At 41.1% G+C, this 62,742-nt stretch overlaps 1 protein-coding gene and 1 long non-coding RNA gene across 3 annotated transcripts; one reads left to right on the top strand and one right to left on the bottom strand.

The window, feature by feature from the left end:
* Positions 1-8,728: 8,728 nt before the first annotated feature.
* On the bottom strand, positions 8,729-48,632 carry LOC119909894. 2 transcript variants are annotated; one of them, XR_005445565.1, is made up of 4 exons: positions 47,901-48,632; positions 44,800-44,878; positions 42,917-42,993; positions 8,729-8,897 (listed from the first exon to the last, which is right to left on the bottom strand). It is a non-coding gene; the product is annotated as an uncharacterized LOC119909894 (long non-coding RNA). The 2 variants fall into 2 exon arrangements; XR_005445566.1 differs by lacking the exon at positions 47,901-48,632 and adding an exon at positions 47,659-47,867.
* zfp36l1a (zinc finger protein 36, C3H type-like 1a) lies at positions 36,189-40,611 on the top strand. Its single transcript, XM_038728153.1, has 2 exons — positions 36,189-36,382; positions 37,541-40,611. The coding sequence occupies exons 1-2, from the start codon at positions 36,332-36,334 to the stop codon at positions 38,597-38,599; spliced, it is 1,110 nt and encodes a 369-aa protein (XP_038584081.1). The 5' UTR covers positions 36,189-36,331; the 3' UTR covers positions 38,600-40,611.
* Positions 48,633-62,742: the final 14,110 nt, after the last annotated feature.

Here is a 62,742-nt window from a genome sequence, read left to right as displayed (position 1 = left end):
TTGTGGTATTTAGCAGCAGATGTAGTATTGCTTTCCCAAGTTCTGATATACAGTGAGGAAAATAAGTATTTGAACACCCTGCTATTTTGCAAGTTCTCCCACTTAGAAATCATGGAGGGGTCTGAAATTGTCATCGTAGGTGCATGTCCACTGTGAGAGACATAATCTAAAAAAAAATAAAAATCCAGAAATCACAATGTATGATTTTTTAACTATTTATTTGTATGATACATAAGTATTTGAACACCTGAGAAAATCAATGTTAATATTTAGTACAGTAGCCTTTGTTTTGAGCTCCCTCCAAAGATTCTCTATTGGGTTTAGGTCTGGAGACTGGCTAGGACACGCCAGAACCTTGATATGCTTCTTACAGAGCCACTCCTTGGTTATCCTGGCTGTGTGCATTGTCATGTTGGAAGACCCGGCCTCGACCCATCTTCAATGCTCTAACTGAGGGAAGGAGGTTGTTCCCCAAAATCTCGCAATCCATGGCCCCGGTCATCCTCTCCTTAATACAGTGCAGTCGCCCTGTCCCATGTGCAGAAAAACACCCCCAAAGCATGATGCTACACCCCCATGCTTCACAGTAGGGATGGTGTTCTTGGGATGGTACTCATCATTCTTCTTCCTCCAAACACGGTTAGTGGAATTATGACCAAAAAGTTCTATTTTGGTTTCATCTGACCACATGACTTTCTCCCATGACTCCTCTGGATCATCCAAATGGTCATTGGCAAACTGAATACGGGCCTTGACATGTGCTGGTTTAAGCAGGGGAACCTTCCGTGCCATGCGTGATTTCAAACCATGACGTCTTAGTGTAATACCAACAGTAACCTTGGAAACGGTGGTCCCAGCTCTTTTCAGGTCATTGACCAGCTCCTCCCGTGTAGTTCTGGGCTGATTTCTCACCTTTCTTAGGATCATTGAGACCCCACGAGGTGAGATCTTGCATGGAGCCCCAGTCCGAGGGAGATTGACAGTCATGTTTAGCTTCTTCCATTTTCTAATGATTGCTCCAACAGTGGACCTTTTTTCACCAAGCTGCTTGGCAATTTCCCCGTAGCCCTTTCCAGCCTTGTGGAGGTGTACAATTTTGTCTCTAGTGTCTTTGGACAGCTCTTTGGTCTTGGCCATGTTAGTAGTTGAATTCTTACTGATTGTATGGGGTGGACAGGTGTCTTTATGCAGCTAACGACCTCAAACAGGTGCATCTAATTTAGGATAATAAATGGAGTGGAGGACATTTTGAAGGCAGACTAACAGGTCTTTGAGAGTCAGAATTCTAGCTGATAGACAGGTGTTCAAATACTTATTTGCAGCTGTATCATACAAATAAATAGTTAAAAAATCATACATTGTGATTTCTGGATATATTTTTTTTAGATTATGTCTCTCACAGTGGACATGCACCTACGATGACAATTTCAGACCCCTCCATGATTTCTAAGTGGGAGAACTTGCAAAATAGCAGGGTGTTCAAATACTTATTTTCCTCACTGTATCTATTTCTGAGATATCTGCCTTCACTGCAATACAATGCATTGGATTTCATTTGTTGTGCAACAGCAACATCTCTTGCTAGATCGCCAAACAGCGTCTAAAATCAACTACCGCCACACTTCATCAGAATTGGCGACTCTCAGCAATTGGCTCGGTGTGTGGCGCACTAGCACAGCCTTGCCCCCTACTGGCCAGAGTAAAACACAGTGAAAATATCAAATTACCTTTTTAAATAATAACAAATATGATAAATATGATGTATGGACATATATTTGGTTATCTAGTTCAGTATCTTGATGTGACCGTGTGACTTCACCTCAGCTAAAAGTTTAGCTTGAGGAGCTGCTCAGCATAATTAGACAACATAACACAGAGCAGCAACTAACCCACAACTTGTAAAGATGCTCTGCAGAGAAATTACTGACAGCTTCAGATTCAGAGGACAGACATCTATGACATCTTACATGACATGGACATCTATCTGAAACATGACGCGGCATTAGTAACATGTTGCATTAAACACCAAAGTGGTAATCAGCCCTTATATGTTTTATGCCTGTATGTTTAAGACTTTGCAATCTGATGATGTGTTCCAGCGCACATGGTGGGGAGGATAGAAAGAGTGCAATGAAAATCTCAAGTCCTCTTTAATCATTCTTCACAAAGCAACTCACATTTCGCGTGTACAACCAACACCACCAATGACTTTGAGGAGAGACAGTTCAAAAGTGTGTGCCATTATCCCATATAATTAAATGACAAAATACATTCTTTGTGTAACTGCCTTCCAAAACGACCCACATATTAGCATTTTCTGATCTGATGCCCCTACCAGTAACACAACATTGTTTGTCATTGCCTGCCAAAACTGCTACAACCATCACTTTTGCAGAAATATAACCGTTTTCTAAACTTACACTGCTATGATTAAAGTTTGTAAAGGTGTCAGTGCTTTACTGCCAATAGGACATGCGAAGTAAACTGGCACCTCTCTAAATCTAACATTTAGTGACCCATTCAACCACCCCTACCTCCTTCCTCTGTGGACTTTGAGGCTCGAAAATGATCCATTATTTCCTCCATAATAAGAGCCATAACTCTTAGGGCCGATAGAGGGCTTTGTCCCTTGATCGTAAACATGTGCTGTTTTTGCACATTCGGTGATGACATTTTTCTTAGGAGCACAGTCTCCCCCATTTGTACGATTCATTGTGTTAAGATTACAGGCAAAAAGCAGAAAATCATTTTGAGAGATCAGGGAGGCAGAGTGACGCAGCCAAGAAGCACTTATGACTGCGGGCTTTTAGTCCCAACTTCAAATGTAAATATTCAGAGCAGGTTTAGAGACTTATGCCTTAGGTGTGCACGACATGTTTTACAAACTACAGTTGTCATAGGGAGCATTTCTACAGTAGAGTAGTTTCACTGAAAACTGTTCACAGTCAGGTCTGGGAAGTTTCAATCACCATAAATTCAAGGTCATCAACCTACATTTTATTGGGCAGCTGGCAGAAATTTTAGAGAAAGATTTCTCAAAACATGAGCAAATAAAAGCAAAACTCTCCGCAGTACTATATGCCACTAGAGGTAAGTGACCATTTATTTCGGCAAGCCAACCTTTAACTTTAAAGTACTAACCATATCTCAGATCTCAACTGTACAATTTGCATGCTGTTGTTTTGCACTCCACATGCCTTTTGCACTCCATCCAGTCCTGCACACAATAACCCTCAATGCCAGCGCATCGGTAAATACTCACAGGCTCACTTGCATAAAGAAAATGGCTGAGCATGGAGAAGAAAAGAAAGAATGGAGGAGGGAGCGGATCAAGCGGAGCAAAGAAAAGATTAGGCTCTGGTGAAGTACAACTTTTCCAAAGCTGCCTAGGTTCTTGGCAGAAGGCCAGGGAAGGGAGACAATGCAACGCTGTGCGGATCCAGGAATCTGTAGACGCTCACTGGAGCATTGGGCTATTGGTCGGAGGGTTGGAGGGGGGGGGGGGCAGTGCCCCATCACAGAGGACGTGATGGGGCACTGTGGTGGCTGAAGCCAGTAGGGAGCATGGTTGAATTGGTGCATCAGAATTAGCAGTGCGGTCACAAAGTATAGAAACTATTGACCTGACAGACTCCATCAGGGGATGTGTAGGGCTCTTACTGCCCCCCCCCCAATTGCCAAACTCCCATCCCACAGCCCTTGGAGCAAAGCAAGCCCTCCCATCACTGAGCCTCCATTTCCCTGGCTCAAGTCTCACCCTGGCAGCACCTGCTCTGTGTCAGCGAAGACATGAGGGGACTGAACAATATACCACAAACAATCAAACAGTCAAAGGGCCATCTCAGTACATCCCCCGGGCCTTTTAATAAGAAAGGACAAGAAAAATATAACAACTGATTTTTGTTGTTTTTCCTCCTCTCTTTGTATTCGGTCCCCCAGCCCTCTCTTCACTTCATTACATTTTCATTCATTTCAATCAGTGTTTCATTTCCTTTTTCTCCTCTCGACCCTCTTGGCGGAACGTGGAGGGTCAAGGCTAATACTGGAAGAAAAAATGAAATAGAGAAGAGGAGGAGGAGGAGGAGGAGGAGGAGGAGGAGCAGTAGGGATGGAAGAGACAGAGAGAAGAGCACCCCTCCAAGATCAAAGGCTCGGCCCTATTGTGAGGATTGTACAATGGAGAACTGCATGGAATATGCTCAGACAAAACCCCCCTCCGCTGCACTGGACCCCCGCCCCCACTCCCATCCACCCAGCAGGCCAACTGACAACAAAGCTAAGAGGGGGCATCGGGGGTAATTGGAGGAATGAGTGGGACTGTGTACAGTAAAGTACAGATATTTTAGATAGGCCACACACAGTTAGCAGTAAACACACACACACACACACACACACACCGGGATAACAAGTAAACAGAGATTCAACTAAAGAGGTGCAAAAATGCCTACGATGTATATATTTATGCATGAGTGTAACTACTGTTGCTTGTCAATGTCTGATTATGTTCAAATGCAACAAATATGTAGGCTAGTCGCAAAAACGTTTTGTGGGAAACAACAAGAAAGTGCGTATATCTGCTAAGGGTTTACTGCCAATGCAAAGTGCTCATGTTGAACATATCTGCAAAACATTTACTGTGAAAGTCATTTAATTAGTTTTCCCTGAAAAATACGCTCCTGGCAACTTAAAAATGACAAACATTTTTATGGTTGTGTTTAGGCAACTAAAAGCACTTCTTGAAATCTGCATTAAATACATAAAAATATAACATTCTAAAACACAAAATGAAAAGGATCAAACCACTAAACATCATGTCTCACATATGGAAAAACACTACTGAAAAAAGAAACCAAGTCTTACATGATGTAATTAAAGATGTTATTTTCAGATAAGACCCCCACAGGAGTTAATATCTTTCTGTTTCTCTCTGTGTGCCATGAGTTGTGGTGAGAGTGCAACCACAATCTAGAGCACGCTGTGACATACAATATCCTGCCTTGACACAAGCTGCATACACAGTGGTGGAAGCCGCCCCCTTGTATCTAGATGCAAGGACTGATAAACCATAGTGTCAAGGCTTGCATACGCTTCATTAAAAAAAAAAAAGTCCCCAAAGATCCCCCACAGAGGAGAGCTGGCAGTTGGGTTGTGCTCTTACAGCTGTAACCAGTGAATGACCTTGGGGCAGAGCTCTACATCCACACAATAGGAAGAAACAAAAACATGTCAGTGTCTTAAAGGTCATTTAGCTTTTAGATGTGAGCCTTTTTTCTCTTTACTTTATAGTGTTCCAAGTGCTCAAGAGCACTTGCGATTATTGCCCTCTTGTTAGTTCCTCTTTTCTGAGATAACTCATTTTTCTACAATGCTTTTTGCTTCCCTCTATTACTGTCCTCCTCCTCCTCCTCCTCCTCCTCCTCCTCCTCCCCCTCCTCCCTCTCTAAGCCTGTAGGGCTTATCTGTGGGGATGAGGGAGAAAGGAGAATGGGGAAGACAGGCACTTTCATGGCTGAGTTGGGAGCCATTAGCCCCCCGTGTGCTCGGCCCTGTTCTACCTCCTCCCAGTATTAATCTGCAGTGACAGCTTCACTGTTTACCAAATCCACCCAGGATCCTGGGGGATGACTGGCCGGCGCCACTCTGCTCCATTAACCTCTGACCTCCAGCGTTACGGCACCAGAGCCAGGCCCGGGGCTCGGGGTTAGCCGGCCTGAGCAACCGGTCGGACACCTGTCTGATATCCGAAACAAAACTCCTGTCGCACGAGACAGTCTGTGCTAAGAGATGTGTCTCAGCTGGACTTGATAGGATGGTGTCATTCATAGTTACAGCTCATTTACCATTTGTTTACATGAAGATTACATTTGCCCCAAATAAGATGTTTAAGATGAGAGTTTGTTAAGTTCAATTCAACTCAATTTTATTTATATAGCGCCAAGTCACAACAACAGTTATCTCATAGCGCTTTTCATAAAAGAGCAGGTCTAGACCGTACTCTGTGATGTTATTTACAGAAGCCCAACAATTAAGTGAGAAATAAAGTGAAAATGTCTTCTTGTCAGTGTCACAGAGAATATTGCATAATGCATTTATACAAGCCTCAGTTTAGGCCTCAGCCTAAAAACTGGAAGTTGGCCAAGACGTAACACATAATTCATAGTTACATTTCAGTTTTTGTACGGATTAGACAAACCATGTATAACATGTTAATAAGTGAACTGTGTACAGTACCTTTGAAAAGAGTTTGTATCCTCTTGTTTCCAGTCTTCGCTAAGCTAACCAGCTGCTGTCTCCAGTTACATATTTACCGTACAGTCGATGAGGGTGGTATCAGTGTTCTCATCAGACTCTCTGTAAGGAATATACCCTAGAAGTATTTCCTGAAATGTTCCTTTAATCTTTACTTTCTTTACTTTCTTTGTGTGCTGATAACGAATGAATGACAAAAAATGGCCTTGTGTGGGAGGTGGAAATGATCTGGACTGATTGTGTCCAGACACCAGCAGGTTTGATGTAAACAACAGAGTGACCCAAAGAGCCTAAAATAATAAAAAATAAAATATAATCAACTTAAATGTAATTAAATATGTTTACATTAAAAATAAAGTAAAAAGTAGTAACCTCTGTCATCAACTGTAACTGCAGAACTACAATCCACCTTAGTAAAATGGTAAATCTACAGGTGACCATCACTTTAAAAGTTTTGACACAGCAGGGAGACCAGGCTACTGAGACCAACAAGAAATGCAAAAGAAGGAAGTAGAACTCTGCACAGAGGCTGCAGTGCTGCTACTTCTCTTGATTATATCCATCCGCATGCCTTCTGACATTTCCCAGGCTGAACGCTGCGTGTGAGGAGTATTTAATTCTCCTTCTTTGAAGTATCTGCTGCAACCCCATTTTCTTAAGATCAATCTTCTGTGCTACAAAAGTTGAGCTAAAGAGTCTTGCCAGAGGTTTGTATTTGTCAGTTACACAACTGTATGGAACTTTTTAAAGTTTTTGTAAGTTACAAATAGAAAGCTGAATTCATAAACCAAAGAAAAGATGCTCAATTCAGTATGCTCAGGAGTTTTGGTGCTACAGCGTATGACCTGTAGCTTTTAATGGCTAATGTTAGCTAACCTTTGATAGATATTGCTATGTATCTGACTTTAGTTGAGTTTGCTGAGATTTGCTTTAACACTACATTTGAGAATGCCATGGATAATCATTTCACTGGTTTTATCATAAGGTAAACAAGAAATAAACACAATGTACCTCTCCATTAAGCTTGCTTTCAGACAGGTCGCCTAATGATAATGTCTTTAAAGCAACTGACTCAAGAGATTCTTGGTAATACAAGGAAAACAATATTGAATTACCTGTAATTGCCACTTGTTGCCACTATTTAGCAAAATATGCATTGTGATCTTACACATAGGCCCTAAAGACAATTTTCCCAAACATTTTTGGTCATTTCCCATAAGGAATTTCTGCATTTGTGTTTTTTGTTGGGTATTTCTCACAGGTTTAAAGTGGGCTGGACTCCATTTGAAAAGGGTAACATCATCCATCTCTGCTGACCCATCAGGATTTACCCACATTTCATTCTGATGACAGTTGTGGGGCTGTTTGCTCATGTTGCCAGGCTACTGTCAATCAAATCTGATTTTAAAAAAAACACACACATTCCTGATGAAGCAGATTAGCTGTAGTTTTGAGTGTTAAACTCTAAAGGGGGGGAAAAAACAGAAAAAACACTTTTTTCCCCTGAATTTTAATTGTTGTTCATTTTGTCATGAATATGTAATGTTGTTAAGAAATACTTAAGATTTGAAACCATGTTTTCTTGGGCTTTAAAGGTTTTTCAACTTATTGTGGCATACGATATTTAGCAAATGGGGATTTAATGGAGACATACACAAGGCTTTGGCTTGACAATCAGTTTGGGTTTGTTAGTTATTAACTACAGACTAAATTACTCACCACAAACCTAACTTTACCAACAGAGCCGTGCAAAGCTGCACCTACATTTAACTTTGAGGCAGATGACACCTTAACACAGAATACACAGTTTTCTTACTCACCACTTGCCCTTGTAAAGCACAAGTGCTCTGACTAAGCTGACGGTTGATATTATAATGTTTACCTTGTGGTTTGACATGCATGGTTCACTCTGGGCCGAACCGGACAACTGACTAAGCAGTAGTTAAGAGCGTCACACCACAGTGTAAATGCAAAGCTCTGATATTTCTGCTAGTGTAAATCTAGAGCACTTGTAAGCAAAGTAAGTGATATGTAGACCGTCAAATAACTAATTCCATTTATTGACAAAACTTTCTGATTTCTTTTGTAAGTAACAGAAGAGAAAAGAGCTCTCTGACACGATATTTATTGTGTTTTTACTACTTATTATTTTAAAAAAGTACAAGCATGACATTTAGATCAGGCATTCATTGTGCCGCCTAAGAAATTTGTATTCAGTAACTTTAAAAAAACTATGTGTTAAACTAACAAAAATAGAGAAATTGGTAGTAAACAAAACGTGGAGGCATGCTGATGTTGCATATCTGTGAGTGTGCACAAAATCACACAGTACAGTCATAACCTACACACACACACATTTCCTAGCAGACTGTTGGCTTGCTGCAAAGCATCACGAGCATGCACACTCAGAGTCTCTCTCTCACCCCCCCCCCCCCACCCCCACCCCCACACACACACACACACACACACACACACACACACACACACACACACAAAAAGTCCTCAAGCCAGTCAAACACACACTGTCTTCTGACCAGACATGAGGAGTGACAAAGCACCACGTCCTTCCATCAGCAGCCTGCAGACTCACTCCCACTCCCCTGTCGACCTCTGACCTTGATGACAACAGACTGTTATCACCGTCACTCCTGCAAGGTAAACACAGCGTCCTATAAAAACTAGCAGACAGACATAATGGTGTACTGAAGCTGTGTGTGTGTGTGTCTGCCAATGTGTTGTGAATGCTCACTTTTATCTGTCTGTCCATGTGTGTTCTGTCCTCTTTAAACATTTGTTTTGTTGGTCCTTTACCCTGCTTTTTTATTAAATCATCATGCGCTATCTACTCTGCCCTTTAAATAACTAATTCCTAAATCCAGCCCACCTGCAGCCACAACCAAAGCTTAGGCTGAGCCAACGCCATCGATTTTTCTGCTGAATGTTCAGGAAAAAGCGGGGTTTAGAGCACACGACTCTTGCCAAAATGCTAAATATTTACCCAGGGTGACGCAAGCAGTGCCCTGCTATTGAACTGCTCTCGGCTATATTTAGAAGTTCCTCACCACCAGACCAATCAAGATAACATGAAAGACATAAAATGAGTCTTCTTAAGCACAAGCTCCCCAACTCCCCTCAACCCACTTCAAGTTAACCCTCACAGCAGATTCCCAGTCGTATCACCAAACACATGGTGAAGACCTAACAGCTCCACGCTAACTACGCTAACAGCTCATGTTCTTGCCTTTAACCTCATAATCTCACCTTATCATTAAAGACATTGGACATAATCAGCATGTGAAGTTTGGACCAAAAATACAAACACAGCCCTATTGCTTGCACACTCCCCGTCAGCTCCTTTCCACAAATCATACACAAATGTATATGGGTTTTTGCTCAAACTAAACCAATAAAGGGGGGGGGGAGTGAGTCAGGGCCTGGAGCCAGCTGAGCTCTCCTCCTCTCCCAGGAGAACCGCCACGCCACGGACAGCTGGAAACCATTGACAGGAGTTTGGGGTTAGTGAGCAAGAGGGGAGAGGGGCTTGACAGAGAAGATCACGGGGCCTGCACATCTTGATGAATCTGCGTTCCACAAGTAAGACCAGAAACCGAGGAGAAGAAGAACAAGCATGTGTCATATATTTTCATGCTGGGAGTGACTGAGAGAGAGAGAGAGAGAGAGAGAGAGAGAGAGAGAGAGAGAGAGAGAGAGAGAGAGAGAGAGAGAGCAGTGTTTAAAAATAATGAATCATCAGCTTTCCCGAAAGAGGTCTAAAGAAAAGCTGAAAGAGAAAAATAAGTATTTTCTCCAAATGGGATGTATTGGTCATTGATGAAAATCTAACGTTTACATGACTTTATGAGTTCCAGGTTCCAAGAAAACACATTAAAGTACTTCAGCACAAAAACAACCTCTGCAGACATGCAGGATGAGGACATTATGCTGATTTGAATCATGCAGCACTTGACACTTTGGCGCAATGTATGAGCAAGCCAAGCCTGGGTTGAATTATTGCCAATTTAGCAAAAAAAAAAAAAAAAAACACGGGGAAGTGGTTTTTCAAACTTTCTCAATACTCAATTCTTGATGCCTGCAAGAAGTACGTGGGTGTAACCTGGTGTTTTTGAGTTTATCTTTTTAGGGTTGGAATCAAGAACCACTTTATCTTGTGTTTTGTCTCAAACTTCGTAGAAGAGGGGTGGGAAAATGAAGTAAGAAAAAGAGAAAAGAAGGAAGAGAGAAGGAGAGAGAGAGAGAGACCACCTGCCATTCAAAATCCCAACTATGAAGACAGAGGTTTTACACAAAACATGACACAAACATCCTCCATCTGTACCGCTTCAAACCAACACCACAACACGACATAACAGCCTGCAGCTTTATCCAGTCAACTCTGTGATTACTAGATAAACAGAAGACAACTGCACAACTTCTACTCCCATGACATCAGGCCTTTCTCTTTGCCATACACTTGAACAAAAACACTAAATACTTCAATCACCAGTTTCTTGATGAGGAAGATGTTTCATAAAAAACAAACTGTCCTAAAATCGAAGAAGTTGGTGCCGGCTTGACGTAAACACAATCTCCAAATGAAAAAGACCAGATTAAGTTAAGTTAATTGATGTAAAAAGACAGAAGTTCCACCTCAAGCACTACCAACCATCACATTTGGCACTACCAACCATCAACCTTGGCACAATGGGTGCTAGGGCCTTCTCCTACACTGCACCCAAACTCTAGAACTCTCTTCCCTCCCACACTGGACTCTATTACTTAAAAACTGCTCTCAAAACTCATCTTTTCAAACTAGCATACACACTGTAATAATGTGTAACACTGATTTCAATTTGATAGTTGATGTTTTACTTCTAAGTACTTTTTTTGTTTTTTGTCTTTTATGCTGTTTTAATGATGCTATGTATTATTTTTGCTTGTCGTATCTATGATGTAAGGCGACCTTGAGTGTCATGAAGGGCGCCATCAAATAAAATGTTTTATTATCATTTATTATTATAAGCACCTCCTTGTATACTCTGGGTGTTAAAAGTGCAGACATTAATAAGTCACCCTCGATGGAACTTTTGATGTTCGGTATCCTATTCAAGCATGTGAAGTATTTCATTTTCTCCTTGATCTCGTCATTCCCTGGATTCTGTGTGTACATGTGGAAGGTCTATTTTTACTGGTTTACCTGCACCTGAACCATGTGGACAGCTGGTTTCCATTTCCATTGGTCAAAAAAAGGAGAAGAACAACATGGCTTCCCTACTCAGCAGCACCCAGAGATCCCTTGAAAATCTTGCCTCCCAGCAGCTTTTCATTTTTGCAGTTCAGTTTTTGGACAGATTGAACAAACAAGGTAAATGTTAATTAGTGAACTTTAAAGGCAGGCTAACTGTTTCCCCCTGTCTCCAGTCTTTGTGCTAAGCGAAGCTAACTAGCTGCTGGCTGTAGCGTTAATTATAACAGACAGATATGAGAGTGGTATTAATCGAACTCTCAACATTAAAACAAGTAAGTGTATTTCCCACAATGGCAAACTTTACATCAATATGCAAAGAATGGTAGCAATGTTTCAGACATGCAACCCTTTGTCTACGCATATTCCATTTGTATGGCAGAAGTACAAAAGTACAGCATTTAATGCATTAACCTTCATGGGTACAGCTTGACATGGCAATGAACTACTTAGGATTTCTTTCTCCTTAAAATGGCAGATTGAAAGTCGACGAATTTCATATTTTCTTTGCTAAATTGTAACTGTGTGTGTTACTGAAGCCAGCAGGCAATACAGTGACATTTATGTTGTTTCCATCCATCTTTGTTCAAGATGATATTTAATTCCTGAGTTCTCAAGACACGCTAATCCCATAGCACAGCACACACAGCTAACAAATGATTACAAGAATATAATCACAGTGTTTGGGTTTCCTACAGCCATGCCCCTGGGACAGTGGTCACAGCTTGGTGGGAGTCTAGTCGTGTTTTAATTCCAATTGGCTTCCTCTCGTGGAGCTGATTAGAAAGTCTGTTGTCCATTACAGATGTTTTTTTGAGTGGAAAAACAAAGCGATCCTCAAGTTGACTATTCTGGTTTGCACACGACTACAGAACAACACAAAAATATATAAATATTCTCTTCATGTCATGCTGCACAGTAGGTGCAAGTGTGCTGTTGCATGTGCATCTGAAACTAGATATTGCATTCATGGATATATGCACTGAGTGGAAAAATACAACAATGGTATCAAAGGAAAGTGCATGAGGAAACATGGCATGTTTTTTTGAGTTATTGTCCCAGAATTTCAAACTACTTAATCATCTGTGTCTATTCAGAGCCAACCAGTTGTTTAGTAACATTAAACATTCATGAAGTTCACCTTCATGACGTCATCAGTAATCACAAAAGGTGGCTGCTTAAGGAGTTCAGGGGAAATTGCAAACCTAAGTTACTGTTACATCATACGTTTCAGAGATATCCAAGATCAGAGGTGCAGTAAGTGGCCCCCTCCATGCAGCAGCTGATGACACCAGGAGTTTACTCTTGGATTTTCCTTTGCCTAACTTGGTCATAGAGACCTGCTCCACCAGCAGCCTCATGCAGCTTTAAGCTTTCAGAAGGATAAAGATGACTGACACACCTCAGCAGCGAGGAAAACATGTGGGTCATGGTGTCATCGCCCTGCACTCCTTCCCATTATGCCCTCATTCCTTTATGTAATCATTAAATCACTGATGGATGTTGTGAGAGGAGCAGCAGGGGGCTGGGAAAGACAGCGAGATGAATAAAGAAAAAGAAAGAAACAGGAAGATGCAAGGTGTTTTTCTGGCATCAGAGGTGTAGTCTGAAGTCTGACCTGCAGATAATGACGTGAGGTGTTATAAAAGGCAGATGTTGCTGTAACATCACAAATATGGTCTGTTATGACCGCGTGTCTCCATGTGTTTGTGCTTCATAATTAAAACATTTACAGATTGTGAGGGCCGTGCTTCTAATTCAGCATCATCCTTTCCAAAAATTACTCATCTAGCACTTGTTGAGTTCATGAGAAAATATTTCAACACTCAGAGGTTTGCACAGGTCTGTAGGTGATGTTCTTGAAAAAGCAAACTTGAGTTCCATGTTTTGCTCACAGTCATATATTCTGACGGTGATTAATTCATTTGTTGAGGTAAGAAAGCCTACGGGTCGATTTTATCACCACAATCACATCATTAAATCCACTCACACCAGATGAAATGCTGTTTCAGTTTGATGCTGGTTGAGAACTGACTCTTTGGCAGCGTTAACTACTCATCATCTGAAATAATGTCAGCTGCTTAGCAAAATCATTTCATTCTTTTTAAAGGATTCTCAGTTATTTAGACTAGTTTCTTTGTTTAATGTAGTGATAAATTAACTCTAGGGTTTTACCCCTGAAATCTGTTTTGACAAGACAAACAATGCGCTTTTTATGAGACTAATAATCAACTTCCTGTGTAGTCCCTGAACTCAGTCTATTGTCACGAATCTAACTCAAGATGTTGTGACATGGTTTCCTTTGCTGAGCCAATGCAGCCCACAAGCGTGTCCACAAGCGTGCAGCCGCTAGAACCTGAAGTGCAGCACGTATGAAGGAAACCACTCCAGTTGGAGAAATTGGATCCATCTATGGGGAATATCCCAAAATAAACCCTCTGTTCTCCCATATCAGGCCTTGTATAAATAAGATAGCACTGCAGGCATACTGCACCATGGGAATTAGCCAATCCAGTCCTGTAAACATCAGCCAATGACTTCTGGCAGGCTGGCTGGCTCTCAGGAGGGGAGTTTCTGCACTGGAATTCATAAATAAATCACTTTTCTGGGAGGATTATGTGTCCACAGTCCCTGTACTCCTGGCCCCTCCCCCAAAAATAAACAGGGCCAAGCAGAAATAGCAGAGTTTAAGCACCACTACAGGAAATTATCTGGGCTTGTTGCTATAATTTGGGGACATTATTTTCATAACATTTGCATTTTAGTAAGACCCTTTTTCAGACCATATTACACAATCTCCTCCACTCCCCTCTACGATGTGTGACTGCACATTCCTAGTTACATGAAGAAAAATAAATACAGCAAGTCACCCAAACAGAATAAAGGATCGTCTGTAACACTTTGATGACTTATGATTTGGTAGGAAGCACAAGTCACTTTCTGCAATTCTTCAAATAGTTTCCAACACAAGAATGAGGTCAAGTGACCTTTAGCCACGATGCTTGTGTTATTATCCAGTGGTTGTTTTGAGGGACTGTTTATGCCATTAACAGGTTCCCAGAGGAAGTAATGCAGCACTATTTAAACCCACTTAGCCTGGCCCTCCCTAGACAAACATGGGGGCCAAGTGACACATGCTGAATAAAGGGTTTGGGTTGGAGTCAGTAGTGTAGTAGAAATGCTAAAAAGGTTGGAATTCATGCCATTTTTGATAACATACAGAAATAAACATGTAAATAGAATTGATTTGCGGGTTTGTAGGTTGAAACTGGGCAAATTTTGGTTGAAAAGTAAATTAATTATTTAGGGTCTAAATAACATGTAATCAGTGTTTCAACAGCATTTCAATGACAACATTTCAAACAGCCCCGTATTCAGAGGAATTAAGTTCATAGTGGAAGATTCTGCACCCTGTGATTTATCTGATTGAAATGTTTAGTATCAATGCAGGAAGTAGTATAGCGCTTTATGTAGTTAAATGGAAGGAGGGGAATGGATGTGGGGGTGGTGGATGGGTATGTAGCAAGTCAAAATTTCATGCAGGAGACTGGAGACATATCCCGGCACAGACTAGCAATGAAGAGGCATTTAATAAATTAATCCTAATCATAACATAGCCTTTAAGAGTAACTTGACCCCCCCGAAAATCTTGTTTTTGCTCATCTCCAGTGGTTCAAATTTTCAGCTGGCTGCAGTGATGTACAGGTGTACTCCAGGATCACTGTTAGGTGTGGTTACAGGTGGCAATAAAGCACACTTGAGAGGAATCTTATAACCAGAGAGGGCAGTAAAACACTACCCAGGTTTTAAAATACCGGAATTACCCTTCAAATTACTCTTTAAGCAAGAATTTTTGTTACCTAACCCTAATCGTACCTTAACCATAGTTTATGTATTTGCCATTTAAACAGAATCTTTCCCTAACCTGCCCCAGACCTGGGACAAGACCTGCTTCATTCTTGACTATGAAAAAAGAAATGCTCATAAAACAAGTCAAAAAAACTAACAAAAAGTCTCTTGACTTGTAGATCACCAAATCATGCTTACCGGCTGAGTTAGCATTTTTGATCAGAGTTAGTTGTGTTTTCTGCTTCTGTGTCATATATGGGTTGGGGCATTGACTTATAAGCCCTATATATTAACACACTTAACACAATAGCTGCCACTGCTTGACATCAGGTTAACAAGCTCTCTGACCAAAATAACAAGATCTTTGGTCCGAATGATGATCCTTGGACGTCATGGAAATTATAATGAATATAATGAATTATGCTTAAGTAAATGAAAGGTAAGGACAGGGGGATTTTCCAAATGGGGGAGGTTGTTGTTGTTCTTGCTCTTTCACGCTACTAACTCATTCTTGTGTGGGCAATGAATGGGTTAAACGCCTGAGCGGTGAGAAGCTTCATGCCTTCAAATGTACACAGAGGTATCAAAGAGTGGAGCGCTCTTCGCCACCTCTGCATGTTCCATACAGTCTGCAAAACTTTTACTCATACAGTACAATGCACAGAAAAGTTTGGTGGGTGGTATGGATGCCTGCAAAAGGAGACATGCAGAACAACCCCCAACATCCTGTTCGATATTTATGCACACAGATGCTGCAACACCACAGCACGCCGAAAAACACAGCACAACACAAATGTGTGACACTACGACAGTTACGAGTCAGGAAATAAAGTGAATTTTAACATTTTCTTAGTGGTTACGACGTGAAAAATTCAGGTAATTTCAGCTCTGAAAGGGCACAACTACACTTTTTGTGTTTCTGTGATTAAGAAGGTTTGGGGAAAGTAAGGGGGCTTCCTCTTTCCACATTAATACGATTAGAGGAAGGAAGTGACATAATTTCCTGCCGTGGCACGAGGCCGATAACACACTGCATGTGTTATATTCACAGAAGAAACTGACACTTGCCTGAGGTGAACTCGTTCAAATCTGCAAATTATCTCTTTATTTATCCTTTATCCTTTTTCATTTATTGTCAACCCATATTTAATGTTCTTTCTTGATGCTTGGCTGAAGGTTTCTTGGTACTTGGTGTTAATTCTTGTCCATTGTATTAAAACAAACACCTTTAACTGTGCGAGAATATAAACCAGGTTTTGTTATAAGGCAATCATGTCTAACCTACAGCCCATTAGTCATAACCTGATCATTACAGATAAGAAAATGCCCTGCAGGAACCTCTGTTAACCTTGACTGTAGGATCAGGCCATTCTGGAAAGAGTTTGCCACTTTAATTTTAATCAGATGAGTCAGTATTTCTAAAACCCTCATGAGTTTATCATGAGAAACAACAGTGAGTGACTCATAATCTTAATATTAACCTGATAATGTGTGTCAATATTATTCATTTTGACTGCACTGCTATTATACACTGATATTATAAGAGTGGCTGTCTCTTTTTTTGAATGAAACTCACTTAACTTTTATTAAGTGATCGTGCCAGGACACAAATTTCAAGAAATATAGCCAGAGGAGATTTACTACAGTGATACAGCAAATGACAATGTAAATAAGCTAATGAGCTTTAGAGTCACATCTCTAAAAGCACATCAGAACGACAAGTGTGACTGTGGCCAGAGAGGACACGTTGTGCAACATTGTTTGTAAACTGAACCCTGAACTAGCGATTGCTGGGTTCACAGCGTGAGTCACAGTCTGTGGTATCGCCAGGATTTAACAGCTCAGTAAACAAGGCAACAGATTGCCAAACAGGAGAAAGTGCTCTGGAAATTACCCAGGAAGCTCCGCGGTTCAGATGGGGGAAAATCATCTTCAGCCTCAATCAATTGATAAGAGGGGACACTCTCATCTTGGACTTTATTTCTAATTCGCTGAGGAAGAAACTTGGTCAAAGACTAAATATTGTGCGCAGGCTGAGTGTGTTTTTGTCTAAAAGACAACAAGCAAGACTGAAAGAGAAAGAAAACAAAGAAAGAATGTGAATGTAAAAGGAAACAAATGTGAGAGGCATATCAAGAGTGTAAAACTACAGCTCCACTTTCACTAAAAAGGCACATTTTGTCAGTGTTACATCACAATCAACAAAACAACCTTTAATTCAACATGACCCTTCACCATCTTTAGAAAACATCCAACCCAGACTTTGTCTCACCTTTTGTTCTGTGGGCGATGGAGTAATGACTAATTCTAGATACAACAGTTTCCCAAAATCAGGGTTGGCAAAGGTTAGCGCGCCACTCTTGTTCTGATAATGGACCAGCCGGGCCACATGGAGACAGAGTCGACACATTGTCAGAGTCAAAAGTCCACAGTTTCCACTTTGGACTTGGCTGCAGCTCAGAGAGGCTACAGGCCACTTGCTCCCAGACTGATAAACAACTCCTGGGCAGAGAAACAGGCCGACTGAGAGCAAGCTGAATGTACGCACAGATTTAACAAAGCAAAAGTTGAATAGGTGTGAAATGATGCATTACATATTGGCAAATAAATACTCGGTATGTTCAGCTGAAGTATGTTTATGTTATTTTTCAAAAACTGGAACCAAGCCTTACAGAGTGGCATGCGGCTTGCGGTTTAAGGAGCACAAGGAATATGAAACTGGCTTGATTTAGTATACTGATGATAAATACTAATATTATAGCAACACAAAGCTAAAAAAAATAAACTATGATGGTGGTGAAACGGCTCCAGAAAGATCTCGGAAAACAATACTAAATCCTTGGAAAATGTGTGTTGTGATTTTTTAATTTGCTGTGGCATTTCAAGATCATGTCTGCTGGCGCCTGGAAAAATGGGCAACTTCCCTGAACATTCAGACCACCAGGACCCTGGACTTTCAACAGTGTTTGAGAGAGATACTACAGTTTGTAGTCTATGGACGATAGCTCACACATCTGTGTTTCCACTGGCCCACCATGCACATCTCCACGGTTTAAAGTTGAACAAACGTGAAACACCGGAACAGGAAAAGCACTCTTGAATGAATTTGGCTTCAACAGAAGTGAATAGGAGATAGAGCCAAAATTTGCAAGACAAAAGTCTAGTGTGTCCCTACATTTACTGCGTCTCCTGGTTTGCGCAATTGAAATGTAGTTTAGAAATGTGCAGCACTAGAGCACAATATCAGCTGACATGTTTAGGGCCTTCAGAAGGGGGCCCGCTTTATTACCTGATCTTGACATCCTGTCTAGGAGAGGGTCCTTGTGTCAAAAAATTGGTTTCAGTGCTTGCTTAGGCCTTTTTCACAGATGCCATTTAGACTTGTCACAGCAGGAAAAGCACAGGTGTTACTAATAACATTAACAATGTGTTAAATTTGTATTAAATCAAATTACCATACTCAAAAATGGGACCAAGCATAGAATAACTGGACCCAGAGATTGGGAGGAAGTCGGGGTTATGGGGGACCCAGCAGCTCTCTTTTTTTTATATAGCCGGTTAATCCAGCCATGATCGGTGCAAAAACAGTATACTATTAAATTAGAATATACTGATCACAATGGGTTTTTAGATATGTCATTGGTCTACATTGCTGGAAAGACTCACCTACAATGCTTGAAATGCCCACCTCATTATAATGTTGATCATTTAATTTAGCTTGTGGGCATTTTTTAAATGTCATAGGCATTTTTAAAAACTGTCATGGGCATTTTTGCCTCGCACCCCTTTTGAGTTCTGAGCCTGTTGTGTTTGCACAACCTCGCATTACATCAAGACCTGCGCACAGGAAGTGGGCAGCAAGGGGAGTTCTTTTAGAGGCCTAAAATAGCTTGTCACACACTAAGATTAAGTTTCTAAAGTTTTCTGCTTGGGCGCGTCCTCTATTGTGCTTCAGTGACAGCTCATTGTAATGATATAAAGGGGAGATATTTTCAAAAGCAAAAACAGGTGAGGAGGCCTCTGTACTGAAGAGAACCAGTTCTCCAAGAAAAACTGAAGCTTACAGTCCAAGTAGAGCCTTATGAAACCAAAAAGGCAATTTTTTTTAACACACTTCCTGAGCTGCTGTGGCTCAGGAGGTAGAGCGGGTTGCCCATTAGTCAGAAGTTCGGCGGTTCAATCCCTGGCTCCTCCAGGCTGCATGTCAAAGTATTCTTGGGCAAGACTGAACCCTGATTGCCTCTGGTGGCTGTTCCGCCAGTGTATGAATGTGTGTGCAGATGTAGTGTAAAAGCGCTTTGAGTGGTCGAAAAGACTAGAAAGGCACTATACTATACAAATACGGAAAGAAAGAGATCAGTGTAGCGGCTGCAATGTTCATTAACCAGTGACACTACTGCTTGGGAGTCTCGAGGGTACTCTCTGTGTCAGAGGCATGTGAGGTTGACGCGAAAAGTCGGCACTGCAACTTCGAGGAGGAACAACCATGAATCACCCAAAAATCAACAAGCCAAGTTGTTCCCAGTAGAGCTTTATTCCATCAAACTACCGAGGGTCATATAAAGTATGTGGCATTGTCACTGTACACTGTGTAAGGGAGTGCGGACTTAGAGATGTGTCATAAAAATATCTCGCCACAGTATATGAACTTTATTTAACCTACCTCAGGAAATGGCTATGGAATAATTCACCTCAGATTTATAACATTTTTCTCCAGTTTGTGTTTTATGAGTCATCGCAATTTCTCCCCTTTATCATCTCTTTCTATCATCACATTAGGGTGCAACAAGTTCATGAATTTGACCTAGAATTGGTGTTATTGCAGCACAGAGAATGAACATGCTTGTTGCCCGACAAAACATAAAAGAACTCACATATACTGGAAGGAAGCTGTACTATACGACTAAACACCAGGAGTTTACATTCAGAGCTGTGGGACTGTAACAGCACTGTCATGACTGGTAGCAGCAGCATTACCACAGCCACAGAAGCAAAATGCAACTACTGCGCTGTAAGCTGATTCTTAAGAATGCATCTGTTCCTGATCTGTGATATTGCTCTGAAAATCTGAAAATTACAAGTCATAATATTATTTCATTACTTTTTATGTGGGTTTTAGTCTTTGTTCCTTATATCCCTGCGCTATATGTACCCAAGGGATTGTACACAGTGTCTGCATGGTGTGTTTAAGAGCTTCTGCTTTGTCATTTTTTACTGCAGAGGTCCCAGAAGCAACAGGAAGGCAGGAAGTTCCACCCTGCCCCCCATCCTCCTTTAACCTGGCTCAGACTGCAGCCAGGCCAAGTCAAGGCACAGTCTGATCCACTCCTCCCTTTCGACTGTTATCGTGTATGCAGGACTGCGACTATACACAAACACACAGATTTTTTTACACACGATTCTTTACAAACATTTTCTTTTACACAATCCCTAAACCCGGTGACACAAAAACTCAATCTCCACCAACTTGCTCTTATTCCTTGCCTTCCCCCTTCCACCTCGCCTTCTAACTTCATCCAAAAATCCAGTACTGCCCCCCTCACCTCCCCTCCCTATCCCTCCATCCTCTCTACTCCCCCCCCCTCCATCTTATGGGCCCTCTACTGACAGCTGGCTCTGATTATGGCGGTGAAAAATAGGGCAGTCACGCCAGCAATCCCCCCCTGCAGCATTCCTACAGCATGACTCCGCACTTTCTCCCAACCCTGGTGCTAGGCCTGTCTTGGCCTCCCTCCCTCTGCATCTCTCTGCTTCTGTCTTTCTTCAGCTGTCTTTATTTCTTTGTCCCTTGTTGATTTTCCATTTAAATACTGTATACTAGCAGAGACAAAGAGGTAAAGTTTATGCAAGCAGCTGTTTGAGGGGATTTGTGTCCTCCTGCTGTAATGGATGTTTTAAAAAGGAGCTGGACTGAGGGTACACAAGGAGAAATTGAATGGGAGAATGTGCTTAAGTTAGTCATATGACAAAGATAGATGGATGAGATAGAAGCACCAGTCGACAGCTTCTTCACATATGGAGCACAATTCAAACACACAGTGAGCCCGCACAAGAGCAAACACACTCCATCACTGCCTCGTGCTATGATGTTTATGGTAAATTACATGACTATATAATGATTGCAGCATGTCCGAGAGCACATTGTTTTGGCAGATTTTTCCATACGTACTTATTTATTTGTCTAAACTGAAAAAGACAAAAACCACTCTGTTGGCATAAGCATAAACAGTGGATGCTGGCTGGGTTTTGTTACATGATTTGGCTCCATTGAAGCAATTCAGACCATAAAAAGCTGCAGTTTTAGCACATCTATCCACACCTGTGCTAGCCAAACTTTTCACCTTGGGTGCGTCTACTCTCTCCTGCTTGACATACTGGAAAATAGAGAACTTGCCCAGAATTCATAACAGAATCTTGACGCCATAAAACTTAAAATAGTTGGCTGGGAATTTATTTTCTTCATCAAGAAAAATTATCAGGGGATTAATATATATTATTTCACAATCTGAACAATACACCCTAAGTGTTACAGCTGAATAATAGAGTATATTATAATATTTTATGTAACATTTTACTATATCTGTACACTCCTGAATTTACTGTAAAGATCCACAATCCCTTTGCCAGCAGGATATGGTGATGTGGTTACATGACAGATTTATCTGCGGTTGCGCAAGCTACTTCACCACTAAAAATGTCATGTCTTTTAGCGAGGTGTTTGTTTGCTAAAATATGTGGCATGAAGAAAGAAAATACATTCAGGTCAGTCCTTTGTTGAAAGGTTTACTGTAATGTAACTACAGAATCAGATGTGAGCACTCTGCCTTCACACTGTTCAACTATGCCTTCCCCCATTTTAGCCACATATTAGCATTAAACTAGGTGATTAAAGCTAATCACTCAAAATTAGCTAATAAAAGATAGTGTTTCCAAATAGATCCACTGAATCGAAAGTCTTTAAAACAGCAGTACTTTTCCTAAACCCCATACTGTATCTTTGAAATACCTTGATAATCTGTTTGACTGTCAAATCAGCCTACAGCCTCTAGCATTCCTGTTAGGATTACTCCCATGTTGAAAATGAAATATCCCAATGGTCCTGCACAATCATCATATTTAATATATGTCCCAAGTCCCAAATATCCTCACAGGATTCCCTATGATACAAGACCAAGGACCCTAAATTCAAAGTTTGGATGGTATTAACCAACAGAACCTATCCTCTATAGCATGTTGCTTCCCACTGCAACTAGTTTCAAAATCTGATAACTTAAAAACACTTTGCTCAATATAAGGTCAGTTTCCAACAAAACTTTATTTTACATGATTGTATTATTACTAGGGACCTTGATTCCTTGTTTTTAACAGAAACATGGTTAAGAGCAGGTGACCACAGCCAGTTAAATAAACTCTGCCCTCTAAATTATTAATTCTTCAGCTCCCCTTGGGCTACAGAGGAGGCCTTGCTGTAATTTTTAAAAGATAATTTTAAGTGCAGCCTTATTCCTGTTAATAATTTAGCAAGTTTTGAGGTAATGATGTTTAAAATTAACTCTGTCTTTCCAGTTCTCTATATTGTTATTTATCGACACCCAACTTGTAACCCTGTGTTTCTTACTGCATTTTCAGAATTCTTAGCCTCTGTGGTTCTAAAATAGCCTACGATATGTTTTTTAAAACTGCAAGTGACAATATGCCCATTCTTTCTAATACAAATGAGCAGTTATTAGCCTTTAATTGTCAAACCCTAAGCATGGGTTCCTTTCAAAACTAAACTGAACTCCACAATCAAAATAGGCCCGTGGATGAGCCTAAATTGACCTGTAGAAAAGTTGAATACAGGAGGAAGTTCAGTAAAATGCAGGTTCATGACTTGCTGCTGAAAGAACTACAAACTTTGTACAATTGTAAAATAAGGAAACCAGGGACCAGTATTTCTCACAGCTAATCTCTGCCAACCAACACAACCCCAGAATACTGTTTAATACCATGAATGAGCTTGTAAACTCTCCTACCCTTACTGCAGACGTTTCATCTCCTCATAGAAAAGATTGATCATATTAGGGCAACTATCACTCGTCCCACCTCTGCAGCTGACCTCCTTTGCCCCTTCTTTGGTGTGTTGGACTGCTTTAGACCAGTATCACTGCAGGATCTTGGGAAAGTGATGTCACTGACCCTCATCAAGTCCCCATAATATTATCCCAAAAACTGCTCAAAGAAGCAGTAGAGTCAGTCAGGCCTGCACTGCTTACCATCATCAAAAGCTCCCTGCCCTCTGGAGTTGTACCAGATCTTTTTAAAAATGCTTGTGTTCAACTGCTGCTGAATGACCTGGTTTATATTCCACAGACTTCCAAAAGAAACTTACAAACTGACTTTCGTATCAAAAATCTTAGTAAAAATTGTAACCAACTATTACAGGCACTTAATAACAACAATATTTTGGAGGAGTTAAAACCTGCTTTCCGCATGCTACATAGCACAGAAACTTCCCTCCTTGAGTCACAAATGATTTACTGATGGCTGCAGACTCTGGTACATGTTCTGTTTTACTATTGCTTGACCTCTGTGCTGCATTTGACACCATCAGCCATGCCACCCTTATAGACAGATTAAGACAGTGGGCGTATATTACAGGAACTGCTCTGGACTGGTTTTCCTCATACTTAGCCAGCAGGAAATTTTTTGTTTCTGTTGGTGAATTTAGCTCACGAACCGCTCAGACAAAACATGGAATCCCGGTTATTCTAGTACTTACAAAATATATTCTAGAATAGATTACTTTTCAGTGTCAGCAAAACTCCTCTCTAATATTAGAGGATGTCACTACAACAGCATAGTTAGCTTGGACCATGCAGCTGTATCTATGATTTATGTTTAGCCAAAGCTGATACGTCAATCTCCACAGTGAAGATTTCATTTGAAAATGGATGAAGGACTCAACATTTCTTTCTTCAGGAGAAGAAAATAGATTATGAGATTACCACATCGTCGACTTCTGCCTTCTGACTAGGTGGGAAGCCTTCAGTGTATTCATTAGAGGCCAAATTATAAATTATACAAGCAGAAGAACAAGAGAGACACAGGAAAGGATTTGAGATTTGGAATCCAAAATCAAAGCGCTTGAAAGCAGGCGTTTTTTAGGAAGGGGCAGAATAAATATTAAATCTCTAAGCAATTATTATTATTCAGAACTCAATAGAATGGGTTAATATCCAATAAAGCTCAAACAAACTGCCTGGTAAACCCCTTGCATGCTACACCAAACAGCAGCAAACAGAGAGGGCAATAACTAATATTGAGGAATGGGTAACCTCTACAAATCTGGGTACACTAGTGGTGCTCATATCCAGACTGAATTCCTGGACAAACAAAGATTTCTGAAGAAAAAAAAACAATTAAACATTGTTGAGATATCAGAAGCTGAAAAATAGTTAAATAATAGCAGGGCCAGATGACCTCCCAGATTGGCTCATATTAACATTTTAAAGATAAATTGATAAAAACCTCTTTCTGAGATATTCTTTTAAACCTACACTAATGGTTATCTATCTGTTTCAGAGAGAGAGGCCTTGATTATCCTGCTTCCAAAACCAGGTAAAACTAATACTAAATGTGAAAATCGGCATCCCATAAGTCAATAGAACAATACAAAGATCCTTAGTAAAATATTGGCAAAGAGGCTGGAGGATGTACTTTCAGGAATAGCAGGGTTTTTAAAGGGGAGATAAGGGTTTCATAATGTGAGATGTGTTCTCAATATTCTATATTACCAAAGGGAGAAAAGGGATATGGTTCTTCTCTAGCTGGATGCAGACAAACATATCCCTGACAAGACAGAAGTTCTCATCATTGGCTCCCTGAACACATCTTAAAACAAATACAGCCACTCCTCGGCCCCCCTCACTCCCAACATAAAGTCAGCTACAAAATATCTGGGTGTTTTCCTGGATAATAACTTCAGCCTGGAGCAACATGTAAAGAAAGCAGTCCAGTCGTGTTTTATCAACTGAGGAACGTATCCATAATCTGATCAGTTCTGTACATACTGTAATGCCTTGTTTACTTGTCTAAACAATTGACCTATGGAACAGCTCCAAATTGCAGCAGCAGCTAGACTACTGACCCAAACAAAGAAATTCTCAGACAGATTTTGGCTTCACTAAATTGGCTTCCTGACTCTTTTAGAACCCATTTTAAGGTGCTTTTAATCACATACAAAGTTCTGAATTATCTGCCGCCGGATTACAACTGAGCTCCTCACACCCTACTGTCCGAACAGGTCCCTCAGGTCTGCTAGTCTGGGTCTTCAAAGTTTTCCACTCCATGTTAAAAATAATGGATGATTGAGCCTTTGCAGTATTGACTCCTCGGCTCTGGATAAGCCTTCCACTGAGTATTAGATCAGCTGACACTGCTTCTAAATCTTATACTTTTATAAAAACACCTTCCCTAACAGCTAACATCGGTGGTCATGAGCTGGTGGTCTGTGATTTCATTCATTGAGAGTCTTTTATGTGTGTATATATACATGCATATATGTATGGACGCATATAGTACTATGTGTATGTGGATGTGGATGTATGCTTGTATGTATATGCACATATTTCATTATTTGCCTCCTGCAATTGTCCCTAATGTTGCTTACGTTTTTAATTTTCTGAGCTTGGAAAGCACTTTGTGTTCTATAAATCTAATTATTACATTATTATTATTATTATATGGAGCGGAGAGAGTTGTTACAGCATGAAGTGAGTGCTCCAAAGGCCAGCAGATGCCTTGTGTCAGATTGCATAAACAAGACAGAACACTTTCATCCATCATGCTGCTGAACTGGGAGATTTAGGCCCTCTTATCCGGCTCAAAGCATCTTGTTGAAGCAAAGACATTTTCAGGGCACTGACGTTGATATTACCTCAGTGGAGATAAATCATGACTGAGCTTTACAAAGACCCACTCTAGGCTTCTCTCTCTCTCTTTGACTTTAGAAACATTATTATTTCACAAGTCTTCATCCTCTAATCGTGTCAAAGAGTTCAACCCTTATTTACTCAGAAGATTTTTATGATAGCAGAAGGCAGTTTTAATCTTACATAACATCAATGTGATTCAGAGGCTTGTCAGCAGGACAGAGTGTTCCTGTGTGTGAGGACTCTCAGACAAAAACACAACAGTCTCCGGCTCGAGTCAATTAAGGCACTCACTCAAAATAAGACAAAAGACGTAATCATAAAATGTCAAGCATGAGAGTGAAATTAGTCTAATGGCAGCGTTTCTAGTTTAAGCACCAAAGCTGCAAATTGTGCGTCATTATTGATAGCATTATTCAATATGAGAGTTTGTTGAGGTAAGCATGTTTATGATGAAATGTAGACAGCTTTCAGTGGTATTTTAATTGTGCACCCATCTTGTGTGGTGAGTCATGCAGCAAGAAAGTTTCCCACAGTGGAAGCTCCTCTGTACTCTACCAAGGTTCTACCTACACATCAGCCCTTTGTCTCTATAGCTGCATACTTATCTTTGCTCCTCACTCGCTACCTGTGTTCCTGTCTGTCTCTCCATTCACAAAGCTTAATTGCTCAGTGGATGATCAAAGCAGGTCAGGATAACTCACAAGTTGGCCAGAATTTTGCAACATGTATGTGTAGGTGACAATAAAGTATCTTCTTCTTCTTAGAAACAGGCCAAGTCTGCGGGGCCTGCACAGCTGTTGGACAAAGTGGGGGAAAGTGAGATTTTATTAAAATAAGGTAAATGATTGAGATCCCCATATTAAACGTAACAGGTTTCCCCCGCAGGGATGGTGCTCATGTGGAACTAATTTCACCCTCCTCTTCATAATTTCATTGATTTTACTGGATTGCGGGATCAATGGGTGTCTCACATAGAAATTGACCGCATCCTTCTGTAAGTGTACGTGTGAACATAAGCCAGCATGAAGGCAGAGAAAAATGTTTTATTTTTTCCTAGTTTGAAAAGTACTAGTTCAAGAGAGAAATTTCTTTTAGCGTAATTAGCATCAAAAGCTCATTTTGTGAGTCACTTATTACAAATCCACTTCTAGCTGCAAAGCCAGCCATGAGTTTTATTACCCTTGGATCAAACTTGCACATGCGTTAACTGGTGCAACACAGTTTTTAGTCAAACAGCAAAAAGGCAGTCCTGTGATGCCTGTATATGCCTGGTGAAGTACTTATAGCTCTTTATTATGATAAGGAAAGTTAAAAATAAAGACTGGAGTTTAATGGTGTACATACAGTTCCCAGTGACAACTTTTGGACACTGAGTGTCGAGTTGGAGGGCTTTAATGGAGTAAACACTGTTAACAGACAGTTGGAAGGTTTCAATGAAGAGAAAGGGGGATTGTTTGGGTGTATTTTGGCAGGGGTTTTGGCGTATTACAGTGGTACTGGTAATGGTATGAAGGTGGGGGCTGTCAGCTTGGGATTTTTGGTAAATGTGCCATTATTTACGAGTCGGGTGGGCTGAGGGGGACAATAAACTTTCTTTTCTGGGAAAGCCATTCAATTTTACTAGACTTTGTAGAACCTATAAGAGTGCAAGGCGAGAAAAAAAAGAGGCAAACCAGAAAGTATTTAACAAGCGCAAAAGTGTTTCCATATTCAGTTGTCACACAACACAGCAATAATGTGAGTACTCCCCTGGGTTGACAAAGTCACATGGGCTGCCATTTGGGCCTGATGTGACACTAATAGTGCTTACTGGAAACATAAACAAGCAGTGTGCGTTTTTATTCTTAGCTCTGCATCATAAAAAGGGCAAACTTGCTGACAAGCATGTTACTGGTAAAATTATAATAAAAATCTGCCTTGACAAGTCATTTAATCTCATATTCAGCCTTCAAATCGCATTGTTCTTAAATTAAGAGAAAAACTGAGCCAATGGTGTGAAGTAATTTCACTTGTTCTCAATTGAGTTTCTTTTCGTTTGAGGAATTCATCTAGAAATGGCTGTCAAAATCTTGTAATGAGACATTAGGCAGTGGCATGCAGAAAATGACATTCGGTTTTCATATTTCTTGGAACAAGTCGCTCTTGTGTCAGAAACAAGTAGATTTTGCAATTTTAAAGGCCCACAAATGGAATAATTGACTTGTTAGGAAGGTAATGTTTAGGTCTGGACCCATAGATGCTTCCACAGTTTGGAAAACAGGCAATTAGACCCCTGTGAGGTATATGGCTGTAGGACAATCCCCATCGTCCTGTTGGATACAAGTGGCTGGAGCCCAGGAACTGCTCTGGACGGGCTGTTGGACCCTGGCAGCAGAAAATTATAGCGTTGGCCAGGAAAGTCAACCAAATGGGCTGATTCTTCTTATTCAATCCAAAAGACTCCACACAGCTGCACTTTCTTTCACTGCCAGGGAAGAAGAGTCTGAAAGAGGCAGAGGAGAAAGAGAGGCGGAGCGGGGAACAGTTGGGGGCATTTGGACTGGACCAGCCTCAAAGACCCAGAGGGTTGTTTTCTTTACAAAAACAGGAGAAAAAGAAGCAGCTTAGACTCATCTTGGACATCAAACTCTATTTTGGGCTGTGCTGTGTTTGGACTGTGGGCAATCACACAAAATCCCTCAGAGTTGTTTTCTTTGAGTAATTGGGGACGCTTTTGCACAATTACAATCAAAGAGGTAAGATGGTGATGTATTCTGGCGCTTTCGAGAACATAAAATGCTGTTTAAACCGTTGTCTATTTTCCTCTGAGTTAATCTTTCTGCCATAGGCTCCTTGATCTTTATCCACATAGCTTGGGTTTTACTCATTTCCTCATCCTTTTCCATTAAAGTGAGGACGGATTCACAAGCTCATGTGCATCTCAGCAGGGTCAGAGAGAAGAAAAGAGCAGACCTCACGGGGGCTTTTCATCTCAGGAGGACAGGCAAAGGTGCAGTTTAACATATGAATAATCTGCTGCTGTAGGTGAAACACCTGTAGCTCCCAAAGCAGCAAACTATTTGACAGCACAGAGTTCACCACTACACAAACCTGCAGCTTTTCTTGAGCTACACTACCCGTTGTCTCCTCATACACCATAAGCCAAGGTGGCCCTGAGAGCTTAGCAAGCTACAACAACAACAAAAAACACACATACAAACAGACTAATCACAAGCAAAGGAAGAAAACATCTTCATCCTTTTGACAACACACTGATTGATTAAGGGAAATTGGTTGCAGTGTGGGGAAAAAATTGTCCAAAATAAAAATATACACAGTAGAAATAGTTACAGACATTGTACACACATGGCAGACACCCAAAACCAGTGGCAGCATGTATGGTGTCATACCACACAGGCATAAGGAACATTAGGACATTACAGTGATCAACACTACCCACTACTACACAGCACCACCCTGAAGTGGAAAACATATTTAGCATAAGAGAACATGCTGAAAATAAAGAAAAAACAACCACATACAGAAATGCACTACAAATACAGAAACACAACTGATTTCTTTAGGCAGAAGTTTACTACCTATATTGAGAGTAGTAGCGGGGAAAAAATCCTGCAGGGATGTATTCATCAAGCAGTCTGCAGATAACTATAATTTGTAGCATGGTACTGGCAATAAAGACAGACACTAAAAAAGTTTCAATTAGAGCTGCAGTAACAATAAAAGCACAGTTATTTTTTTTTTTTACAATAAATCATCACACGCCTACAACAAGAAGGAATTTGACGACACCATACGCACTGGGTCGACTGAGGACTGCGCACAAACAACTGATCCTATTCTCACAGCCCAACATCATTTAATCAAAACCACGCTTACATCTATTCACACATCATCAAAAAGTGAATTTCCAAAGTCTCGTTTACGAGAGCCGAGCTATTGAAACAAAACGCAGCCATGTCAGAGAAGCGCGTCCTTGTCAATAGCATCTGGAGGAATATCAATAACTAGAGAGATGACACGTCCAATTCAATAAATCTGCGGGGATAAAGTGTGAGAAAAGTGGGCAGGGTCGCACGGGAGGTTGGTTTTGAGCATTGTCCGGAGCCGGACACATGGACTGTGTAATTCTAGTCCAGGAGTGACCACATGAGCTCTGGGACTGCTGGAGAATGGAGACAGATGGGGCAGGGGTAGGATTTTTTTGGTGAGAGAATGCTTTCCACTGTTCCTACGATATACAAAGCCCATTGATTTTTTCCTGTGTTGAGTGAAGAGCTGAGGAATATCTCGTTTCAGCGTCCGCCGCATGGTCATGACACCTGGACCAGGGTCAGGCCTGTCCAGTCTCTAGTGCAGACATGCTAAGCCCGGGGGGGAACTGGACACTACCAAGTACCAGAATCCTCCCTACATCCCTAAGCCTTTCTTCCCTAGTGTGTCTGGACGTTCATATCATCTGCCTTCTCTGCACTGAGAGTGTGCTGCATTGTGTACAGCTGTGGTCATCATCTTGTTTCTATAGCTTGATGGCTTTGAACTATGCTTCTTCTCTCCTTTGCGACCCCTAATGCATGAGTGGAAAACCAAAATCTCTCTTCCCATGAGCCCTCTGGACAGACAGAAAGATTGTTCCTCAGGAAACACGGGTCAGGAAGTCAGAGGCGGAAGCTGCCTTTTCGTTCTAAATACAACCCTCCTCTTGAGACCGTCGTGTCAGGAGAGAGTTGGACATTGAAACTCCTTTAAACACTGACCCCTCACTCTCTTGTTTTGTTGCTATTTTTGCGACCTTGCATTTAACCAAAACATCATTATTCTTCTTCTATTTCGCTGCAAATAGGCATTGACGGGGCCAAAGACTTTCATTTCAAAGATGGTGTTTGTTTTGAACTCTGGTCATGATTGTAATGATGTGACGTGTCAGAGCTATCCAAATGAGCCAAGCCTCGCATTGATGCCGCATCCCACCCAGTGTGAGAAGAAGGGCAGTGGAAGCGAGTGGGCATGTTGGAGCGATTCATGGGAACAACATCAGCAAGAGCAGCTGGCGGTTCACCACTAACAATGCTGTGGCTACTCTTATGGACAATTAATCGCTGCTAGCTCTTATTTTGCTCCCTCCCTCTCTCTCTCTCACTCACTCTCTTCCTCTGAGGCTAGTTTCACCCTGCAAGATGACCACAGTCCTCCCATATGAATTTGGCAAACATACCAACAGACATGAAAGGAGGCAATCATGGCGTTCTTGCTGTCAAAGCTTATACAGACAAGAACCGGATCATGCAAACGGGGATGTGGGGAACGAGAATGTATACAGAAATGAAACTCACGCAGTGTAATAGAGAATGTGGGCCAACACATGACAACATACTCAAGGAATCAAACCCTTTAGCTCGAACTTGGCTATCCTTGACCACTGATTTCACAACAGTCTGATTAGCTGTCCTGTCAGTGTTTCGAAAGATGTGCTCACATGCTGAGAAAAAATGGGAAGTTATAGGAATGTTAAGTAATCTATGGCTTCAGTGAAACATCGCTAAAAGTCGTGCTTGTAGTGGTGAAATGTAATGTACATTTACAAGTACTGTACTTAACTACAGTTTTTAGGTACTTGGAACTTAAACATTTATTTCACATCTTTAGTAACTTTTTAAGGTTTTACACAGAAATGTCAACTTAATGTCAGCCTGAACATAAAATACGGTATATGGATTTAGGTTAAACTACCAGTACATACTACCAACTACAACAGCAAAGTGCTTGTTACACATTAAAGTGTCCATAATAATGATTAAATTGTCAAATATATGATAATATAACACTCAATAGGGTCCCTTTTTATGTATATCAAGTTCTTTTACTTTATATATCCTAAGCACATTTTGCTGACAAAACACTGTGCTTTCATTTATTTAGAATTCTGGACTTTTACTTTGTGGCAGTGTTACTTGTACTGAAGCAAAGGATCTGATCTTCCACCACTGCATGCTAGCCTGTAATTGACACAAATTATTATGTGATATTTTCAGTGCAATATACAAGAGAGAAAAAAAAGTTTCTAGTGAAGAGGTGATGTTCCACTTACAGCTGCTCATAATATGGAATTGAAAATGCAAGTGTGGGGTTGTACAGTTTCTTCCAAAACAGCTGGAAAATTTACTTTACAAGAAATCACAAATGTCAGTATGTGACAAACGGCTAAGTTACTGGTATTTATCAACAACCCTATCAATCCCCAGAATATACATGATGTACCATGTAAAAATCATACTTATTTTCCTTTAAGACGTCTTATTTTATGAGCCTGTGGCCGCCCAAAGTGGGATGTGGTGCAGTACAGCTTGAAATTACCGCATAACTAGTATGAGCATATGTATTATAGCTGATAAGTCTCTTTGCTTCATATAAGGCGAGTAAATTAGTGTGTCAGTGGAAAGGCTGATTACACAATACACAGGCTTGTGCTGAGTCCTAATTCACCTCAAAGCCACACAACAACAGAGCTGTGTTGTGTGAATGTGCTGACCTGCTTGTCTAATCTTAGAAATTCTCACTCATGGTGTAACCATTCTGATCATCTATATTTATGCTTCAGGCAAACATGGAAACACTGTAAATATTGCACAAAGAGCGGGGAGTGAGTAGGAAACGCTGCAAACAAGAGGACAAGAGTGAAGGAAGAACTATGCCCTCTGTTGGCTGTGAGGTGAAACTACAGTAAACTGTTGCTTTGACAGAAAGTCAGCACAGACAACTTCCAATTTGTTGTGTTTATCCATGACTTCTTTCATCTTATGTTCAGTTAGATACAAATTTAACATCCAGTCATCCCACTTAAACTTTATCAGTGACCTCAAGCCTCATCCCCATCCTCCCTTCAGAGGAGGGGTCATTAGAGTCGACAATGCAGGAGGCAGAAATCAAACCCTACAGCAGAGGCTGAGGAGTGACTAACTGTAACTATAAAGACTGATAGGGCCTACAAGCCAAAGGAGGACAGCCTTGACCTCAGGCAGCACAAATCCTCAGAAATCAACTCGACTCTGTCAACAGTGAGAGGAAAATCCTGTCCGAGGAGCTGAGATCTAGTTTGTTTCCTTTTGTGTTTTCTACTTTGGAAGCCAGTGGAATGATTAGACAGGAAACCCTCATAAATATTCCACCCTTGAAGCTGCAACTATTTTGATAATCATCATTTTTCAAGCAGCAAAAATGCCAAACATCCTCTAGTTTAAGCTTTCCATTTGTGAGAATTTGCTGCTTTTCTTTGACATATGTCATAGTTCATTGAATATATTTGGATTGTGGGCTGTTGAACAAAACAAGACATTTAAAAGACATCATTTTGGGCTTTTAAGAAGGGCACCCTTCACTATTCTCTGACATCTGAAAGGCCAAACAGTAAATTGAAAAACCTATTGTGATTTATCGAATATAATCTTTATTGCAGTCCTTATTTTCTTCCAGTAAATGTCAATATTACTGTCAAATGTCACCTTTGAGTGAATACTGCATATCCTGTTTTGTAAGTATGCTTTTGCAGAGCCCAAATCCAATTTAAGGGACTTCAACTTGTTTTAAAGAAAAACAGGTAAAAAGCAGCAGTTAAAAACTGCTAAATATATCCTAAATATGACATATGTAATAAGTATTAAGTATGTTTTCACTGTGTGTGTGAAGTAAAGATAATGAAAACTTGCTCAAATTTAATTTTACACTAACACAAATGAATTTGTCACTATAGCACTAAAGTATTTGCATTCACGAGTCAGTAAATCCCAGGTGCAACAATGCAACTAACACAACTTCTTAGCCAACTTTAACAAAAATGATAAAAAGTCAAGCTGTGTTCTAACATCTGCAAGGCACTGTGTCACAATTATTCTGTAGTTGTTTACTGTCTCCATGTTTAAAACAGAAGCATGTCTATAAAACAGAAGCATGTCTAACATTATCCCCCTGAGAGAGCACCCTGAGGCTTTTTTTTTTCATTTTGGCAGGAAACAGGTGCCTCCTCCTAAACCTGGAAGGATAACTACGTCGCACAATATCAAGTGGGCACAATACATCTCAGAGTATTAAAGTAAACAGCTGCAGTGTAGGAGGCTTCTTGAGGTCGGGATCCAGCAACATTTCCATCAGAATCAGTGGCTTGTTGCTGAGTTTTGAGCTGACAGTGTAGTTCAAATCTGTATGCTGCATTTACTGAACTGAAATAAACTCTGTTTACTGTGTGACATATTATGAGTCCTTTAGATCATTTCACACCATCTCAAGGTGTTTTTTATAATGCTGAAAATAAAATGCTGTGATTCCCCTCCTACTTCCCTGCTGTATCAGGGAGACAATCAATCTGATCTACTTAATCAATCAGTGACGGGCCTTTGAACTGCAGACGTGATTTCCAGCAAGTCTGTCATCCCACCCTGTCGTCTGTGAAAACACTCCAGGGGGAGATTACTCCACACAGACCTGGATCGTAAAAACTCTTTTTATGTTAAAACACACACCCTCGTGCTTCACTGACTGGTTCTTGAATATCTCAGTGATAGCATGAAGTTACATCCACCTTTCTTAATGCATGAGGAGGAGGAGAAATAGCATTGTAGTTCCTAAAGGTCAGCTCATGAAAAAGGAGTACGGCCTGAGATCAGAAGCCATCCTGTAATAAAGCCCTGTATCTGGTCTTTTCTATCACAACTAAATTCAACATTTCAGTGCAACAACAACTTCCCCTGTCTCCTCTGCGGCTGCTAAAAGTGAGACAATGCTCTCCACCCCCTGTGTGGCTTCTATATAGGCAAAGAAGAGGAAGGGAAAAGGGAATGTTTTCCTCTCTCTCCCCACCCCTCTTCCCTCACCTCCCTGGGGCAGCGCTGTGTAGTAATAAACGTCCACCATAAATCTCCCCTTCATGCCGCCATCCCCTCCTCCAACTCCAACCTTCTTTTTTTGTTGTTAACAGCTCCTTTTCTTCTCCCCTGAACCCTGCCTTTCTTCTCCCCTCTTCTCTTTTCTATTGCAACCCAACCCTGACATTGACTCTGCACATGGCCGATGGCTGCTCTGTCATGGATTCAGAGGGCGGGATGGGAGTAAGACGATGGACCACAATAGATTTGTATAGGTTTCACTCTGTACAGGCCGGCTCCTTCAAATGTGGCTGTGATTGAATCTGGTGAGATCACTCCAATACAGGATCAGGTTTTCGCCTGCCTGATGGAATGACACATACATCCGTGCACATATTCAGCTCAGGAGAGCAGAATTATACCTGCTGGTAAAGAAGAGGAGAGGAGCTGTAATGGAAGTTAGAGAGAGAGAGAGAGAGAGAAGAGCTTAATGGAGAGAAACTGTGGTCTATAAACAGTTAACAGCCCTGGCTGCCTGAATTCACCGGAAAGTCCCACAAGTGACGTTACAGTCCAGCAATTAAGAGTAAATTAATTACAGAGTAGTGAATGGTAGCAGAAACCCTGAAGATAGTGCAGTGCCTCCCAGTAAACAACTACAGACTGAAGTACCAGACTTCTATAAGAAAAAGAAGGAAATAAAGTCGTAGTCTAATCTTGCCAAAGAATCTGATACATTTGCTTTAAAGTAAAGACTATTTCTCTAACAAAGTTAATAAACAGAACATGTACAGTATACTAAGTGTAAGTAACTTTTATGTATAATCCAATTTCTAAATTGTATAAACTGGCTTACTATAGATTTAGTAAAGATTTATTTGTTTTTCTGTATACTGCTAAGAAATAAAACCCGTCTGTATAGTATTCAAACTGCGTGCAACAGTGTAGTAATGTCAAACAAATTGACAAACCACTCAAGTTTGTCCCCGCAGAAGAGGAAGAAAAAAAAGTTAACTGAAAGTTAGTGACGCCCAGCGCTTGAAGCTCCTCCTGCATGGGATTATAAAGCAAATGTCGAGGCTGGCGAAGGACAGAGGGGGAGTTTTGCTGGGTCAAAAATACACAGGAGCTGCAAATCAGAAACTCAGCAGACCTGCGCAACTTTCAACAAGCAGTTTGTTTTTTTTTTCTCCTACTTTAAGTTAATTCTGGTCGCTGCAAAGATGACCACAGCTGTGGTTTCGCCTTTCTTCGACTTCGAAGTAATGAACAAGGTAACGTTAGCTTCAAAACTTTTTCTCTCTGTCGTCTTTTCCTGCAGTGTGAACTCTTGTTAGCCTGTTAGCAGCAGTGAGTTAGCCCGCTGTGGAGGAATGAAGAGCTGCATGATCGCGGCCCTCTACGGGGACGCGCCCCGCGCGGAGCCTGTTTTGTTTTGCTGTGTTTTTTTTTTTGTTTTTTTTGTTTTTTTCGCTTCGCTTTGACGCAACTGTTTGCTTATTTCGCCTGTTGTGTTGTCCTCGTAGGCGTCATTTACGTTAAACTAGTGTCTCAAAAGTGTGCCGAAGCCTGGCGGTAACTTGACTTGAACGATAACATTTGTTGAAATGGCAAATGCTGTCATATTCAACATGTGCCACATCAGCTAGCCTAACATTTAAAGTTTTGCTTGCCTGCAACGGTGCACTTTCGAGGGCAAACTGTCATCATGCTTAAAATGAGTTCAGTTTTGCGCCACTTAATACTCCACAAAGCAGCCACATGCTCGCTAATCATTGACCAGATTTGTCTGGCTTTTACCTGCTAATGCACCTAGAAAACTGTTTATATGATTAACCGCGTTAACATTAATACTTATTGGGAAATCACTTGTGGTGTTTGTTTTTAAATCGTAACGGTTCCCCGGTTAGTTAACGTCACTGCACTACTTTCGTTTGCATATATTTTCATAGTTTTCAGTGGAGTTAAGTGTAAAAGAGCAGTTTCCCCTCGCAGTTGTTAGATTTTATTTTCTGCCAGTTTTTTTTAATAGTCATGTAAAGAGTGACCAGTCACCCCTAGTTTTTGGAAGGGCATTGAAAAGCAGATCAGTTTTCCCTTGTAATTCAGCAGGATGCTTTGCCACTTTCATTATCTTTCAAATGAAGCAGCTTTGTGGTCACTAGCAGCCTGCTGGCCTCTCCTGTGCTGCTGCTCTATTTACTGAACAGGCACACATTCCTAACCAGGGCAACTTGCCAAACCAGCTGCTGTTCTATAGGCCCATATCCGCTTATGTTGTCAGAGCCAAAAAGAACATGCAAGAGAAGGCTGTGGATTTTTTTTTCTTCTCTCTAGCCCACCAGCTCTTTTAAATCAGGATCACTTTAACTGTAAGTCTTGCTGTATAATATTTGTTTTTCTAATCATATGTATTCTTTGTGTTTCTGCAGAACAACAAACTGCTCAGCTACAACCACAACCTGGGTGCTCCCCATCCCATCTCTGTCCCTTGCACTGGCACCAATATGCCCATCTCCAGCCCCACCGGAGCCCTGCTGGACAGGAAGGCAGTGGGATCTCCCTCAGTGGGAGGTGTGTACCAGCGGCGGCACTCTGTCAGCAGCACAAAGTTCAGCCAGAATCAGTTCCTGAACAGCCTGAAGGCAGCGGACCACTCCTCACTCATCTCAGGGGTTGGTAACAACAAGGAGAATCGTCTGCGAGACCGCTCCTTCTCTGAGACGGGTGAGAGGCTCCTCAACAAGTGCCTGGGCCCTGCCAGTCCCACCAATGGCGGCAGCCAAGTAAACTCCAGCCGTTACAAGACCGAGCTTTGCAGGCCCTTTGAGGAGAATGGCTCCTGCAAGTATGGTGACAAATGCCAGTTTGCTCATGGAATCCATGAACTGCGCAGCCTGAGCCGCCATCCCAAATACAAAACTGAGCTGTGCCGCACCTTCCACACCATTGGATTCTGTCCATACGGGCCACGCTGCCATTTCATCCACAATGCTGAGGAGCGCCGTGGACCTCCCCAGCAGTGCTCCCCTCTTAACTCTTCCAACAAGATGGAGAGGCCTCGACTGCAGCACAGCTACAGCTTTGCAGGCTTCTCCAACTCAGCTGGGCTGAGAGATAGCCCCACCTCAGTCACCCCCCCACCCATGTTCTTCCCTGATGAGGTCCCTGACTGGCCCAGCAGTAACCCCTTCACCTACTCCAGCCAGGAGCTGGCCAACCTGTTTGGGCCCAGTCTCAGTGCCGGTCCTGTAGGCACAGAGCCCAACACCCCTGCACCTCCCTCTCCAACAAGCACGCCTTACTATTTCAGACCCATGTTGGAGTCCCCTCAGATGTTTGAGTCTCCATCCAGCCCTCCCGACTCTCTGTCAGACCAAGAGGGCTACCAGAGCAGCTCTGGAGGCAGCCTGAGTGGCTCGGAGTCCCCCACGCTGGACACCACCCGCCGCCTTCCCATCTTCAGCCGCCTCTCCATCTCTGATGATTAGACTTCACGCATCCACCAGTGACTTTAAGTTCGATGAAACAAAGAGAACACGGCACTCCCCTCTACCTCTGCCCCTTTCTGAAGCTTCCCTGTCTTCCTGTACACAAGACACCGTGTTTGCTCCTTGTTAGCATTGTGCGGATGTAGTCACTTAAGGGACCTCTCTCAACTCAAATTATCATTTCATCCCTGTTTATCCACAGCAAGTTTTAAAACGCACCCTGCCATGTGTCATAGTGCCAAAAAAGGAGAGGAAATTGAACAATGAAAATCATGAGAACAAGAATTGACTGTTTTGCCAGGTGCCACTTGGTTTTTTTTTTTTTGTTTTGTTTTTTATTTGTTCTTGAATGTGTAGCAGCACAAGTGGCCTTGGAAAGGGGAGTGCATTGCACTAGCCCCCCACCCCCCACCCCATGATGACTATACCACTTCCCCTGAGCTAGCTAGAGGGTGCTCACTAACTTAACTGTAGATCTACCGCAGCCGTTTTTACAGACTGAGTTAAGACAAAAGGAAAAAAAATAAAGACCCTGAAAAGATATGAATAGTTTTTAAAGAGGAAAAAAAGTGCCTGGGGCGGTTTCTGCATGTGTTTAGGGTGAATGGACTACTGTTTGTTTGTTGGTTCTTTCTCATTTGCCCACCTCTCCACCCCCCCCTGTCACGGTTCTTCTCAAGCCCCGTCTTATGTAATTGTGGACTGGGTGAGTCTGCAGGAAGGACTTTGAACTGGAAGTTGGTTAAACCCCTCCCCCCTCCTGAGTTTTTCTCCTCCTGTTGCTGGTCACTGGCTCTCTTTTGGGAAGGAAGTCTTGATATCAAACTGATCATTAAACCTGTAAGACTTTGTCCCACCTCTCAACCCTGCTTTCATCCTCACCGATCCGGGGAATTCCAGCATTCCCATGGTGCAGTTGTACATCCTGCGACTTGACAAGATCAGATCTCCAAGCTATTTTACTTCTCCCCAACTTTAGAACCTGCTCCTATGAGCACTCTGTACTCATTACATCCCTTTTTTGCTTTCTTTATTTGATAATTATTTTTTATTAATGTTATTATTACGGTTATTATTGTTTGAAAAACTTTCCAGACAGAAGGTTTGCTTGTCACTGCTTATTTAACTTATCAGAACATATTTATTGGTGATCATATGCATTTTTTTTGTTAATTTTGTTTTGTATTTATCTGGATAATGAACAATAGAATATATTTTCTTTTATGTTAAATTATGATCTTCCATATTAATCTAAAGATTGTGAAGACGTTTTTGTCAGTTTTCCTTTTTTCACAGTTTAATATATTGTACTTCAATGACTTTTGTTCTGCAACTACACTTTGTCAAAATGAAACTTAATTTAAAGCAAAAAATGCAAAAAAAAGATGTTTTGCGTTTTGATTATTTATTGTCTTTTTTTTTTTTCTTACTCCCACTTATTGGACTGCAATTCCATCTAAACTAGATTTGCTTGTATTCATTCCTGATGTTTTCCCCTTCACATATTACAATAATCTGACCGTAACAGTAGCTAACTGTTATTACATTGATTCAACTCTCGGGTGTTGATATGTCTTCTGTCAGCAGTGTTCTTACACCCAGTCTTTTATAACAAGCAATATCTGTGACCAAATGGGTTGAGGAAAGTTTATTTTGTTTTCTGTTTAATTTGATTGGATGCTTGACGCACTTGCTTGGCCCCTTCTTGACCATTGGAAGTGCCTCATTGAATACATTCCAGGTAGCTACGGCTTCTCTGCCTTTTTATATTTGATAAAGGAGGACAATTAATTTTTTAAAGTCACTTGTTCTGCGTTGCCTTCACGTGTTTGGAAGAGTTGAACCAGATTTTGACACAAAGAAAGTAAAACAGTTGAATGTATTTTTCAGCAATGTTGTTTTCACTACAGTAATTTGAGTTTATGAGAACCTGTTGTGGTTTTTTTTTTCTCCTTTTGTAAGTATTGATTGCAGTTAAGTCAATAAACCCCGTATTTTTTTGAAAAGTTAAACTGTGTAATTGGTTGTGTACAAGGGTTGTTACAGACAATCGGGAAGATTTTAGATGCGCCTACACCTTATGCAGTTCTAGATACGATGCAGGAAGCTACAAAATCTGATCTGAAGATGAATTTTCAAATACCTTCTATACATGGCCTTTTTATCAGGTAGCAGTCGAGGAGACTGGCTATATAACATTTGCATAATACAGCCCTTCAGGGAATTGTTGTGGGAAAAGTATGAAGCACGCCCCATAAATCCACTTAGAAATGACTCATCTATAACTACAGAACTTGCTGCAGAATCATTATGTTTTAAAGTTTTCTTTGGTATCAAAGTAATTCAGGGATAGTTGTCTGGAGATCCATAGGTACATTGCAAATAGGAACTGCTAATGGCTAATTCGGCTTACTTTTAATTATTCCAATTTGCCAAAATGTGAACAAATATAGGTAAAATAAAAATGGTTGTAGCCCACAGATAACTGACTGCATGTCAATGTAATAATTTACTGTCAACTCCTTTTTTATGTAAAAGGACAAACTATGTTAACAAATGTTATAATTAAAGGTAGACTCATACAGAGATGTAATGGAAGAGGCTGTACTTGTGTGCATAATGCAGAACTATAGGGAGTTTCACTGTGGTGGAAGTTGATTGGTGAACTGCACAGAGAGCAGTCAGGGGTATTGACCTGGGGGATGATCAAACCCTGAGCATGTTTGATTACACAAAGACACAGCACTGCTGGTTTTAGCAGAAATATTGATCAGGGGGGGCTGTAACCGTAACATTTCCAAGAATAAAAAAGTGTGACATGCTGAGGTTATCACCTTATCAATGGTCCTGAGGTTACAAGTTAGCTGATCGATAAGTGTGTAAGGATATTCCTGATGAGTATGGGATAAACACTTAAATCAAAGATAGGCTCATAGTACCACATGCGGTCAATGTTATAAACATTTACATAGATAAATAAATGTAGATCATCTATTTCACTATGAATACAAGCAGTGTGGCATTTCAATAACAACACACTGTTGCTTCCCCTTCATATGCTCCACTCAACATCCACACTGCTTCTGCTTTCGCTTGCTGTCTTGACACTTCCGTCTGTTCATGTTTATATTCTCACAGATTGCAAAAATGAGCCAGAACAGGAACTCCCTTCGCCCCATACAATGATGGGCGCTGACCCATCACAGCTGACCCATGGAGGCCCCCTTGTTGCTTTATTCCATATAACCTGTGCCTGGCAGATTCTTGTCTTGTTCCTTTTCTCCCTCCACCCCCCTCCCTCATCTCTGAACAAGCTGCCTGCATGCTGAGCCAGATATTTTTCCTCTCTAGGCACACCAGTAAGTTAAATAGGGTAACAGCCTACCAAATATTGCCTTTTTGATATTCATAGGTGTTTATGGCCAGGGTGTGGTTGAATACTCACTACTTGTTATAGTTTCATTTTGTGTCACACGCTTGAAAGTGAAAATTCCCACAACATGTGGACAGTAAACCAAAATCCCTGTTGCATTTTAAAGCAGTGATCAACAACAAACATGAAAGAAGAAGTCAAAATGCAGACAGCATGTTTTACAAGTGGATTGTAGAAATTTTAATCGAAGGACTTACTCTTAAAAAAATATGAATATAAATGTAACTTGCTATTGAAGTAAAGTAACTGCAAACTCAGGGTGCTACGAAAGCAAGGCCTCATTGAAATGGTTCATGTTTCACCAGAGCAAAGAACAAGGATGGATGTTCTGTTTGGCCCTCTTTAACAGCTCAAAACATACCTAACCTTGCTGTTGTGTACTTTTTTTACTTTTATGAAAATTGCTTATAAACATGACATGTTTATGAAGGCCTCTACATAGAATGACTTCCATTTGAGGTCTCAAAGACCCCAGCTGTGACACATAGTTATAGACAATGGATTTTCATATGCTCTTTATCTGTGGTTGTTGTTGACAGTACTTTTTTATGCAGCACCCAAAATCCTAATTATAAGCCTATTCTAAAGACTGGTATTGGAGCATTTTTAACAGTCTGTTCATAGGAAATGTACAAGCCTAGTTTGTGGCAAAGGAGAGATTATTCATTTCAAAATGTTTCTACATTACTGGTTTTAATAAGGTCAGAAGGAAAGACAAACCTATTTAAAGGAAAGGTTTCTATATCTCAAATTAAACCAGGTGAGTGTGTGCACCTTCCTTTTTTGCTGCACCCTTTCAGAAGGTCTTAAACTGCAGCTTGAGGGACATGAAAGGGCTGTTTCCTGTTTGTGTGGTGTGTGTGTCTATGTGTATATAGAGGCACCTTGAGATGAAGTACTGTACCAGGAAGTGGGTTTCAGCAGCAGGTCTGAGGGTGGCGGAGGGAGGGGGTCTCCTGCTCTTTGATTTGTGAAGAAAAAAGAACAAAACTTCCATTACTTCATCATAGTTTACAGCAGGTTACTTTCCAATATGGAAACAGAACGGTGACACAGATCAAGTTTGCAATTCAGTCATTGCTTCCTACACAACAGGATAAAGCAGGTGTGTAGTTTTACTCTCAGTTCACAATCTTCATTCACCTTTAACCTGCACGGTTGAGCAAGAGAATGTGGCGGCATGTACACTTTGTAATTGTGTTATCAGGGGCAGGTTTACCTCTTTGTTTGAGAAAGAGGTGAGCAAATAGTGCTGGATGTGCTATTTCCCTTATCTGCAATCACAGCTGAGAGCAGGGTAGCTGCAACCCTGCCTGCATGCATGTATACATGTGTGCATGTATCTGTGTCTCTGCACTGTGTGAGGTGATGTTGGAGGGGTAATTAATGACCAGACAAGGGCTGAGGTTGACACTGAGTGAAGAGGTTAGTTTAGGGGCTATTCATAAGCTGCTATGTCTGTAGAAAAAACAGAGAAACGATTAACCTCCTGCAGACACACATACCAAAGCTCACTTTGGAAATATCCACCAATGTAAAAACTGTACCTTTAATGTCAGTGGAGGGATTAGATGTTCCTCTGTGAAGTGAAAATTATTGATCCACGGTGAGAGCATAAGCCTGCTTGTGCATGGTGGTCAAATTTCAAACAACAGTTTGACATTTTGGGAAATGGGCTTACTCATCTTTTTGGCGGGGAATTGAGAAGATTGATACCACTCAGATGTCTTTATGGTACGAAGCTAGAGCAGCTGGCTAGTGTAGCTTAGCACAAAGAAATGTAGACAGTTGAAAACAGCTAGCCTGAATCTGAAAATTCCACCTATCTACTCCACTGAAGCTCACTAATCAACACTTGTTATCTTGTTTGTTTAATCTGTACAAAAACCAAAGCGTAAAAATTATGTTTTACCTGGGTTACATGCCACTTTGGTTTAGGGTTTTCTTAATTACAGCCACATATGATCAATATGCAGTGTGTCTGTCACAGTGATCAAATGTTTGGCCTTGCTGTTACAGGACCGACTTCTAAATCTGCCACTGCTTCTAATGGGCCGATCTTGCATATGTATAGTGAAAGTACACTTACAATCTCTCCACTCCTTTTTAACTCTGCACATGTGGTTAATTTCCTCATGGCTTCACATGGGGGATTGTGGGGAGTTAGAGTCTTGTTTTCCCAAATATTGAAACTTTTCCCTTAATTATGGGGATATGTTTTATAATGTGTTAACAAGGGGCCTTCTCATCCCATCTCTAATCCCTTCCTGTCTATTATCAGCCCGTGTATATTTCATGTTTGGGAAGTTAACCTTCTGAATACAAAACAATACTTTGAGTAACATAGAAAGTGGAATATCCAAATTTACATTTCTGAAAAATTGTAGGGATTTTCATTTGCTTTGTCTTCAAAGCAGAATATAATTAAATATGCATTTTTCTTCACAATTTCCCCTACATACATGTTTCTGGGTAATCACGTTTCATAAAATATCTCATCAGATTATGATGCGGTTGAGCTAACTTCAGGCTTTACAGTTTTAGTAATCACATGCTCTAATCTCAGTGTATGTAACACTTTTTTCTTTTGCCTGCGCCAAATGGCAAGCTTTATCTTTGTGGGTCTATGGCCATATGTGTCACAGTGTGACTGATTGTAGATCAACAAAGACAACAGTCACAACCACTCCCTGATCCTGTGGGTTTAACCCAGGCACTCTGCAGCCCTATTATCTAGGTGACTGAAACTATGACACACACAGCTTACCAAGTAATGACCATTAGCCCAGCCAGGATCCAGTGTCACATGTGCTTTTCTTCCCCTGGACTAAGTGGCAACCCTTGACCTGTAAAAGAAAGGGAGAAAAAACACATATGTGTTGAGCAGAAGAGCAGAGAGGTGAGGAGGCTTCAGAGGAGAGCACTGGTGATGGCTGTCTGACAGGTTGTGGAAACACACCCTTCCACTCCTTAGTGTGACAGAAAAACAAACACAGAGCCACTAAACTCTTGCAGTGCCCCGTGCTAATGGACAAGCGATGACTTTTTCCTAATGAGACGAGCTGGACCACAGAAAGGGAAACGAGGTCTGGCCAATGGGAGAGCCCTTCCCGAACCTGACACTGTTGTGCTTTGGGTTTCTGGTCCACTGGGCCGAGTGAATCACTCCCTCAGCTCTTCTGAGTGCTGAACCACTTAACTCTTCCTGTCTCAGGCCTAGTGGCCTCCATTAAGAGAGCAACATCTGCTAAACAGCATTTCAATAGGAAAAAGGTAAATATTAAAGAAAGAACTAAAAATAAACATTATTTTGTGTAAGTAAAATATGATAATTGAGTTTTTTCTCATTTCCTACCCCAGTAATAACCTCGTAACCCCTTGCTGAGGTCCAGACTCGTAGGTTGGGGATCACTAATCCAATTCACTTTATTTGGAGGTAAAACCAGACCTGAAATGTATAAGTATGGGAGGTTAAAGTTGAATCAAGGAGTTAGTCAGTAAGCCATGATGGATGTTTACATGGATAGTTCGGGAAATAATTTGACCTTTCGTCCTTGTTTTCTCTTCCAGACAAGTTTGGTTAACATGGAGGTAAGTGTAAAACCTGTATGATTGTGTTTGTTGCTCTTCTTTTCATTTTAGCAATGTTGCCATGTTCCCAGATCTCAGCAATTGACTGATGTTGTGTAACTTTCCATTCTGTTTCAAAGCTTTTCACAGACACACCATGGCTGAAGGGTTAGGGTTAGGGTGCATTACAGTTCAAGAAATATAGAGGAGAGACTACACAGCTTGCTTACTTGCCACTTATGTCCTAAGTGTGTGATGCATGATAATGAACACCACTGAACCATACTAAAGCTAAAAACAGCATGTTTCCTCACACATGATTCTCAGTTTTGTTTTGCAGCATCTGTTTCCTCCGGTAGCAGCAGCGCCACCAAACAACCTCTTCCTCACTTCTTCAACAATTTTTAGTTTCTCACCAGTTCGATACTGATTTATATGACCTCACACACACACACCACAGAAATAAACACACTCCTACGCCACCCCTAACCGCCTACAAATGTGCACTGGACCATGATAGAAGCTAGTTGACTAACCAGTTGCCGTGAGTCACTCAGGCCTTTTAAAGGCATAACCAGACAGAAGATGACATCAGTGATAGTTTTACAGGAAGTCCTTGCTCTATCTTGTACAGAGGCCAAGTCTGCGCTATGCACAGATGATCATCTGGTATCTAACACTCAACGCAATCACATGATGTTGATGAAAGAAAAAAAATTACAAAATGGTGAAAACGTGATAAAGTACAAGCTACTTCAAGGCCAGAAACTTTGAAAAATGGGGACTCTGGGTGCTTGAAAGATAAAGAGAGACAAGAGATAGTGAGACAGAGACGATGACTGGACTAAAGTCACCCTCCTGCTAATGTAACTATGGCTGTATCATCTTTTTGTTTGAGTTGTAAACAAGGCTTAGATATCTGGCCTTGGGAGGTTAGGAAATAGTTAAAAGTGAACTCTGTATCTCTGTCTCTCTTTCTGTGTGTGCGTGTTTCTGTGCGTGTGTGTATATTTCACAATGATCCTCTGGCTGAGGCTCAGAGAGACGAAGATAAGAACTGACTGTGAGAAACCGCAGATCTCACACCCACTCACTAAGAAAGAGCACACAGAAACACACAGGCGTACACGAAGAAAGTACACACAGTAACATACACACACATACAAGTCGTGCAAGCTTCTGCTCGTACGACGTCTGAACCATGGCCTAAAAACACAAAGCAGCGTCCGCTGGAAAGGCACATTTAACAGTTGACGCTGGGTTCCCTCAGGGACGTGTGTATGGCTCTGATTGAGGAATTTAGCTGTAAAAACACAACAGAGATTATTTGGAATTGTCTGACTGTTTCACATTTCTCAAGGCGAGTCTTCCATCGTGATAAGGCCCGGCCCGAAACCTGTCCTGCGCTCACCCTCAAGCCTCACCTGCTAACCTGCTGTGACATGCACTCACACAGTTAAGCAGGAAAAAAGAATTAGAGCGTAACTGTACACAAAAGCCTTTAGCAATGCTGGTGTCAGGATATTACTAAACCAACAATCACAAACCCAGTGGGCCCACGGTGTACTGTTTCTATGTGAGACTTTTTGTAAACTTAACCAGGGTGACAGACAGTTGACTCAAATTAAGATTGCACTTTGACTTGGGTCCAGAGATGTTGATTTGTGAGTTAAAACTTAGACGCGAGTCAGACAAAAATGAGGACTTCAGACTTGTCTGGACTTAAAATGAGACTGTGTAACTTTTAAATGACTAACAATCTCCCATTCACAATTTAAAAAGTTGTTTAATTTACACTGGTTTTCTGCTACAGCCTTACTTGGCCTGGTGTTACTTGTATGACTGCTAGATTATGGCATCTTATTTTAGCTGAATAATTGGGTATCTGATGTAAAAGGTGGGATGTGCAATTCTGAAGAAATCCATGACCAAATGCCATGATAAAGAGCAAACAGAAAGAAATGTAAGTAACATTAGCCTGTCGCTACAGTTGCTGCTGTGAAGCTAACATTCAGAGAGGATGAGATGGTTCCAGAAACAGCACGGCAATACTCACAACTCTCAAAATAACGGCATATCTTGGCAAAGTAGAAAGTAAGCTAAATGTCCGTGGGCAAGTAATTTAATGCTATCTCACACACGTATCATGGCTGCAATGGCTGGAGTAGTGTTGTGTGCCAGGGCTGTGTATAAACACCAGATTTGTGTTCAGCGTAAACACAGAACAGACAGCTAGCGGACTGTGAGGAGATTGGCTGAAATTAACAAAAAGACGTGTATTGGATTAGATTTACTTACCCTACCTTCAATTAGTCTTCTTATGCTAGTCTTACATTATAGTATGTTACAGATAAACATTTCAGTTTTGTTTATTACAATAGTAATGCGAGATGAATTGGTTTCGTAAGCAATAAAACACACTATTGCCCAGTTCAATACACTCAGGGGTTTTGCTGCTACAGCCTCCCTTGTACTGGCATGACAGCTAGCTTGTGGTGGCTAATGCTAGCCAATGTTAGCTAACTTTAGATAGATATTCCTGTATAACTGACATTACTGAGTCAGTTTTCTCACTATATAACTCTTATGCCCGTCTTACAATTTTAACATGTTACAGACAAACTTGTCAATTTTTAAAACTGACAGCAAACTCACCCTCACAAGAGACTTGGGGGTTTTTTTTGACTTTGGTCCCATGTCACCTCATGATAATGTCTTTAAATAGAGACTACATAACTTCGTAAGCAATTAAAAAACATAATTGCCCAATTCAATACACTGAGAAGGTTTGCTGACAGCGTCACTATCTGTTATGACAGCTAGTGTTAGCAAACTTTGGATAGATAATGCTGGGTAACTGACACTACTGAGTCAGTTTGCTGACATTATTTTGACCCTTTATTATGACCTCTACCTGTTATACACACACCTCACATATATGTGTATCACAAAAGTAAAACAAGAAGTGCATTGTTCCTCATCAGGAGACAAGTTTGTTGTGGTTGATTCCCATTCGTTTTCATTTTGCCACAGCCTTATTTGTTTTGGTATGACTGGTAGCTTGTGGCAGCTCTAATAGAGCATGTTAGTTAACACCCAGTTACACTTTGAAATAGGTCACATTATGGAAGCTGCCACTTTACTGTGACTCCAAAGCAAGTGGCCACTGTTCAGCTACTGGTAATGTAGTCTTCATTTTCAACAACATAAAATATCAGAACAATTAAAAACAAACAAAACAGCATAAGGCAGGAACGGTGACCTTGAAATTTAATTATTTAAATAAAAATAAAAAAATTAATTATTAGGTCGATGCATCTAAAGGATTTTGTGTTAGCTTCAAACAACTTTGAAAGGAGAATATTCAAATTCTATTAATTTTATCACTCAGCATTTAAACCTGAAAGACTTGCAATTGAATTGTAATTTGATTATGAAGACTCAATTTGAAAGTTTCCTCATGAGGGATGATTTGAGATTTGCTTTCACATGGTTAGAGTCTTTGACTTGCCCCAAAAGACTTAAAACAGCTTTGCTTGGGTCTGCATCTACCCAAGAAAAAACTTAAACCACCTACACAATAGCTCTTTGCGGGGAAACAATAAATTTGTTCTCAGAGGGGAACTCATCTGGGTTTTCCACTCTGCGAATCACGCATCATTGTTACAGGAGACACAGAATAACAGGCGAGAAGGGTTAGAGCAGGCTGGGGCCCGGAGGAAGGCCGCAGCACAATGCGAGGCAAAGGAGATCTCTATAAATCACAGCCCTAACCGATTCCCCACCTGTGTCCGTTCCCAGAAACACAGAGTCACACAAACAGCTGCCCTGCTCTGGAAAACCATCATGACCACGATACTCAGACACAAAGTCACACAATCAAGAGTTTTGGATATCAGACAGCAGCAGTGTGTTGAACAAACTACCCCTTTAAGGCAGAAATTGTAGCTTTGGCATAAGATTTTGGTATGACGTTCCACAGTGGCGCACACACAGCTGCACAGTACAAATTCATGCTTTGCACACACGCGATCAAACAACACGATCAAACAACACAGCCATTAATTTGATTAGAAGGCTCTTAACAATTTCCAGTTTTCGATCTTTAAAGGACATTGTGGTCGCAGCCAAACCAAAAGCCTAAAATAAATTAATGTCATCCATAAACCACCATGATATTAACAGTAACACAGTGCTATCCAGATTTACAGTATTTCCCAGTAATAGGTCGTCAGTGTTTCTGGAGGTGACGCATCAAATGTGTGTGTATGTGTGTATGTACAAGTCTGCCGCATATGTAAACACATCTGAATGTGTATGAGCATGCAAACACATCAATGTGTATGAGTATGTGTGCTAAAGGGGGAAGGTTGTTTACTTGGGCAGCTTCTCAGAGTCTCCTGGCCGGCTACCACTTCCTGCCCCTGTGCCTGGAGCAGCAGCCTGTCTAGTCAGCCACCTCGGGCTGACAGGGAGACCACATGCTAAAAGACTTATTGGCCTACTTTAGAAGACCTATGGGAGAGAAGGGGACTATATGCCTTCTCTGGGTGGGGCTGGAACTGTTTTCAAGGGAGATTGGGGGGTCTAGAGGGTGTCTGATTTTTTTAATAAAGCACTCTACCTCCCTCCCCTCTCTCCCTACTTTTCCTCTGAGTGCTTACAGCTGCAGGGATGGAGAAGGGGGGCATAGCGGAACAGAGCGAACAGGCTCAGCATAGAGAGAGCCCTTCATGAAGTCACATCTGGACCTTTCCCAGAGAACTCAATGGAGCGGAGAGGCTAATGAAAGTCTTAAGTTATGTAATTGAGCTCTTCCATGTGCACCAGACGGTAATGTTGGCCTGATCCGCAGCACAGGATGTTAGCAAAATCCTATGGACATTTATGTCCCTCACAAAAGGCCTGAAGAACACAGCCGTGCTCATGCTGCTACTGTCATGCCTGTAGCAGCTTGCTAAACCAGAATCTGAATATAGTAGAGCTCCAGCCCCATACATGGAGTCACTGCAGAGAGAGACTTGGCCTGTGAGGCATAACAAACAGGGTTTGGCATTTACTGCTACTAACAGGGCTACTTATGTTGATTGGCCCATGTTGTTTTGCTGTAGTTAGGCTTCCACTGTCCGGCAGCAGTGGAAAATCACGAGAGAATTATGAACATTAAGTACAGCGCATGATTAAATGTGGTGTACGATGATTCTTTTTGAACCTTGTTCAAAGTGTAAACAATTGTAATGTAATTTTGAGCCTTGCAGTTTATGACAAACATATGTCTGCTTATGTATTGTTATGCTTAGCAGTGACTTGTGCAGAGAGGCTGTAAAATAAGCTGCCTGGCTGGTTATGGGTGGGAGGGGGAAAGAAAAACCTGCACTGGCGGATAACATGGTGAGAGCTGAAGTGATGAATGCTAGGGAACACACGTATATACAGTATGTGTGTAAATGCAAACAAGCCTGAAGTCATGTGCATGCGTGTGTGTGTGTGTGTCCATATGTATGTTACAAATGTGGGATGGGTGTATGTTGTAACCACAATCAGATTGAATAAGGTGTCCAGTGTCAGCTCTAGCTTTGATTTACTTTCCACGGCCAGGGGGAGAAGAAAGAGAAGAAGCAGAAGCAGAGGAGATGCTCTTGAAATGAACACCTTGGTAAAACCTGCCGCTGTATAAAGTGTCAGTGTTGGGCCTCTCCATGGCGTGGTGCCAAGCCCAGAGCCACTATCACCTCCACCACCACACCACTGTGCCTTCCATTAATAAAAGAGAAGAATAACAGTGACGGAGGGGAAGATAGGCCAGAGCAACGATACATTACCTGCCAATTAGACGAAGGGCGGAGGCAATGAGGGGAAATGCAGACCATATGGGAGGCTATGTGAGGGGCCACCTGACCCAAGGGGCCCACAACTTTCACGTCAACACTCCTCGCCAAACTGAACCTGTTTGAAGTCTTACATAATGCTCTGAATACCACCCTCTTCTCGTTCTCTCTCCCCAGTCTTTCCAACCTCCTCCTCCCCTCTTGCCCTCTGCTTTCCACTTTGAGACCACAACCACAAAGACTGGCCCCAGCCAAGACAAACACAGCCCAGAATCAAATCAATTTTGAGAAGTTATGGTGCGACTATTATAGCTTAACACGCCTCTGACAAGCCGCATGAGATGGTACCCTCATGAGTGTGTGAAGAATGAAGGCCGTTACATTTGTAACGTGAGCGATCCGACACACAAGAGACATAACAGCAGTTGCCACTGGCAATTTCCTTCTTTGTGCATCCTTTATATAACATGCATTAGTAATTCTGATGATTATTCCTTGAAAGTTGCTCAGTGGAATAAAGCATACCTTGGCACAAATTTCTTATACCAAATCATTACAGAACCTTTCCTTGTGTTTTCCAACGCTTAAAAAGAGAATTTTCCAAACACTTCCTTTTGATGAAGGAGCTAGAGTTTAGCATTATTTTAACAAGCATGCAATAAAAAGCTTTAAGAAACAGTTTGATATTTTGAGAAACTTGCTTTCTTGTTAAGAGTTAGATGAGATTGATATCCCTTTCATGTCTGTCTGTTAAATGTAGAGACATACAGCCAGCATCCGGTTAGCTTTGCTTAGCATAAAGACTAGAAACAGGGAAATAGCAACCCTGGCTCTGTTCAAAGGTAACAAAATCTGCCTACTAGCACCTCTCAAGCTCATTGATTAACCCATTATATCTTGTTTCTTTAATTTGTTGTGCAAAAACAACAAGTCATGGTTTTTGGGGGGTTTATGTACCAGACTATTTTTTGCTTTGGTGCAGCAACATCCTGGAGTCCTAGCAACCTCAGGTGATGACAAGGCTCCCAGCTATGAAATTATCTGGGACATAACCCTCCCGTTTTTACACTTTGGTTTCTGTAAGGATTAATCAAACATGACATCATATGTTTATGAGCTTTAGAGGTGCTTGTAGGCAGAATTTTGACTTTGGACAGCGCCGGGCAGGCTGTAGCTTCATATAATGTCTACAGATATGTCTCAGCAAAAAAGCGAATGAGCAAACTTCCCAAAATGTCAAACTATTTCTTATTAAACACACAGTGTGCAATGGCTGTTCTGCTGCCTCAGTCTGGCTAGTGCAAGAGAGGCTCGTGGCCAGGTCTAGTCAGAACCAGAAGGGCCGGCAGCAGCTCTGTGGAAACACTGACTCACCAGCCAGGGGCCTTAACTCAACTCTACCTCCTCACAGCTGGCTGACGGGAAAAAATAATTTTATTTCTAAAACACCTTTATTGTTACAACACAAAACTTGCATGAAAACCATACCACAGTCCAGAAGAATAAATCTAACACCTTGCACAAACTGCCCCAGAATCTAATTCACATTAAAAACCAAGCAGCGCTGCACCACGACTCCTAATCCACTATTAAAGAGAAAAGGGGAGAGAGAGGGAAAGAGACAGAAAGCTGTATCATTAATGTGGTTGGACCCCTGGGAGACTGTTGGGTAATCATAAGCCTCTTATTAGACGACTCTCCTCAGAGAACTTGTGGTTTAATCTTATAAAACTTTGAACACCCACTCCCTGCATGCTCTACCACTGGCTTATTAGTAACCGTTCTGTTTTTGGTGCTCCACTGTGGTAAATGGACTTGTTATACTTAAGGCTTACTTAAAAAATGCCACTTTGACGGAGCCCCATCTGAATTATGGTAGAAAAGCACAGGGCAAAAGGCTGTTGAGGTGTCGTTAGACTGACAGGTTTGTTTTTCACACTGTTTTGTACTGTTGCTGAAAGCTGAATCTTTCATCAGCCCATCCTGCTCAAACCTTGTACTAAGTCATATGCACAGGGCCGTATATGCCACAGCACTTAAAGTAAAGTTATATTTACACAACATAGAGAAACTCTTTAACACATCGTAGTTTAAAAATGTGTGTGTAAATTCTGTGGTTTCACATTATTTGTGTATTTATGTTTCAGATAAGAGGTCTCCTTCTGAGTGCCGTGGTGGGCCAAAAGTCAGGTTTTCTTATTTTAACCAGGTACCTTCAACCAGATAAGAAAAATGTATCACTTGAGCATCATGGTGCTTGTTGAGCTCATTTTTTGCCCAACTTAGGGAAACAGGAAACAGCAGTGACAAAGGAAGTCACAGAATAATAACAACAATAGCTGTGGTGAAAGAGGCAGCTCAGAAAATATGAGAATTTAACCATTTGATTGCTCAAATAGCTATTCTAAGGTCAGAGCAAAGCAAAAAAGAATTAGCTGTGATCCTCTATAGAAAAACAGTCAGTTTAAAAGTGTTGATGGTGGCATCAAGATGAAAGGCAAAGAAGTACAGAAATATGACTATGTTAGACCATTTTCAGACAGCTGATGTAGCAGCTTTTTTTAAACTTTAGATAGAGCCAGGCTGACTGTTTCCCTGCTTGTGGTATTTATGCCAAGCTAAGAGTCTCCTGGATCTAGCCTTATACTTAACAAAGACATGAGAGTGGTATTAATCTTCTCATCTAACTGTTGGCAAGAAAGTGACTAGGCATATTTGTCTGTATCAGGGTATTTTCATTATCAGAAACACAAAGCAGCTAAAGCAGAGCGATCACAGTTGCAGTAATCGATGGTGAGACGTTCTAATTCTTAAACTGTACATCACCTCCACCCCCTGTGTTCACTCTGCAGTCCATGATTTGGTGTGAATCTGAGTTCCAGCACCTGTGTCCAGGGCTGCGGAGACCTCTTGGTCTCTAGGCCAAGTTCCATGTCCGCTCTGATTATAGCACTAGAACAATGCAAGCCATTGTGGGGCGGCAAGCGTGGAATCTCTGCAGCTTTCTCCATCATCTCTTTCAAACGCTCTCATTCAGCATACACACCCACACATGCACACAAAAGTGGTGTAATGGACTACAGAGTTAAGCGAACCACATAAAGGTAAAAATGTATGGTGTTTTTTTGGAGTGAGCATGAAATATGGTTGAATGGGTCCCTGGTGCTCAGGCAGCCTGCCAAGACTTGAAGCAGGCAGTAGAAATTCATCACAGTTAGGCGCACATATGCAGTCACACACACATTTTCCTTGCTGGAGACCTCAGGCCACAGGGGAAGAGTAATCTGACATGCCACACAGCAAGGCTCTCTGCAATTAGACAGTCACTTTATCACCCTACTCTCTTTCCATCTCTCTCTCTCTCTCTCTCTCTCTCTCTCACACACACACACACACACACACACACACACACACACACACACACACACACACACACACACACACTCAATTAACAAACACACAAAGGTGTAATCACTCACAAACACAGTGCCAAACTCAAAACTGCTATTATCTGTCATTAGGGACACACACACTCAGAAACACATTTTGCAGCTCTACATTCTCCATAAGCAAACACTGTTGGCCTTACTAGCTCGCAAGTTCCAGAGTACTGACCCCTGCAACGAGAGTTATAAATACTTATAAATAGAGAGGTTTTATGTCGTGCCTGTCCCTTCTAGGGAAGACTGGGAGGATCAGTCATAACCTCTGCGACCCACAACCTTTAACCCCTTACCCCGGGGGCTCAGTAGATGTGCTGAGAGTCCGTGATGTCCAGAGGGGTACACAGGAGTATTAGCTTTTATATGGTCTGTGCTCATGTCCCCCCTTCCCCCTTCATTTCCTGGAACGCATCTTGAGTTACACCATTCTGCATGTGTACCCATTTGAACATGCAAACTGATACATGTAAGTAGATTTTAACAGTGTGTAGTGCAGTGTGTATGTATGTATACAAACACGCACACCTTGACTTTTTCATTTGGTGTAACCTTACGTTTTATAGTGTGAGTAACCCTATCAACAAGTCACTGGAAGATTGTTTAAGACCTGTTGAATCCAATCCAGTGAATGTGTGGATGGTCAGATAGTTTCTTGGTCATGAAAGTCTTCCTTTAGTGTTCCTTTACTTGCAAATACTTTGTTGTATTTTATTGCCTATTGCATTGTTTTATTATATTCAAATTTAAATAATTTACTGGAATATTTGTTTATACATGTGTAGCTTGACGGGGCTACAACTACATTTCCAGTTGGCAGGAGGTTGGCTTCTGACGCCAACCTCCTGTCTCTGCCACTCAGGACCAAGCATCGGACCAGGGCCGAAAGCCTTTTCCATAGCTGCCCCCTCTCCTTGGAACTCTCCGCCCAAACACATCTGAGTACTAATCCGTCCATGTTCAAATAACTAATAAAAACCCATCTTTTGAAAATAGCTTTTAATGTATGACCTTAAGGCCATAATCAATAATGAGGTTTCACAAGTAGACATTGCCTCATATCAAGGGGTCACAAGCCAAAACAGTTAAGGGCCAGCTGCCTGTTGCACCAGCTGAATTGAAGGTTGAGTGTCATGTCAATACTACCTGCTACATTGCAGCTAGTTTCACACTTAACTCGCTTCTTTAATCAGTTGCACCATCTGTACTTGTGATACAAACCAACTGTAATGAAAATATTATTGGGGTCCCACCTAGTCACCTAATCATAAAAAGATTTTAAAAAGCCAGTAGCTATTGACCAACATATTTTATATAATTAAGTAAAATTAAGTTAAAAATGCAATATTTCCCTGTAAGTGTAAAGATGCATGAAACAGAAGTCGCCTAACTCAAAACACACTTGTGTAAATGTACTTAGTATCTTTCCACTACTGTTAGTAAGTCAGCGAATGTTTATCGATTCCTTCTGTGGTAGTGTTTGTACCATGCATAAATATGGTGATAAATAATAATAAAACGTCAACAAAAGTCTATGGTCAACAAAGGATTCTGCCAAAGTCAGCACCTTAACTGGTCTCTGTTAAAAGCAACTAAGTGGTTGAATGTTTACATCTCAAGTGAATGCAGCATAAAAGTTCTATTCCATCAACAGTAACTGTGAAGCACAATACAGGCCGTGCATGTCAGTGTTATCAAAAAAGGAAAAAGGCGTTGTCTATAAGACAAAGGTATTTCTCTGGCTATTCTTACATTTTAGTCCCTACTGTCTTTCTAATCATTCTGCCCTGACAACAGCTCATGAAGAATGTCTCTCACCTGCACATGGAAAGTGTAAATATCAAGTTTCTTAACTGTTGTAACTTTCAGGGTGCAACCGCCTGTTTTTACTGAGTTATAGCATAACTCCCACGCTTCGTTCAAACTAAACTACATTTGCTCTTCGACTCATTTAAATTTTAGCTTGAAAACTATTTCTCATCCTAACAGGCGGACTTACATATCAATCATAACTGAATAAACACAGCCCTCAAAATGTTCTCCTCCAGTAAAGCCTGCAGATGTTGTTGCTCATCTGTTTCTTCGCCACTAAACCCCCTGTCTCAAAACAAACCTGAGCAGAATGTAAGCAAAGCAAGGGAGAGTAAAGTCAAAAGAAGACGCCAGAAAAGCTAAACAAATGCAATTCAACTTGACATCAGTTGTTATGTAGTAGTATGTGTAAACATGCAGACACAAACAACCGTTAGACAAGAGGGATTTACTTGCTAGAATAAGGTGTGAAGGCCCTTCTGTAAGATGTAGGAGTTTGTGTCTGGATATATCTAAGTGTGAATGTGTGTGTGTGTGTGTGTGTGTGTGTGTGTGTGTGTGTGTGTGTGTGTGTGTGTGTGTGTACTCGGAAGAACATTGTGTCCAGGACTTGCAGCCAGGCAGTGAGTCAAGGCTGCATGAGTGAGTTTGTGTTTTGAACCTTGACACTACTGACTCTGCAGTATGCTTTTGCTTTGACTCCCTCACACAGGGTTTTCTACATACACTTTTCAATGTTCTCTGTTCTGAAATAGTATAAAAGGAAGTGACTGGGGGTTAAACCTGCCTGTGGGGTGTTCTCCTCGACAACACCTCAGAGCAGTGTCTCCTTTCACTCTTCTGATCTGTGTAGCTGCCATCAAAGACACCAGAGCTGTTTGGCTGACGCTGAGATGGGCCCAGCCCTGCCTGCAGTGCACATACACCTTGAGCTATTTCTTCTTGCCCTATAAAGGTGGTTTGGTTTCAGACAGGCTGCTACAGGCCTGCATGTGGGACCAGGACGAAGAGAAATAGAGAGACTCCTTCCTGAGTGTGTTTGTGTGTCATTGTATGTTTGCAGAGAGGGAAACAGATTTGCTGGAAAGGCCGGACGGGTTGCTGCATGCTGCTGTGATCTGCTATGCTCTGTTCAGTGTGTAATACTGTACCTTAATCTTTATATAACACCTTTCAAAATAAAAGACGTATTTTACAGAGGACAAAAGAAAATGCATTCATAGAAATAAAATTAAGTAAAAGGACAATGGGGAATACACATGGGATACACAAACAATAAAATAAAACCAAATTCATATTAAGAACACACAAGGCAACTGTAGATTCATATGTCTAAACACATCTACAAACCATCTCTAAAAACTACTTACAGTAGTTCATAAGCTGTGATTAATGTCATTGCACATGGTGGTGCTCTGTGAAAAACAGGTAACAGGTTTATTGTTGATCACGTAATGTTACAGTTTTATTTAGTTAACGTTACACTGGGTTTGAGATTCTGCGGGGTGTGTTGACTTACAGTAGGTTAGTTAATAAGCTGTCATTCATTGCATTGCACATTACATGGTTGTGCTCTGTAAGTGGAAAAACAGGTTACAGTTACAGAATTCCTTATAGCTTTGCAGTGTTATAAGCAGCCTGGATTGAACGCAGCAGGTGATACAACATTCATTATAACCACGACTGACTTGACACTTGACTTAGACTCTAGCTAAGAGACTTGAGACTTGACTTGAACTCTAGCTCAAAGACTTGTGAGCTTCTCTGCTAGTGAGTTAACAGCTAACATGCTATCCAGCCAGACTAGGACTGTGTCCAAAATCACTCACATCTGACTTTAGTCCACAGTTGCCCATAGCATATGGTGAGTTTGCCATTTTGTAGTGCTGTCCGAATGTATAGTGAGAATTATTACAACCTATAGTGGAATCAAGTATCACAGAATAATAGTGTCCAACTCATGGTCACTAACCAAGTGGCATATACCATCACACATTGCACTGATTAAGACCTACTGAAGGGGGAAATACAGCCCTCAAGCTAACAGTTTGACAGTTAACAACCTTGCTAGCTCTGTCACTAACAGGACAATTAGCATAAACACTTTATTTAGAATATGTAATTGTACCACCAACTCCTGTCTTATTAATTATTATTTTGCAAAACATTCCTCCATTTGTGGAGAGGTTGATACTCCGGCAGCAGTTTAATAAAAGTGGATGCCACACAGCTAATAAGCTACAATTGCTTCCTCCATTTTATTCTCTACAACTCTCCATTTCCTTAAAGGTCAACACTTTCCAGGTGGCTTAATATTGGTCAAAAGTGGAAATTTCCAGGTCAGGTTTCACCACAGTTGAAATTTGCACAATCAGACTTACTTTGCCAGCCACAAGCGTGCCCACAACTAGTGAATTTTCGCTGTTTTATAGGATGGTACAACTTGGTCTTGAGTGTCCTAGGACTAGAAATAAGTCAGCTCCTAAGGTGTTAAAAGGTCAAAAATATATTCAAAAAGAAAATGTAATCTGGTTTAAAGTATAAAAGGAGACAGTGTAAACATGTTAAAACTGAAAGGTATTCCTGGCTCAAGCAATACAGTATACAGGAATAAAGTACCTCCAGCCAAGTGGAGGTGATTTATAAAAGGGAAATTAGGTCAAAAGAGAAGATACATGGGTGGGCGCTTTCATTGTATCACATGATCTTCTTCAGCAGATTGAGTTTGTCTAGATGTTTTTCTGTGCGCTTTAATGATATCTTATCCATGTTGGCTTAAAGCTGAGACTTAAAAGATTATTTTTAACAATCTCATGGCATTGGCCATTTAGCAGCAGTCCTGGAGCTGTTGATTGTACCACAAAGTCTTCATTATCAGATAAAGTTTGCCCAGAAAATGGAAATTTGAATATGACTACTGGAAAATGACAATGTAGTTTCAGTTTTTCTGCTTTTTAAATTAGATAGTGAAAATAGTGTTCAATTATTTTAGTAAATCAAAGAAACTATTCTTTTCTCTATGCTCAGTTTGACTTTTTCTCTTTAGGTGCCGATTGTTTTCAGTTAAAAAAAGCTACACCAATCCCTAATGAAATAATTTTATGCATCCTCATCTTAAGAGGAGCAACTTGTGCATCTGTAGTCAGTGAACCTGACGTCAATACCTAACACATTTTGTAGTGTGAAAATAAGTGTGGGGCGCACTAAGCGTGCAACACAAATTCTTAAAATGTCAGAAGCCACTGATACAAATCTCTCTGAATAACTTTATAATAATGATATACTGTCAAGTTTAAACCTTCTTACCACAGCCTATATTCATCTGTCAAGAGGAGATTGTGCAAGGCAGGCTTGCGTCAGACACCCTGTGACAGGTTTGATAAGAGTTGATGGACATGATTGCACTTCACGCCTCAGGTCTTTTCAATGTTGCTGCTGTCAGACAGGACCAGACACGCTGAACCTCATGAAAAAGAACATAATAATTACTTTATTGGCCATTACACACACCGGCTGGGCTAGGCCTATGTAAAAATATACAAAACAGCAATTTTTTCCAGAAGGGTCAGAAAAAAGCTTTACTTTTACTGTAGATCATGTTCAACAGTGTTACTCTTGGTTTGTTAAAAAATTTGAAATAAAAGAACATCATGTGCAACTGGGTGCATCTGTTTTCCCCATTTTAGAAACATCTCTAACACCATTCAGAGATACAATCAATTTTAAGAGATCTGCTTTTTGTAAATATGTCCAAATGTGTGACAGATACAGATAGGCCTGTTGGTCGGTAACATCTCTACTAATAGTTGGATGGTCATGTCTCTCTGGATGAATTGTAGTAACTGTGCTTATCTCTGATATTTCTTTTAGTGCCATCAGCAGGTCAAAAGTTAATTTGTTCAACATACCTGCAAAACTAACGATATTCCCATCAGGCTCAGCTGTAATTTGTTTGATTGTTTAGTGTAACTTAGCAAATGCTAGCATGGTAATATGCTAAACTAAGATGGTGAACATGCAAAACATTATAAAGTAAGCAAAAACCATGAAATGATGACAACAAAGGACAGCATGAGCTCATTTACTCACTCAAAAAATAGGGTTGAGTCCTCTGTGTTAAATTTTATAAGCAGTAGCTGCAAGACAGTTTGAGTGAGTGATTTTTGTTTAATGTTTATTTTTGGTGGCTGGGCGTTGCACTTTTCAAACACAAGTCAATCCATTACCAAGACATTTCAGTGCAGAAACATGCCTGTGTACGGTTCCTTTATTTTGACATAATAGAAAAATCAATCAACAGGTGAAGGCCGCCAGGTTTTTAGAGGAGGAGGAGCCTGCGAGGGTTTCTCCCAGGAGAACATGTTCAAACTGGGAGACTTTATAAGCTTGTCACATATGACCTGATTGCAGAATAAAATAACAGTTTCCACGCCCAAGGGCGCCCATTGTACCAGGTGTGTGAGAGCCACATCTGGTAGGCTGTGTGTGTTGTGTATCTATCTGGTTTCTAAACATTTTCAGTCAGGGTGGAGAGGTTTGGAGTGGAGAGAAAGACCAGGACACCCCCCTTCCACACCCTATTCCCTTTCTTACCGTAAATGTGTGGTTAACCAGAAAAAGCTGTCAGTGGGGGCAGAGCAAACCTTGAAGGAAGTGTACTTTAAGCACTCGCATTTTCGGTACTATTGAGCGCATTGTGGATTTGTTTAGGCCAAGCCTATGACTTCCCACGGAACAGAACGATTATTTTGATTAAGTTTATGATTGAGCATCTTGCCTCTGTTACCCCTGGCTGTATGCAAGCTCAGCAGCCAAAAGTCAGTCTCTGTGTGAGAGACAAAAGTGAAAAAAGTAAGAGGGATAGGGATAGAGTGGGATGGGGGAATCGAAGGCCAACAAGAATGGCTGTGAATGAAAGACAGATAGCAAGACAAGAGGAGTGAGAGAGCAGAATGACAGAAACAGCACGAGAGGGTGAAAGCAGCGAGGGAAAGAAGGGGGAGGAGAAGGAGGGAGTGACTGAGCATTGCTTTTCAAGAGCAGAGAGAACAAAGGCTCCTTTGTGTGCAGTGCTGAGAGAGTGAAGTGGAGCCAGGGCTTAGGGAGTGTTTAACAGTGTACACCGACTGCATTCCTGCAATGTGATTACAAGACGCTTTTAATTTATACTCAGGAAATGGACTTAACTCTTCCCTCTCCTCGTATTCCCTTACTCTTTACCTGTCTCTGTTTCCCCGCTCACTATGCTGTTTTAATGAGGTCAGTTGTACCCAGTCAGCTTAAATGTATACAGTATGTGTGCAATTCATGTGTTTCTGTGAATTTGCAGCCAAACATTGTTGAAAAGTATATAACTTTATTTTTTAAATCTAGTGGAGATCCCAAAGTTTCCAAAGACAACTCGTAATACATCTGGATTTTGGAAAATGTGTATGAAATAATGCACAAGACATCTAGAATATTTCCATTTGATTGAATAGTACAGCTGTAAACATCATAAAGCTTAAATGAAGAGTTGAACAAGCTGATATTCCACCCTGATACCAAGTGAAGTAAGATGATTTTTCTAGCCTTAAAGCTACATAAAGGTCCTCTGTGGAGTTTCCTTGGAAGCACACAAAAGTTATGTTGACATTTAGTATTATTCATCAAAACATATACACAATGTGTGTATTCTCGAATACTAACAAATGTGCTGAATGCATTTCCTTCCTCATAACACATTGGCAGACACACAGCAACATTAGCATTAATATGTCTCTGGTCAGCTGATGAATGCAGATGAATGAGTTTTCACTGAAACAGCTGAATAAAGGTTAATAACACTGAAGAGACTGAACCAAAACAGTAAAGTTGCAGGTCAGAAAAAAAAACAATGAGCTGAAAGATGCTAAACCGCTTGAAAGAGCTGAGAAGAGCTGCAGAGTTGGATGATAATCCCATTAGGTTTTGTCTCTATAAGCAACCCTTTCCATATTACACAGTCATTTGATCTATTGATAATATAAATTAGCACAGCTTTAAGGGGTAAAATAAAACAATTAGAATTAAGATCCAAAT

This window comes from Micropterus salmoides, unplaced genomic scaffold, assembly GCF_014851395.1.
Source record: "Micropterus salmoides isolate LMB-PRFRI ecotype aquatic unplaced genomic scaffold, ASM1485139v1 Ms_hic_scaffold_19, whole genome shotgun sequence".
NCBI lineage: Eukaryota > Metazoa > Chordata > Actinopteri > Centrarchiformes > Centrarchidae > Micropterus > Micropterus salmoides.
Note: the sequence above shows the minus strand (reverse complement) of the source record. Positions and strands in the feature narration are given on the sequence as shown.

Bases quoted from the DNA above. Each gene is read 5' to 3' on its own strand.
- zfp36l1a (XM_038728153.1), top strand. From the start codon at position 36,332: ATGACCACAGCTGTGGTTTCGCCTTTCTTCGACTTCGAAGTAATGAAC. The intron at 36,383-37,540 runs GTAACGTTAGCT...GTGTTTCTGCAG, and splicing joins ACTTCGAAGTAATGAACAAG to AACAACAAACTGCTCAGCTA.